This window comes from Mytilus edulis, chromosome 7 (genome assembly GCF_963676685.1).
Source record: "Mytilus edulis chromosome 7, xbMytEdul2.2, whole genome shotgun sequence".
NCBI classification, from domain to species: Eukaryota; Metazoa; Mollusca; class Bivalvia; order Mytilida; family Mytilidae; genus Mytilus; species Mytilus edulis.
In genome coordinates this window covers 42291823-42352770 of record NC_092350.1, presented here as the reverse complement: position 1 = coordinate 42352770, position 60948 = coordinate 42291823, and the positions used below count along the sequence as shown (strand labels likewise).

Below are 60948 nucleotides of genomic sequence, written 5' to 3'. Positions count from 1 at the left end.
TTTTTTACGCTAACATATCGTATAATCGTCAATTTGGCAGCTAATTATTTGTCGTATTATGAATCCGTAGTTTACCGATTGTCACCTTATAGTAAACAATCAACAAAGACATGGATAGTGAGCACGTGTTTAACATGTACAAGTCAGATAATAGTTTATTTTAATGACAGATCAATGCGAATTGCGATCACCGTATTTTTACGAGTAGAGTCATGCTAAGGTCACTTTGCATACGGAAAATATGTCGGCGAATTGCTTCCTGGAAGCAAGCAATTAAAGAATGTAAACTTCTAAATGTGGACAAATTAAAGAATTTTCTTCAGAAAAAAGTATATGTACATAAGTTTTATAAGGACAACTATCCATTTAGTTATGAAAACATATGCCTTTTATTTATTTTTTAATTTGAGGCTTCATATGACACTAATAATAAAAAAATATATATAATATATTTTATTAACTTAAAGAGATAAAAAGTATATAAGATATCTTATATATAAAATGAGATATCTTGTATATTATATAAGATATCTTATATAGTAATGCTTTATAAAATTCAATATTTAATTTTACTAAATTACACTGATAAATGAAAGTGCCTGACTAGCACTTTGAATAAGTATGTCGACAAATTATGTTCCAAATATCTATCAGTACAGACAATTTAGTTTCTCCTGTTTTGTCTGTGTATGACATGTAAGATGTCGATATCGACAAATCAACGTATGTCTTTGCATGAATTTTATTTTATTCATATTGTCTTTATTGACAATACCAACGTATGTCTGCACATTGTTGGTTTTATATATACTAGTATATTATTTATATTATTGTCACATGGCTTACAAGGTGTTTGTTTATTGTATCTTCTTATCAATCTTATGATAATTTGTCAATGTCATAGTCGGATCCAAGGGGCGTCGCCCTTTTTTGTGGGAAAAATTTGGTTGCTTATTTAGGAAATCACTGAAGCGTGACTGGAGCGCGCCGCCCCCCCCCCCCACACACACACCTTTATGTCAGTCAGCGGGCCCCCCTTACAAAAAGTTTTGGATCCGCCATTGAATGTTCATTTCTTCTAAAACTGCTTATAAAAGCTATTCATTTAAACTTCGTTATCCCTCGTTCATGCTACTATAATTCTGTCTTGGTGTAAGTTCAGAATTTCGTCTGTCGATCAAGGTCCGTAGCTTTATTTGAGACGACTTGAATGCGAATATTTATAATTTTCCCAAACTACCATTGTGATAACAATTTTGTGATACTTTGCTATGATCTATAGCCCATCCAGAAATACATTTAATTTAATACGTGTATTTGATTGGATTATTTCTACTTCGAAAAAAGAAAGAATCTATGGTTATAACTGTGACGACAGTACACAATTGTATGGGTTAGTTATTAAATGTGTGGGATCAGCATTTAACAATTTATTTCTCAAAAACATGCTTTTAGATCGAATTATAGTTTAGTAGTCTTGTCTCGTTTACAATAACGTGTTTCTACCATAGGCACTTGTCTCAGAAAAAAATATCTTATATACATTTGTTATATTAAGGTATATAAGGAAAAACATTCTGAAACAACTGCCTGTGGTTTCTACCTTTGTTTTTATATTTTTTAATACTATTTGTGTTCTTTTAGACTCTATAGGTAAATACTATCAAAGATTATGGACTGTGAAGTAAACACGAAACGGAGGAGATATGAACATTGACAGTATGAGAAAAATGGTAGGTTTATTTGAAAGAAGCATTTTTATACACCCGTCGTAGCGGAGGGGGAATTAAGTGTAACCCTGTCCGTCCATGCATACGTCCTAAAAATGGTTTCCATTTTCTTAATTAAGTTTGCCTCAACCAAATGTTATGAAACTTATACACAAAGCTTATAACAACAACAAAAAAAAACAGATACCTTTTGAATTTTGGTGGCGTCACTTTAACCGTTCTAGAGTTATGTTCCTGTATAAATGGGGGGGAAAATCTGAACTTTTCGTTCCCGTTCTCTATTAACATAAACGGTACCAAATTTTCTGCACTAGATGCGCATTTCGATAATCAATGTTTCTTCAGATTTAACAATCTATTTTATCAATAGCATGCTTTTAGATTGAATTATAGTTTAGTAGTCTTGTCTTGTTAAGGATAACGCGTTTCTACCTTGTATATATTTTTCTACTAATTGTACTCTTTTAGACTCCAAAATGCTAAATACTATCAAAGATTACGGACTGTGAAGTAAATACGAAATAGAGGAGATATGGACATGGAAAGTATGAGAAAAATGGTAGGTTTATTTAAAAGAAGTATTTTTATGCACCCTTGTACGTCCATACGCTCCAAAGTCGGTTTCCGTTTTCAAACTTTAGTTTGTCTCTACCAAATTTTATGAAAGTGATAAAAATACTTATTACCATAAAACATAGATCAAGTTTAAATTTTGATGGCGTCACTTTAACCGTTCTACAGTTATGCCCATTTAGAACAAATGGAAAAAATATTGAATTTTTCGTTTCCGTTCTCTAACTTTAGTTTGCCTCAACCAAAAGTTATGAAACGTATACACAATGCTTATTACCAAAATAAACAACCAAAAAACAAAATACAGATACATATTGAATTTTGGTGGCGTCACTTTAACCGTGTTAGAGTTGTGTTCCTTTATAAATTGAAAAAAAGTCTAAAATTTTCGATTCCGTTCACTAATTACAGAAACGGTACCAAATTTTTCGATGCGCATTTTGACAATCACTGTCGTTGAGGCAAAAATATTTGAAAATACAAAGCTTATAAAAAGGACGAAGAGCTGTAAACCAAAAAGGACAAACAAGTATAGACAAAGTCGGGCAAGGAATCAGAACCTTGCATGAGGTACATACATGATTTCTTTTAATAAGGGCTTAATCTTAAATTAATTTCAAAAATTTAGTAACAGCAAATTTTAATAACGCAAGATCCGAATTTTTATGCCAGTTCCGAACTTCTGTCTTCTGGGATGGTGATACCCTCGGGGACTATCTGTCCACCAAATGAGGTATTGACCAATCTAACTCAAGTTTGCCTCAACAAAATGTTATGAAACTTAAACACAATAATTTTTGCCATAAAATTCAGTCCAAGTACGGGTAGGGTCAGTTTTACCGTTCTTCAGATATGCCCCTTTATAACTTTATATGATATACAAGCGGTGGGGCCATGGAAACATTCTCCATTTATTTGTTGTTATTAACTTGAAAACTATAGATAAAATGAAATTTTAAACAGCAAAAATACCAAGAACAATAAGATCTAAGAAAAAGTCAAATGGACGAATTCACCAATTGACCCAACCTGACAGGCCAGAGAGCCGACATCCTAGTTCTGGAATTTGCAATTCGACCCTACAGAAGTTATAATTGTATGGAAACTTTTACCTATTTTATGGCGTTTTATGGGAAACCAATAATGGATAGAGAGATATTGTAATAGCCAAATGTTCATCAGAAATAGATCTACAAATAAGCCGATAAATATATGAAGATGTGGTATGACTGTAAATGAGACCACTCTCCATCCAAGTCTCAATTTAACAAAGTAAACCATTATAGGTTAAAGTACGGTCTTCAACAAGGAGCCTTGGCTCACACTGAACAGCAAGCTACATAGAGCCCCCAAAATGACTAGTGTAAAACCATAAAAAAACGAGAAACGCTTACTAACCAAATGAACAGACGACAACCACTTAACATCAGGTTCCTGACTTAGGACAGGTGCAAACAAATGCAGCCGAGGATTAAACGCTTTAATAGGTACCAATCTTCACCTTTACCTGAAACAATAGTGTAACATTACAATATAGAAAGACACACTATAAAATATTTCTAGAACATACACAAAATCGTCAATTGAACCCTTATAGGGGTTACTGCTCATGAAGATAATTTTTACAAATTTTTGTAGATACAATTTAAGATATATATAGAAACTGTATCATGATAATTACAATACGATTTTCAAGTAAGTCAAAATGGAAGAAGTTGTCAATTGATCCCTTTATAAATACATATAGATTATATAGAGCTATTTTGGTCACAAAGCTCTTCACCTGTTTCGGTTCTTCTACACCTTTGGCTTCCACAAATTCGCCTTTGAGCGTATCTGATAAAGGTAAATCTAGAAAAGCGCCTCGGATACACAGAATTTATTAAGTGGTGTTTTACTGATTGTAGAGGGGTTGTTGCCATTGAAAGATGATTTTTACCCTTTTTTTGGGTCGTCAAAAACTATACAATAGATAGAGAGAAACAGTAATAAGGATTATCAATTAAACTGTACGAAAAATATCAAAAGAATTAAAAGGGTTCCGCAGAACCTAGTGTCTCGCCTACTTTATGAAGTTAATAAATGTTTTTGGAACTTTAACTGCAGATTGTATGTAATGTTAAATGGAAGAAAACTACGTACATTATTAAGTAACATACGGGAAAACAGAAAGTTTTAGAGTTATGCCCCTTTATAAATGGAAAAAATGTAAATTTTTTAGTTCCCTTCTCTAACTTAATTTTTTCTTAACCAAATGATATGAATCTTATACACAATGCTTATTACCAAAAAAAATTCAGATCGAGTTTGAATTTTGGTGGCGTTATTTTAACCGTTCTATGTCCCTTTATAAATGGAAACACTACAAAAAATAAAGTTTCTGTTCTCAAAATGAAGTTCGCCTCAACCGCATGTATTAAACTCATACACAATCCCTACTACCACAAAATACAGATCAAGTTTGAATTAAGGTGTGGTCACGTTAACCATTCTTGAGTTATGGCCCTTTAAAAATGGAAAAAAAATATTTTCTTAGTTTCGGTTCTGTAACTTAAGTTTGCCCCAACCAAATATTATGAAACTTGCACACAATACTTATTACCACAAAACTCAGATCAACTAAAAATTTGGGTATCGTCACTTTTATAGTTCTCGAGTTATATCCCTTTATAATGTTGTACGCAACCGAGGCATCATCTATGTCCATGGGGACATTTTCACCATTTATTTTGTAAGATGAAATTTTATTTGAATTTAACATTTGTTAGAGGTACATAATTGTCCCGTCTGTTTCTTTTATATTGCTGATTACGGAGAGTCAAATAATTTTGTTTTTGGTGCAAGAAGACTTGAAGTCTTCTGAAGACCTATGGTGCCGACTTTACAACCGTTACAACCTCCGTATGCCGCATCCGTTTCTGTGCATTACAGTTTCATAACAACTTCCGATTTTTGACACCGATTTTTTACACATGATCAAGCATTTGAATCTTTTTATTTGTAAATTAGGATTGAAAAACAAATCACTATCGTAAATATGTACCCTTTTATTTATGTAAATTATTAGATTTCATCTCATCTATATGAACATTGTTTGTTAACTTGTAACCGGATGCTTTTAATGTAGATATTTGTAGTACGCATGCGTGAATTTGAATTGGGTCGACTCGCCCTGTTTACATGTTCGCCCTCGGTCTGTTCGTCCTGAGTTCTTTCGACCATATAGTACGTTCGCCCTGTGTTCATTCTCTTCGCTCTTATCAAGGACGTTTTATAATACGTCCTTGCATTTATTAAAACATATTAAAAATCGTTAAAAAGCTCTAAAACACGATTCAGTGAAAATCATCTGTTCCTTATTTTGTTCCCAAGGTAAAACAATCGTGTTCAGCCAATCAAATTCTGTGTTTCTCATGATCAAATTAATAAGTCAATCAAAACCGTTTTCTCTGAAGATTATTCTAACATGCTAGATTTTGAACTTTGTTGTTTTCATCTTGTAAAATCGTGAACATGGCACTCCCGCAGGTGAATTTTCATCTGCAAAGAGGGTTCTTACACAGCTTAAGGATAAAAACATGGCTGATTAACAAAATTCAATGATGCAGTACTACCATAAAGATAATACTGAATAGTAGTTTTTTCACTAGTTTATTGACATAATACGTCATTTTTGTATTCAATTAAATAATTTAAAGCACAATGTAGTATTCTTTTTTTCACAAAAACCAACAAACAGGTTGGGACCCCACCCCCCATTATGAGTGGTGTCCTTTAACTGAAGGACTGTCCCTTAAACAAGGGGTCATTTTACTGTTGAAAAAAAAAGAAAATTTTTAAGATTTTTAACTCAAAAGCGGGAAAATTCATTATGTTTGGAACAATTTTTCTAAATGAGGGGTCAAATTAATAAAGAAGATATAAGTTTAGAAATATCACAATATTCTTTTGACATGTTTTGACCATTTAATACTTGATAGATGCATAGTTCTTGGGGAAAGTTTCATCAACCTATATGAATATAAAGGTGCTCATTTTTTACAGTGGGTTGTTATGTTCTTCCAATGAGGGTTACCTCTCATTTGAAGCGTTGTTCCCAACCTGTGAAAGGTTCATCTTTGTGCATAATTCAAAATTGGAAATTTCAACAAGCATCATATATTCTTACACAAGAAAATAAACCCTGGTCTGCTAGCAACATGTTCATCTTTTCTACTGATTTAATAACTAGAATCATGCAAACAGACTTAAGAAAAAGGCATGTAAGCTCATCATACAAATATGACACTTTTTCTAGACAATCCAGATCGTGCAAAATACTTCGCTGAAAATTGTAACCTTTAAAATTGTTGTCGCGGACTAAAAACCCTTATGGGAAATTTCAAAAGTTGGCAGGTATGTAACAAGACTTACTATTTTTATGCCGCATTTATAGGCATTATGTTTTCTGGTTTGTCAGTCCGTCCTGCTTCAAGTTAAAGTTTATGGTCGAGGTAGTTTTTGATGAAGTTGAAAGCCAATCAACTGGAAACTTAGTACACATGTGTTCCTTATGATATGATATTTTTTCTGCCAAATTAAAGATTTTACCTAATTTTCACGGTCCACTGAACATAGAAAATGATTGTACGGATGGGAAATCCATGTACTTATGACAAATTCTTGTTTGAAGAAAAAACTACGTCATTACGATAATGGAACAAAGCAGGCTGGGTTAGTGGGGCTGCTTTTATGGTAATTCAAGTTACCTTTTATTCACCTTCTTCCACCTCAGAGCTACCAGCTCTTTGATTAGGAAAGACCTATAACATTATGCGTCCCAGATGTATATTTTAGTAGACTTGTTTTACTAGTAGTTAAGCTGCTTCTTAATTTGACGTTTACACTTCACATTCTTATACTAAGACAATACATATAGCCACAATAAGAATAACACACTTGACTTTCTTGAACCTTTTTTTTTTGGTTCTAGCGACACTGATGAGTCTTTTGTAGACGATAGGTGCATCTCAAGTCGTGGTATATATATGTGTTTATATATTTATTAACATACACAAAAATAAAATAACAAAAATACCCAACTCCGAAAAAAATATAAACGGAAAGTCCCTTATCAAATTTTAAAATCAAAAGCTCAAAAACAACTATCATATTCCTGACTTGGTACAGGCTTTTTTTAATGTAGAAAATGGTGGATTCAGAGTTTAATTGCAATTGGACAAACTTGCATAATAGTAGAAAAACATATGCCTCTTAAAATATAACCAGTTTAAGTGACATTTTGAACAATTGCCATAAAGTGTCTTTGCTTTGTTATTTCAGATGGACCCTTTGGCCGTCCTTCAATTTGGAGAAATAATCCCGGCAAAACAAACCAAAAAGCTTAGTCTGTTGCATAACATAAAAGCTACAATATCTTTCCATTGTGACTTCTGCAGAGGTGGAGTAGACGACCGTCTACTGCAAAATGTACAGTTGGAGATTAACGACCATCCAAATTTAACATGTGACGTAGATGACAATCATGTACTAATTGAAGGGTGCCTGAGAACAGATGTAGAACAGCAAAGAAATATCACTGGAGATATTGTATGTATGCACTGGAAAGATGCTTGTTCATTTCTGGCTAAGAATAAAAATATGCGATCTTGTTCAACAGTCATGGTCCAAGTCGATACACCGAAGAATCATTTTATCACCATACATTGTAATTTTAGTGAGGATCGCGTTATATTTCTGGATTCCTTTCAATGTACAAATGGATTGGAGATTTATCCAGAATTAGCATTGGAGTTAGAACATCTAATGAAAGATCAAAACATTTCGCTTATACCAGTTGCCATACAGAAAGAAATCAATGACGGATTCTTTCATTCTTTCATGAACTCCTTAACTGTAGAATGGTCCAAACTTTTAACTACCCAGCAAACCTATGAAATATTCTTAAATGAACTTGAGATTTTTCAGGGCTTACTGAAGTCATCCATAACAAGAGAAAAAAGCCTTATAGATCATGATATGAACAGGATAGGTAGTTTGAAAGAAATTGTAAAAGAACGAATTCAACGTGGTGTAGCGAAGGGTGAAACACTAGAAGAGATTAAAGATTCCATGAAGACAGTATGTCAGAGTTTAACACGTGACATTGATGTCTACATTGAACTCAAGTATGCTAAATGTGTTGCCGATACATTTTTAAAACATTTACAAAACATTTTAGAAACTGAAGGTTCTAGTTTTGTCATTCTGCGGTCTGAGGTCCAAAACATTTCAGAAATAAAGGATATAAAAGAGCCATTCAATACTATCCTAAATTACGAACAACTTCAGGAATGTGCTACACTTTTAAATTCCAAAACAAAGTTACGATTTATGAAAAGTTTTCATGATCTTTGTCATTATAATTCAACATCTGAAAAAGAAATCGAAATTGACGAAAGAAACTTTTTAAATGAATTACAAAACCATATGAAAAATATAGTTTTTGATATGCATCAAACATCAGAAAAACTTCCAAAATACTTAAAGAATGCATGGAAAAAATCAAACAATGCATTGGACGCGAATGATCTACTCAAGAAATTATCCAAAACAAATGATCGGTCTTTGTCAAAATTGCAGAGTTTTGCTTTAAAATTGTCGAATTTTCATTCCGAATCATTTGTTATCTCCCTTGGAAGCCTTTGTGTGAGATTTTATGAAAAAATGTCAATTAGTTTCGTCACTGAATATGGCGTGGACATTATCAGATGTAAGGGAACTTTTGTTGATTTGAGGACAGTAAATAAAAAAATTGAAGCAGAACAAGATTTATTTGAAACATTTTCGCAAATTGAAATACATGCAGAATTATATTTTTGTGTAAACTGTGACGTCAAATGGAGAGGTAAAAACGTCATTATTGTCACAGATACACTTATAGTAGATGAAGATATAGAACACTACTCCTTGGATGTTTCTGGCAAAAACGGTCCTTCTCACTACTACAAGAAGGCACGGAATGGAACTAAATCGGACAGAAATGGATCCCCAGGCGAACCAGGAATGCATGGTGAAAGTGGTGGAAACGTTCAAATTATTGCTAATGTTTTCAAAGATGTAGATAATATGACTATCATTTCAAACGGTGGGGATGGTTCGGACGGCCAACATGGCGGTACAGGTGCAGATGGAATACATGGAGTTGATGGCAAAGAGATTTCCGAAGAGGTGTTCAACAAAAGATTTCCTGACGTTGCACACGCTAACACGGCTACATTTGCTAATAATTTTCAAACATTTAAAAAGAATAATTCGTTTTCCACTATATTTGAAGAAATAGCAACAGGTCTTTTTAATACCAATGAATATGGAATCGGTGGAAAGTACTACCTGAAAGGAGTTACTGATGACAATCATGTAATAGAATATGGAGTTTGGTCGAATGGCGCTTTACTGTCTTTGCCATCGTTGGTTGGAGCTCCATTTAGGCAATCGTATTGTTTTTGTTCCGGTCAGCCGGGGACTCCTGGTACTCCGGGAGGCAACGGCGGGAAGGGAGGTGCCGCAGGAAAAGGAGGGTTTCAAGGAAATATTGACATAAGAAATTGGAAAGGAAACCACATGTGTACAATTAAAACCTCATGTCACCCGGGTCAGTGTGGTTCTGACGGAAAAGACGGGAAAGGAGGAATTGGTGGTAAGAATGGCAAAAAGGGAAACGACAGAGCACACATTTGCCCAAGTCAAGCAAGATCAACGAGAGTGTATGCAGGACATCTTAGTATTGTTGTATCTGAAACATCAACAACAGATATGTCATATTGTTCAAAGCGAGAAAAATATATAGCTATTAGAAGAAATGCATCTGAATATCCTGCACTTCAGAGATGTAAAGATGGGGAAAAGGGACAAAGTAATAAGAGGCGTAACAACCGAATGACGGAAACCTCAAGGACAAAAAAGGCTCCAATTGTATTCAAGAAGATACAAGAAAGATTCCAGCATATGTTCTATTCGAAGGATGATAGTATTAGCTTTAAAGACAATTTTGAGGCAAATACAACAAGAATGGAAGACTTTACTTCATATGCCACCACACAACACATAAGAAAGGTGATTAAAGATACCAGAGAACATGACTATAAGAATGAAATTCAAAGCAAACAACTTGCACCTCTATGCATTGCTAAAAAGAATTCTCATTTCAATGACACGCAGAAGGCAAAATTCGAAAGAAATCATCATTTAGAGAAATTGTTAATGCAGAAAGTTGAAACAGCAGTATCAGCAGTATTAACTTCAGTAAATATAGAAACCAAAGAGGCATTTCCAGATAAAGAACTTTGTACAATTTTTGCAATTTTAGATCAAATGTCAATTCCTAATAGTTTTGATGAAAAACATTATGAATATTTTCTAGACTTAATATTTCTGATCAAAAACAAATGTATGAAACCTTTCTGTGAAGAAAATTGGACAAACCTAAATGTTAACTATTGGGAGGACAGAATAATGACAAACTTTAAGTTCTATTTATTAGAGAAAGTTGGTGAAATTGTCAGACTTTACACAAAAGAAAAAGAAAGAGAAATGGACCCGAATGATCCTTATTCTAGAACAATAATGGATGATCTACAGATTGGATTGAAAACATTATTTAAACACTTAATTTTGAGTGTTTTCAAATCAGAAAATGTGTCACATCTGAAAACCATGGAGAAAAGTGTACAAAAACAATTAGATGCTCTTATGCAGGAGATAACAGATTATCGGAGAACCGTTTCTTTGTTTGGAGGAAATGCCACAATGTGTGTTGCTAAAGGTAAATATACAACTGAAACTTTGATATTTTTGTAGTTTAACCAAAGGTTCAAACTGAGGTCATCCTTTCGAAAGTTCTACGGACGCTAGCACGATTTGGTTGACGGTAAGGGAATATCTGCATCACATATTGCCACAGATATGTTACATTGTCATTACCACAATCCCTGTCATCTTTTCCTTGATTGTGACAACCAAAAAAAGTTTGAAAGAGAGGAGAAAGATACCAGTAAAACTCATAAATCGAAAATAAACTGAAAACGCCATGGCTAAAAAATAAAAAGACTAATAGACCAATTATAGTACAAAAGAAATAACTTAGAAAACTAAAGACTAAGCAACACGAACCCAACCAAAAACTGGGAGTGATATCAGGTTCTCCGGAAGGGTAAGCAGATCCTGCTCCACGTATGTCACCGTCGTGTTGCTCATGGTATTACAAAACATGTAAATAGTCTAATTCGGTAGGTCACATTCGTGGTGAAAAGGGAAGTGGATTGTAGTTACGACATCAGTAACATATCCGATATCATCTATTAAACATACATTGTATGTTAAACGCTTAAACGCTTTTTCCATAACGGTCAACCAACTCGTGATGGCGTCCGTAAAATTTACGAAAGGATTTCGATTACACCATTTAGAACTCTTGGTTTTATAGCTTCCTTGTGAAGTAACCCTCTATCGAGGAAATCGTGATAGGAAATACAAGCCAGGGAATATCGTTTCAATTGGGATATATATATTCCGTATGCAGGCGCTGCTGAAATTTTGCTACATAGAAATGGAAAGTTCACAATTAAGAAGCTGAAATCATCTCTTTTGTCGTAAAGTTTTGTTTTTAACCGATCCTCATTGTCAATTTCTAGATGTTAGTCAAGATATGAGGCAAGCTTAACTGTATTTGTTGTATCCTTTATGTCTAGTTTGATAAGATAGATGCGTTCAGCAAATCATCAAGTCAGATTTTGAAACTATTTTTTATTTAGTTTGAGAACGTCATCAATATAGCGGAAGTAAAGTTGAAGAATATTGCTAACTTCTTATCTTTCTTCCTGTATGAAGTCAGCCTAATAATAATTAAGAAACAAGTCGACAAGAATCGAGACACAATTGGTTCCCATTGGAATGCCGACAGTCTTGAAAAAAAACGTCCCCCAAACGTAATAAATATCTTGTCAATCAAGAAATTAAGCATCTTGAAAATGTCAGTTTTACAGAATTTTATGTTTGAATCAGAGTGATTCTTTACAAAGTAGGATTTATCTCTACCCAAGACAAAAAACTACGTTCGACTTTTTTTTTTTAAAAACAAAGCAATACTATTATTTCTATTAGTCTTTTCGCTTGGAACGGGGAAGACTTGTGTAAAGTGTGGAAGAGTCAAAAGTTGTAATACTATTATACTCATATCTTGACTTACATCTAGAAATTGACAATGAGGGTCGGTTGAAGACAAAACTTTACGACAAAAGAGATGATTTCAGCTTTCCAATTGTGAACTTTTCATTTCTAAGTAGCAACATTCCAGCAGCACCTGCATACGGGGTATATATCTCCCAATTGATACGATATTCCCGTGCTTGCATTTCCTATCAAGATTTTCTTGATAGAGGGTTGCTGCTAACAAGGAAGCTATTAAACCAAGAGTTCCAAATGGTGAAGTTGAAATCATCCCTTCGTAAATTTTACGGACGCCATCACGAGTTGGTTGACCGTTATGGAATAACCGTTTCACATATGATATCGGATATGTTCCTTACGTCGTTACTACAATCCCCTCCCCCTTTTTTGAATGTGACCTACCGAATTAGACTATTTACCGGATTTGTTATCACATAAGCAACACGACGGGTGCCGCATGTGGAGCAGGATCTGCTTACCCTTCCGGAGCACCTGAGATCACCCCTAGTTTTTTGGTGGGGTTCGTGTTGTTTATTCTTTAGTTTTCTATGTTGTGTCATGTGTGCTGTTGTTTGTTTGTCTTTTTCATTTTTAGCCATGGCGTTGTCAGTTTGTTTTAGATTTATGAGTTTGACTGTCCCTTTGGTATCTTTCGTCCCTCTTTTACAAGATGAGAGAGTCTTAGATTGTATGTACTCTAAAAGATCTTTTAACTTTCTGAGTTAACCCTAGTTTCGAAATGCGAATCTGGTGCAGGAAAATTGGTACCGTTTATGTTATTCCAGTGTTTGTAACCACAATACTGTCGTCTTTTCATAGATAGTAACATTACCGGGTACGACTTGTCACCGAATTGTAAATTCAACGCAGTTCGGAGCGTCTGATTCAATTCGTCTTCGTGTCTTCTTCTACTTTCTCCGGAAAGTAGAATATTTCATTTCTGATATAATGTAAAGGAAAAAATAAAAGAATGTTTGCATTTTCAAAGTAAAACTCAACAGATGCATACAAGTCATAAAAACAAAATTGTAAGATTTAATCGCTTTGTTAGCCTTAACAAAAAGAGTTTATTTACTGTTTCCTGCGTTGTATGTGAAAAACCAGACGTGTTGTCTTTTGGACTACCCTCGTGGAGAAAACCTGCACCAGCAGTGTCATTTACCCAGTACTATAAGCAACACTCCCTGATGCTTGATCTTAACACACACATAACACCCTTCAGTTGATTTTATTTAGTTATATTTTACATGTTTTTTTAATAATAATCTGACTGAGTAAAGTTGAATACGAAATGTCTACAAACGCCATAAAGATAGTTATGTATTTTATGGCAGATGACGACGGATTAGTTTCACTTGTATAATTTTAAACTACCTTTCTGCGTAGTATTTTTTAAATTTTGTCTTTGTTTTTCTGTTCGACAATGACATTTTTCTTTGACCTACGTGATTTTGCCCATTGGATTCCTATACCTAAATTAGGTTTATTTTGAATCTATCATGTCTATAAGTTTGACTGTTCCTCTGGTATCTTTCGTCCCCCTTTTAAGTGTGAAATTGTCAGAATTGTTTTTCAACGAAGAAGAAAATCACAGAAATCAACAGTTTGCTGGCTTTTTAGCTCACCTGTCCCGAAGGGACAAGTGAGCTTTTGCCATAACTTGGCGTCCGTCGTCGTCCGTCGTCTGTCGTCCGTCGTCTGTCGTCGTCTGTCGTCTGTCGTCGTCTGTCGTCGTAAACTATTTCAAGAATCTTCTCCTCTGAAACTACTGGGCCAAATACTTTCAAACTTTAACTGAATGTTTCTTAGGGTATCTAATTTATAAATTGTATCCGAAGTTCTGATCTATCAACACACATGGTCGCCATTGCTAAAAATAGAACATAGGGGTCAAATGCAGTTTTTGGCTTATAACTCAAAAACCAAAGCATTTAGAGCAAATCTGACAGGGGTAATATTGTTTATCAGGTCAAGATCTATCTGCCCTGAAATTTTCAGATGAATCAGACAACCCGTTGTTGGGTTGCTGCCCCTGAATTGGTAATTTTAAGGAAATTTTGCTGTTTTTGGTTATTATCTTGAATATTATTATAGATAGAGATAAACTGTAAACAGGAATAATGTTCAGCAAAGTAAGATTTACAAATAAGTCAACATGACGGAAATGTTCAGTTGACCCCTTTAGGAGTTATTGCCCTTTATAGTCAATTTTTAACCATTTTTCGTAAATCTTAGTAATCTTTTACAAAAATCTTCTCCTCTGAAACTACTGGGCCAAATACTTCCAAACTTTAATTCAATGTTCCTTAGGGTATCTAGTTTGTAAATTGTATCCGAAGTTATGATCTATCAACAAACATGGTCGCCATTGCTAAAAATAGAACATAGGGGTCAAATGCAGTTTTTGGCTTATAACTCAAAAACCAAAGCATTTAGAGCAAATCTGACATGGGATAATATTGTTTATCAGGTCAAGATTTATCTGCCCTGAAATTTTCAGATGAATCAGACAACCTGTTGTTGGGTTACTGCCCCTGAATTGGTAATTTTAAAGAAATTTCGCTGTTTTTGGTTATTATCTTGAATATTATTATAGATAGAGATAAACTGTAAACAGCAATAATGTTCAGCAAAGTAAGATTTACAAATAAGTCAACATGACGGAAATGTTCAGTTGACCCCTTTAGGAGTTATAGCCCTTTATAGTCAATTTTTAACCATTTTTCGTAAATCTTAGTAATCTTTTACAAAAATCTTCTCCTCTGAAACTACTGGGCCAAATACTTCCAAACTTTAACTGAATGTTCCTTAGGGTATCTAGTTTGTAAATTGTATCCGAAATTATGATCTATCAACAAACATGGTCGCCATTGCTAAAAATAGAACATAGGGGTCAAATGCAGTTTTTGGCTTATAACTCAAAAACCAAAGCATTTAGAGCAAATCTGACGTTGGGTAATATTGTTTATCAGGTCAAAATCTATCTGCCCTGAAATTTTCAGATGAATCAGACAACCTGTTGTTGGGTTGCTGCCCCTGAATTGATAATTTTAAGGAAATTTTGCTGTTTTTGTTTATTATCTTGAATATAATTATAGATAGAAATAAACTGTAAACAGCAATAATGTTCAGCAAAGTAAGATCTTCAATTAAGTCAACACGACCAAAATTGTCAATTGACCCCTTAAGGAGTTATTGCCCTTTAAAGACTTTTTTCACAATTTGTTCATCATGTTGACTTACTTTTAAAAATCTTCTCCTTTGAAACTGCTGTATCAATTTCAGCCAAACTTAGGCTAAATGAGTTTCAGAGTATATAGTATAAATTTTATATTTTATTTCCTTGTATGTCAAGAAACATAGCTCCTATGGCTAAAATAGAACATAGGAGAAAATGATTATTTTTTTTGGCTTTTGAAGAAAATAGGACGATCCAAAAAACATTTAAATAAATTGAAAAGCCAAAATAATCATTGATGAGAGATTTAACCAAAAGAATTAAGGTGAGCGATTCAGGCTCTTGAGAGCCTCTTGTTTCTCATGAGACTCTAAAGTGCAATAAGGGCGCTTAAACGCGATGATCACGCTAAAGTGCGATGGTTTACATTAGAATTGTAAAAAGAAATTTTATCAAAACATCTGGTGTGCCAAAAAAAATCTTCTTTTATACTCCCTCACTAAATAGTTAAAAAAAAAATGCAATATGGTTCTTTCTGTTTGATAATGAAAAAAAGTAAAATCACAAAAATACTGAACTTCGAGGAAAATTCAAAATGGAAAGTTCCTAAACAAATGGCAAAATCAAATGATAAAACACATCAAACGATTGGACAACAACTGTCACATTCTTGACTTGGTACAGCCATTTTCATATGTAGAAAATGTTGGATAAAACCCGGTTTTATAGTGCTAGACCCTCACTTCTATGACAGTCCCATCAAACCCCGTTATTTTTACAACGATGCGTGAACAAACCAGACATACTCGGTAAAATAGTCAAAATATGGTTACAGCAGTCATCACTGTGTTACAATCTCATAACAAACATTAACAAAAAAGCACAAAAAGCATCTATCAAATTAAAAAAAAACGCATTCACAATTTCGCGTGTTTGTCGTCAGAAAATGTAAACGTCACATAGGAATATACGTCAACTAGATAGCATATGTAGTATCATCCTTTGATTGCCAATAAGACAACTCTCTATTCAAGACCGAATGCCATTAATATATGCAACTGTATGTTAAAGTAGAACCTTTAACGCGGATCATTGTCTTACACCGCATCGTATTCCAAACTATATACGGTTATACAATTACCAATGTAAAAGAATCCAAAAGAGAAAAACTTCGACTTGATATATAAATAAAACAAGAAACGAAAAGTTAATAGGAACTCAGTAACAAACGAAAACCATTTTCTGAACCACATTGCCCTTACACAATCGGACTTAAGCGTGTCATACCATCACACTTTAGCGTGTTATCTGATCGCCTTAAAAAGAAACAACCATCACACTTTAGCGTCTGACACCATTGCACAATAGCAAAGACCATCGCACTGTAGCGTTACCTTAGTTCTTTAGAGTACCATCAAACTTTAGAGTCTTACATATCTCTGATAAGACCAATATATGTTTGACGTGAAAATCAGAAATGTTTGACGAACATACAAAACACAGTGGATTCATAAATTTCCGTGGGTACCAATTTCCGTGGATTGAAGAAACATTGTATTTTCATTGAAGAATGATTTCATGGATTATAAGAATAAGTTTTACATCGTTGAACATAAAAAATCGTAGATCAAGTTTACCCTCGAAGTCCATGAAAATTGGTATCCTACACATAATAAAGAATCCACATTATTTTCCGTAAATAGGTAAGAACAAAAATAAAACATATTTAATGTAGGTAAGGGACGACTTGCTGTTGTACTTTATTTGGCCTTTTTCACTTTTTTGGATTCGAGCGTCACTGATGAGTCTTTTTGTAGACGAAATGCGCGTTTGGCGTAAATACAAAATTAAGTCCTGGTATCTATGATGAGTTTATTTAATAGATAGTTCTATTTTCAATTTTATCATTTCAGACGTGGAGGCTTTCAGCGAACCAGTCAACGCGGAATCAGATTCCGGCAGTGAAATGGATATTGAAGGTCAACTTGACTCCGATATTGAAATTGTAGAAGAGTCCAAAACTGACGCGACATTTTCAAAAGAGTCTGATCTGGAAACTAGTTTTATAGCATCAGGAAATTGTAAAGCGTTGAATGATGTAAACATAGAGAAGGACAATGAGAGTGAAAGTGAAAGTGACAGTGACATAACTGCTTTGTTAGAATGGGCAAAATCAAACAGTACAAACAAAGTCGACGTTTGCTGCATAATAGAGAAGTTACATTATATACAATCAGAAAATATTTCCCTAACTCTTAAATGTTTAAGATATCGTCTTATTAATCAGTGTTGTCAAATTTCAGAAGAATTTCTATTATGGCTTTTGATGAGCCTATTCGAGAACGGGGAGTGCATCGAAAACGGACAATGCCTACGAATGATAGCCACAACTAAACCAGAGAACTGGATTTTCGAATGGTTAATTCAAGAAATGATGATTCGGTCTGATCTCGAGGATGAATCGATATGTAGAGATGTACTTAGCAAGGTACATGGGGACAATGTATATTTTTTTCTCTGTAGATATCTGTCGAAACTTGGCGAAGGAAAACTAATGACAAACCATACGATTGACGTCATAGTGGAATCTCTAGAAACATTGAACCCAGAAGTTGATGAAAGTTTGCTAGCAGTATTGGAAAAGACAAACATATTTGAATGGTCATATCAAATTAAATGGAATGAAAATATAAATTCGCTTCAGTCTCTTCCATTTTCCTGGCAGGATGAATCAAAGCTGTTAGATGCTGCGTATTACAGTAGTCAAATCATCAACAGAAATGGACAGAAATTTGTTAATAAGGTTTACCATTGTGTCAAGACTTATCCTGTTGAACAAAATATATTTCTGTCTGCTTTGAAAAGGCTTTATACTGGCAGTTTGAGTATAAATATAGAGGACTTGTACTTGGTCGAATCTTCAGAAGAAGCAAGTAGAATTTTTGGAGATAACTTTATTCACCATGGTATTAGAACGAGAGATTGTATTTTGTCAATCATGAAAGCTGATTCCAATACAACATTAACGGAGGATCAAGTACAAACAATAGAATCAATCTTAGCTCAAATAAATAAGAGAAGTTCCAAACCATCAACTGTGCTTACCAATACTACGGAAGAGGATGAAGACAAAAATGAATATACAACTCGAAATATATTATCTTTTACTCAGAATGATATAAAAGTTTGGTCGCAAGTATGTAAGCAGAAGTTAAAGTCACGTAGATTGCGATTCTCCGAAATTTTCACAGAAATAGCGGCTGTAATAGAAAGAGCAATAACATTGAAAAGAGGTTATGGCCTCCGCAACACACAAAAAATATCTATTATTTCTTTTCTCTTTGATTTAGATGCTTCTCACAAAGGAATTCTACAACAAATGTCAACGGGAGAAGGCAAAACAATTGTAATAGTTGTTCTGTCCATACTAAAGGTATTACAAGGTGAAAAGGTCGATATTATTACAAGCTCTTCTGTACTTGCAAAGCGGGACTCCGAGATAAATAAAGACATTTTTGACTTATTTGAGATTTCTGTGTCGAACAATTGCAGTGAGGATAAACATGACCGACAAGACGCATATTTGTCATTCGTAGTATATGGCGAGATAGGGACATTTCAACGTGATATTCTGTTGACAGAATTTTACGACGAGAACATAATAGGAGGACGATATCGAGAGAACGTAATTGTAGATGAGGTAGACAGTATGTTACTTGATAGAGGCGAGACAGTTTTGTATTTGTCACACGAGATTGCTGGAATTGATGCCATTGAGTTCGTGTACACGTACATTTGGTCACTTGTTAATTCGAAAGAGATGATTGGAACAGATGACGACCGTAAAAGTGTACGTCAATGTATGCTTGATGCAATGTATGGTATGATATCTATGACAGATATAAGTAAATGTTTTCCGCCAGAAAATACAATAAATGTCCATGAAATATGGAACAAGTTGAAAAAAGAAAATATAATGGACAGTGAAGGGCGGTTGCTAACACGAAGCTACGCACGTTTTAATCAACTTGGAAATAATGGTACAACTAATGACGGTGTCACAGCAGGGCATGTCATCAGCATGCTGAAGGATACGGTCAGGAAGGGAATTTTGGTTGAGATTCCGAAATTTTTAGAATCTTTCATTAATAGACATCTGGACACTTGGATAAGAAATGCATTTAATGCTAAGTATATGGAAGAAGGCAAACACTTCATTATTGATATAGACCGAACAGAAAATGACAGAGGAAAAGATGTGAACATTGTTATAATGGATATTGACACTGGGACTGAACAGTACCACATGCAATGGAATTCTGGTCTGCACCAATTTTTACAACTAAAATATAAATGTGCTATTTCTTCAGAAAGTTTAAAGGCTGTGTTTATGTCAAACATTTCCTTCTTTCGCCTGTATAATAACTTGTTTGGTTTAACAGGAACACTTGGATCACAGAAAGAAAGGGACTTGCTAAAAGACATGTACAATGTCAGCTACATTACAATTCCAACATTTCAAGAACCAAAGTTTGTTGAACATGACACCTATTTATGCGACTCGACAGATAAATGGGTGAAATTGATAACAGAGACAGCTGTTTCTCTGTCGAAATATAGACCAGTATTAGTCATTTGTGAGACCATACACTCCTGTGATGAAATAGAAAAAGAATTTAAGAAAAATAGAGTTAATGCTCATGTATATAAGAACAGTTATTGCGAATTGTCTATTCTGAAAAATGAAACAGAACTCGAAAGTGGCTGTATCATACTAGCTACAAACCTAGCCGGACGTGGAACTGATATAAGAATTAGTGAAGATATCAGTGTTCTTGGAGGACTCCATGTCATTTTGACATATTTGCCATCAAATCTCCGCATAGAAGAACAAGCATTCGGAAGAGCGGCAAGAAAGGGCCAACACGGATCAGGTCAGTTGATAATTTGTGAATGTATGGAAGGACAACACAAAACCAACGAAATCCTTACCATTTCACGGATGAAAATACAACGTGACACATCAGAAAATGAAAGAATATCCAAAATACAACAGAGGTATGAAACTTTTATTTGTGCTGAAGAAAGACTATTCAGGAAATTTCAAACGTTCTACGACAAGCTCAAACAGACGCTTATCACGAAACAGACAGAGTCCGAATTCCAAAAAGTTATATTGCAAGCACTACTTGATCGCTGGGCGTTTTGGTTAGACTCTGTCGAAACTTCCTTGGAAATTTCAGGAAATTTTTCATCAATAAATAACAGTCTCGGTGAGTTTCTACAGGAAATAGATGTGTCATGGGTCAATCATGATTCAAGTAAAATGACAATGATGCTGCATAGTCCTTCGCAATTGGTTAAGGCAGGGAAAGCAAAAACGTCATCGCAAGAATATAACAACGCACAGACTTTCTTTGATAAAGTTATAGACTGTGACCCATCGTTTTCAGAATCTGCACTTTACTACAAAGTTCACTGCCTATTAAAAAGAGGTGATTTTACATGTGATGATTTCAAAATCGTCCGAAATATATTTGGAATTTGTAAATATTTGATTGAACAACGTATAGAAAAACTAAGAAACGCAGTGCAAATAGTAAACGTCATCAGCTCACAGTACACCAACAAAAGAGAGATATTTACGGTATCGGATGGATATGTCCAACAGAAAGAAAATGCTATACAGATATATTACAAAATAATAGACTCAATCGATTCTATGAATGGATATGCCATAGAACCTACTATGTTTGTAGATGCCACGTGTGGTCATCTGAACGCAAATATGATTTTCAGAGATTTAGACACAATGGGAATTCTGTCTCCCCATAAAGTTCGGGTATTTCCCCCCGAAAAAAACACATGGCAATTTGTTACAGAGAGCTACGAGTTGTACTCCAAAGAAATATATTCAAAGCTTAATCAGCTTAAAGACAAAACCCGTGTAACAGCTGACGACTTTCAAGATATTCTTCCAAGTAGGGAGGAACTGTGGATATTCCTGATAGATCAGGGTGTACTGAAAGACACAAAAGATTATATTTTATTGCATGATAGAGACTTCCAAAGATCTCGTCACATAATACCTATGCAAATCATAGATATATTGAAATCGCTTGAATGCAAAAGTGTCGTTTCTGAAATTGATATTAAGAAACACATTTTCTTGTACTCAGATCAAAAAGACAAAATCCTCGCTGGTGCAGCAAGTCTCATTCGTATTGACACATTTAAAGATGATTTAGGATTTGGTCAAATCTTTGAGGTGTTGAAAAGAGAAAAGGTAGTATCTACTTGTTCATTTGCACTTTTAGCACCAGAATCAGAGGGGAAAATGTTGCATAGTAGATTACCAAAGTTTGATCATGTTGGATGTAACACATTTGTAGTAATGGGTGTATCCAGTAATACTTCGAAGGTTATATTCGATCAATTGGTAGCAAATGAGATTCTTTCTATTGACGGACGATTACTAACACTGGAATTGGGAAGCATTTGGCTGTCTTCATTTAGCAATTACACAACTGAAGTTCGAAACATAGTTGCAAAATACTCAAAATACCGTATATGTACATTTCATCTTTTGAAGGAATTAGAATTACCAATAGATCTTTTTTCTCGACCACATGATATACTATTTGGAGATTTACTGGAAGCTGGCGTAGTAACACCTTTTAAGGTAAAGGGAAACATTTCAGAGAAGGAAATGACAAAACAATTAAAGTTTTTATATGGTCACGAGTGTGACAAGAAAAAGTCTGAACTAATCGAAATAGTAAGTTCCAGAATTGAAAGTGGGAAATGTCGTAACTTTACACGATCAGAAACGAAGGTTTTATATGACGAAGGAATATATTTAGATGAAGGGTTAATACTCGGAGAGTATTTCAAACGCTTTTTTAGTGAGCTACCAAAAATATTAAGTTCCGAGATTTATGACCTGTGCCAAGGAGAATTTTTTACTGCATCTGAAATAGAAAGAGACTTGATTGATAAAATGATCTGCGTTAGAAGTGACTCCAAAGATTTGAAATACCTAACAGTTGTTATTAAAAACGACTCGCTAAAGAAAACATCACTGAAGCAAGAATTAAGAGGCATTGAGAATGAAATTAAATGCTTCATATCGAGTCGACTTCAAAATTATCAAAATACATCCGGTTTTGTAGCGAAGCTTGAAAGTTGGAGAGAGGGTCTGGCTAAATTTGATAATGTTGACACTGAACTCCAGTCGTTAGCAGATAGTTGCACAGAGGAGCAACTCATAGGTCTTTATGATGAGATTTTATCAATGACAAACAACGGTTTTGGTGATCTTCTTGTCATAAAGGAACGAAAGTGGACATTCAAATCAGTTTTCAAGATGTTCTGTATCCTAGCAATAGGACTGATTCAAATAGGCTTAGCACTTGCTATTGAAATCTATTCAGTTGGAACCGGTACATTCGTTGCAAATGCTTTGCTAAGTGAAGGTGTTGGAGATATTATGTTTGCAGTTGAATGCATGATTTCGGGACACTGTACAATGCAGTCATATTTACATCACAAGGCATTGAGTGTAGCCATAACAGTTGCCAGTGCTGGTATCGGAGCGTTTGCTGCAAGAGGGTCAAAATTTTCAAGATTTGGAAACAAAATAGGCGGTCAGTTTTTGCAAAATCAATCTGGAAGTGCACTTTTGAAACAAGGCGTGGCCAAAAGATTATTGGCGAAAGCTGCAGCTAAACGAATTGGAAAGAAACTTGTTGAAGTAGCTTCTATGAAGTTAGTGGATAAAGGTGTCGACTTTGTGATAGAAAAAACTCTGCGAGCATCTTTGGTTCAATTCTGTGGCGAAATAACAAAGAGTACACCAAAGGTAGCATTAAAAACTATTGAAATACTGACAGAATCGCTTTCTACTCTTGTTAGAAAGGTTGGCAAGCAAAATGCAGAACAAATTGTTGAAAAGTTTATTAACAAATGTTTACCTTTGCAGCAATCTGATGTTTCGATGATTCTGAGCAAATTTGGTCAAATTGCTAATGCATTTGGTAACGGCCTTGGTGAAGCAATGGAAAAATTGGGGCATAGTGGAGACTCCAGAATGGAAACATTAAGCAAAATAGCCAAGATTGTCAATGTAATTGGAAAAGGTATTAAAATTGTAAATGCTGTCCAAGAAGTCGGTACATTGAGATCTTCAATCTTGGAAAAATTTAACAATGAGATTGTTGCGAAATTACAATTCGAAGACGGAGATGTAGAGGTTAAAGATTGCGAGTCGTGGGCATCAGCTCAGGTAGATAATGTTATAAAAAAGGTTAATACTGAAGTTACCAAATATCTAGAAATGCAGTTAGAAGACATAGTGGTAAAGCCATTGTTACAAAAAGTAGGATACAAGATAACTAGACAAATAACTAAAAGCATCAGTAAATTGTACCGTTATGGGAAAACATGCCTTCATCAAAGTGATTTCAATCGACTGAAAGCAGGACACGAGTCTGAACTGCAGCAAGCACCAACTGAAACGAAAGACGAAATAAAGTTACAGTACACTAAGAAGCTTCTAAAATTATTAAAGAATACGAGGGACCCAAACTTGTTTGCTGACATTGTGAAAGAAGGAATTCCACTAGGTATACACTCAGTTCAAGCTGTTTCCGAGATTACAGGTGCTATTATTAACATTGAAACCATTGGAGGAGACGCAATAACTATGCCTCAGAAGTTTACGCCTTGTGGAAAATATTGTGGGGAACAGGGATGCATAACATTACAATTCCATGTCAATCCTGAAACTGGCATTGGCCATTTTATATCTCCAAAAAGTATGGATGGCGAATCTAGGCATTATGACTGTTTATTAGAAGCTGTTACGCAAGAAACGGGGATGCCTCTTCAAAGGGATCACATTGCAGAAACAATAAGAACGCACCCTGAAATTCGGAGAAATATAAAACAAGGTATCCACGAACATTTTATTATCAAAGGAGGAAGTGGTGGGGTAGTTCATGATAGGAAAAAAAATCCAACCTCAATGGAAATAATTGAACAAGGAAGATTGCTACTTATCTCTAAACAGACCAAAGAAGATAAAATATTAATGGAATTACAGAAAAGAGGACTTCCTACTACACGACAAAATAAAAACCAGATCTGGGAAGAAATGAAAAATGAAAATGAAAACGGAGAAATTGAAATCAGTAGGCAAATAAAAAAATCTGAGTACTTTTTTAAATCGCAAAGAGACAAATCAAAGCTTTCAAATAACTCTGAAAAGGCGACAGGAAACGATGAATTGTTTGAAACACATGTGTTAGTATCTGAAATAGCCGAAAGTTGTATAAAGAATAGTCCTAAATATGTGGAACCAACAGAGATACAGTTTGGAGATAAGTCAGAAGATGTTGATTATCTGAAAGCTTACTATCACTGTAGATTTGACACTCGTTATGTTGTGTTCATACGGGAAGGAAAGTTGCAGGGTCATGCTGGTGCTCTATTCTCAAGGTCAAAGGATGCAAATGAGGAAGGTGTAAAAATAAAAACGTCAAACGTAGGTGGTTTGACATCAGGGTCGAAAGACTTTCACAAGCAGAGAACAGATAAAGTCTGGGAATGCAAAGAAAACCATTTGTTCAGTATGCTGAACGGTATACAAAAACACGTTGAAATGTTACCAACAAAGAAACAGCTAGAAAATATGGATTTGAGCAATTGTTATTCACCAATGGGATATCACTTAGATGTAGACGATCACAGGGATAAATTCATTGTAGGCCTGGAACGCGAAAAATACAAATTGTGTATTGCTGCTGAACATCTCATACATAGCAATAAGAATGCATATAAAACTCAATCATTTCAACAGGTCGAAAGATCTTTTCGTGATTTGAAGAAAACGATACATGTCGACAAACCTTACAAACAAACTATTCATGATAAAGTTAAGAGAGTAGATAGCTTCAAATCTTTTGGAAATATATTAAAAGACCCGGCTCCACACCCTCCGCCGTCTACAAACAATTAATTAATCAAACGTGTGTGGATTTCACGAACAAAACAAATAGTAGTATAATAGTCATATATTCTACTCAAAGAAAGTTTGATTTAAAATGAACAGTTTATAAAAAATATTGATTGATTAAAGAGCAAACTGAATATGACAAATTTGAGGGAACCCTACTTACTATCGATTGTAAAATAATTATGTTTTATTCAAAAACAAATTTTATACTTCGTGCGATCATTGACAAACATATGACCAAGGTAAAAGTTGTAAACATGTAGTTAGTTTATAAGTAGGATATGATCTAGGTGTCTGCATCACAGGCACTTGTCTCAGAAAAAAAATTCCTATATACCTTAATATGTTATATAAAGGTATATAGGGGGGAAAATTCTGAGACGAGTGCCTGTGGTCTGCATGCATATATTAATCCATAAAATATTTAAAACTTTTTATAAACATCTTTTGGCTTTAATATATGTTATGGATGAAAACTAATAAAAAATTGATATTTTAACAAGCTGCAGTTAAAAGGAGGTCTTTAATTTTCATATCGCTTTGCATATCTTTCATCAATATTTGGTGTATCTCAAGTAGCGTTCTTTTAAGGACGTTATGATATTATCATATAATGTATTGAGTTGAAGTTGCATAATGTTTGTTTTTTAATTTCTTTTACGCAAGAACAGATGTAAACTTTCTGACAAGGACAGTGCAGTGTAATAACTTTGTGTCTCCCCTTTATAGTAGTAACTCGTCGTTTCAGAATCTAATGCATCCTGTGTAATATTTTCAAAAGAGTACACCAAAACGTCCTGATTGGTTAACAATGTCATAAACAATGGAAATTTAACCAATGATGTGACGTTATTTTCATTTTGAGTACGAGCAATGAAATTACACATGATTCTTTAAATTCTGAAATGGCCAATTGCTGTCTCACCTCTATAACTTTTAATCAAATTTAAAACATCAACAAGTCCACTTTATCGATAACTATGTGTTTTGTTTTCTTAAAATCTAGATACTCGTTCTTAGTATTTATTTTAACGCCATCTAACATGCTCTTCTTCGAAAACTATGATATAAAGACTCTTTGTTTTATGCCGTCTCTCGTTACATTTGCTTTAAATATTTCAATGAAATGAACTATGTATACAAGTACTGTTAGTTTAGTAAAACATATATAATTACTGTTCTATTTTTTGTTCATTGTAATAATTAGATGTACATGATGTAGAAAGTATTAGATTTACACTATATACTCTCATATGTATCTATTTTAAATGAATTTACAATGGCAAAAGTTAATTATATGTCATGACAATTCTAGTATTTTTTTCAAGGTGTCCATTTGTTATTTTTCTTTTTTAACATCGTGTAACTGGGAACCAATAAGTTGAGATTCGAGCGTCACTGATGTTCGGAAGCGCATATGGTACACCCCTTGTAAAGTTATTTTGTTGCTAATAAGTCGGAATTATTAGTCAAGTTGTGTGTTATAAGCTGGAATCTTATCATCAAGTTGAAGTCAAGTTGTCGGAATGATGTAGAAAAATTGTTTTACAATGTCGACTTGCTGATATAAATATAATGGCATAGTAATAAGAAGTCGACACGTTGAATTCAACTTATTAATTGATTAAGTCGACAACTTGTTTATTTGATATTAAATCATCATGTTGAAGTCAACTTGTCGGAATGATGTAGATAAAGTTTTTATTACAATGTCGACTTGCTAATATAAATGTAAATGACATAAAATAAGAAGTCGACTTGTTTATTAATTAAGTCAACTTGCTTATTTGATGTTAACTTTATTCGTTCTCACGGTCAGATTCCCACGGTCCGTATTTTACTTCCTGTGCTGACACATTAAAGATGGAGATCGACAGCAACAACATCAGCGGGAGCAGTGGAAACGAGTCATAAGTAAGTTTATATTTGTTTTCTTTGGAGACTTAGCGTTATATTTTAATATGAAGCAATACTGAACACAAAATGAAAAAGATCATAGGGAGAAAAAACGTTATTGTTTGAATGAAAGGGCATTGAAAAGTTACAGTTTAACGTGACCTGTGATAAGATCTAGAGTAAGACGTCTGCTATTATTAAAGATATATTCTACTTAAAGGGTTTCACCCCTCTCCCCACCATCCCATCACAAGTACACTACCCGTTCTGTACGACTGTCAATGAAAAATGGAAAAAAAACTGAATGGTCCCTCCCTTTCGCCTTTCAGAGTCCTTTGTAGATCAATCTCCATGACTCATTTAATTCATAACAGCTAAGCAAAAAAAAAATTAGTAATCTAAACAAATAATTTGATTCACAACTAGCAGGGTGGATCTTGTCATTTATAAGGGTTGGGTATGGGGATCCTAGCCCACGATAAAGGGGAGTTCCAACTATATGTCCCCATTCAATTGCATTGATCTTCCAAATAAATGTAAAAAAGGGTTCCAACCCCGGACCCCCTGGATTCGCCACTAATGCCAGGTAGAAAAGCATGATGCGAAACGAAATATGTGTTCACTTTATTTTGATATTGACCGATTAGAAGATTTTGCTATTCATTAAACATTTCAATTGAAGAAATATCGTCTATTTCAGCTGCTTGGTCACCTGCCCGTCTAATAAATGGTCAAAGACTATGGAATCAAGCAATATTTTAAAGGTAATATTGAAAGTAAAACAAAGAAATATGTTGCTGACATCGAACATCAAATCAACACACTTTGGCTTAAAAACAAACAAAATTTGTCAAAACTTTCTTGTATAGTTTTTATAATGTTTTTCTTCATTTAGACTAATCAGCTCCATCTTCGTGGAAAGTATGAAAAAGGTTTAATACTGTATTGTGATTTATTTTTTGTAAAAACTGCACCTTAAACGGCCAAAAATTACAAAAAATAAAGGATTACCAAAATAGGAAAAATGAGCACACATTTACACGGCTCTAGCGAAAAATATAGTGAACCATGATATAAAGTTTTCTTCATATTTTGTCTAGCATGCGCAGTAAAAGCGAGACATGTAGGTACGGTTTTACAGGCGACGGTGAATATATGGCGTTAACATTGCAACCAAGTTTGCTGTTCATGTCTTTATCTCGTGAAGCATAACGAGTAAGGTTCTTATATTTAGGATGCAGATTTCCTACATATTGTTCTTGCCAGTCAGTCATGTGCCATTTATCTTTGACCTATTTTAAATGCTTGAATGACCCTGAAGAACTCTAATAGTCAATTTTGCAACCGAGTTTACTGCTTAAGTCCATATCTCAAGAAATAGAAGTCTAAGGTTGATAATATTTGGCATTAACGTCTCCAACTACAAGGGGATGATAGTCTGAAGTGTAATTTTAGCTTTGACTTAGGTTGATGATATTAGACAAGGAGGTGCCCCACTACCAGGGGATGTCATTTTGATACCTGTAATTTGATCTTGGCCTTGTTTTTATGGTTGATTGACTTTGACAATATGCGACCAAATTTTATAAATTAGTCAATGATTGATAAAGAACTAGATATCATGTTTAAGGAGGCATGATGTTACAACAAATTTAGCAAAAATTGAAACATATTTTTTTCATAACAAATTTTATTCATTAGGTACACTATTCGTTGTTTCTTTAAGATATGGTACAAAAATCAACCAAACAAAATAAATTCGTTTAGGCATCAGATGACTTTTAAAATGTTTATTCGATTGCAATATGCTGGAAGAAGATATGTCCTCTTGTTTGAAAATGAAAACATGTTCAAATGTAAAAATATCATATGCTTATACCTGATACCTATAACGGGTAAATTTAAAAATGAAATATGTTATAAATATCGCCATGAAGATTTATTTTGGATTGTCAAAACTTACTGTGTATTTTTCCATTTCGTATTCCATTAAATGTGAAGGCGCAGCGCATTTCCTAGTAGTTTTATAGTAAGCTGATGACGTCACAGTGAACACCCTATTTAGATATCAAGCCAATCGGATTTTTCATTTTATCATTACATCATACGTGTAATTTCTATCTTTATGTTTCAGTTACTCTGTTGTCTCCTTTGTGTTGCTGATCATGACGTTACAGGAATACCTTACCCAGGCGATGATGCTTCTGTGCCTGAACTAGTCCAATACTATCATCAATTATGCTACACGTCCCTTCAAATATGTGGATTTCTCTTGTTTGTTCACGGAACATTCATGAGTTGTTCCATGTTAAAAAGACTTAAGAGAAGATTAAATATCAGACGGCGTAACAACCAGTCGCCATTACCTACAGTTGTAAGGACAATCCTGGCTTTACACCGTAATGGCCTGTCTAATGTTGGATACAGGTATATGTGGAGGACTCTGAACATAGGCTTTGGACTTTGCGTCACACAATCAAGAGCAAGGCTTTGCTTAAGAACAATAGACCAACAGGGTGTACTTAACAGATCGCATCGAGTTCTTCGAAGGAGAGTGTACTACAATAGAGGACCAAACTATCTGATTCATGTCGATGGTTACGATAAATTAAAACCCTACGGCATAGCTATACATGGGGCAATCGATGGATACTCTCGTAAACTTTTATGGTTGATAGCAAGTCCCTCCAACAATAACCCCAGATATGTCGGTTACTGGTATCTTAATTGGATCAAACAAAGAAAGATGCTTCCAAGGGTTGTTCGATCGGATGCAGGAACAGAAAACGTCATAATGAGGGATTTACAAAGATCGTTGCGACATAATCAAAACGATGAAATGTCGGGACAAAATTCTTTTCTCGTCGGCAGATCTGTTGCAAATCAAAGAATAGAAAGGCTTTGGGGTACACTAAAAACGAGTTTCACCCAGTTTTGGAGAAACCGTTTCCAGGATTTCCAAGACACTGGACTTCTTAATGTATCGTGTCCAGTACATAAAGAATGTGTTCGATTTTGTTTCCTCTCCGTTATCCAACATCAATTGGACATGTTTGCTGAGAACTGGAACTCACATAGAATAAGAAGACAACGTGCTGAAGTTGTAACACCAAGTGGTATTCCAAATATGTTATACTATCAGCCAGAGATCTTTGGTGGAAGAGACTGTTCATTTCCTTTACCATGTAACTTACAAACAATTGACAATCTCATAGAGGAATATACAGAGAACTTTCCAGAGCATGGCTGTAGCAATGAATTTATTAACATTGTCGAGTTGCTTACTGGAAACAGACGAGATCAGTTTCCCATCATCACATCATACGATGACGCAGAGCTATTGTTTCGGACATTGATTGCTGCCTTACCGAATTGAACATTTGCTATACATTTTTTATACAATAATGATTTTACATAAACATTTTTTTAGAAATTAATTATATATATAATATAAGTAGGTTTGATATTTGGTTTTACCATACAAGAATTAAATCAAACAAAATTACTAGGAGTTACTATATACTGTTTCTTGGTCTAGATTTTTTGTTGTTGATTATGGTAAATATAAAAGAAAATACTCTCTACGCCTAGTGCAGCATGATACGATCACATTTATCAAGGGAACAAACAGTAGGGCAAGTGTTGACACAAAGCTCATGCCTGATTTGTAACGCCTGGTCTCGGCACAAAAAAGTTTGCCAATGGGATATGATATTCCTATGTTGATCGCATTCGTTTGAATGGTTTTGTTTCTACTTTCTTGTACTCAAGGATCTAGTTTAATGACAAACTTTTTGCGCCAATACTTTAGGATATGAAACAAAAGACTATTAAGAGGCTGTATCGCTCACATCAACCGTGGCTACATAAGCCAGCCCAATTTAGACCCCGATATAATAGGTATGTTCCCCGTTATTGCCCATCAAGGATGGATATAGCACTGCTTGAAAAGTGTTCATACAAAAACAAATGTTATCCAGTTTGGTCTCAGTAGTTTTGTTTAAGATCTTTGATCCCCCTGGCCCTCAGCTCAGGGTCCAATGTTAAACTATGTTGTTAGTAATTCCTGCAATCTTGGGTTATAGTCTTGAACCTACCAGACATAGTTTGCCTGTGCATTTTAAAAGATCATTGTGACCAAGTTTCATTGTAATTTGCACTGTACTTTTAGAAAATATCTTTCAATAAATTTCGCCATATGGTATAATCTCAACTACGTTCGTCACTGGCACTCAAGTTGGATTGTACCCTGTCCTGCCGAACACAATTTTGCTAGAAGGCCATCCAATGATAAGTTTTGCTTCAATTTGCTTAGTAGTTTCTAAGTAGAAGATCTTTCTATGCATTTCCAAATAAGATGCACTTACACTACGTTTTCCGCGGGCGGCCATCTACGATTGGAGACATACCTGACAGATATATTTATTGTAAGGATTTACTAGTAGTTTGTTTGCAATTAGTTCTATAAATTCTGTGTAAAAATGTGCTCCGTAGAGCGTAGCAAGTAACGACCGTATAAAGGGTACATTCGGGTAAGTGTTGACACAAAGTAAATGTAGACATATTAAATTGCTAGACTCCATCCAATTCAATCGCCCCGAAAGGGCCAATCACATCTCTAGACCCGATTTGGGCCTCTTGTTTGTTGGAAACGATAAACTAAAAACTTAAAAAATTAAGTAAAACACAATGTATGAAATCTACAAAATAAAAATATAAATCTATAAAGTATACACATGTCGAACAACATTTTTCGTTTCATCAAGTTGAAGCATTTTCAGTCTAGATCCTTTTTGGTACTCTTCTTTTTCAAAACCGCCAACAAATTACATAATCCATTAAAATACCTTCATATGATTTCTGTTCCAAACATCTTCATCAAAATCGGACAAAAAAAAATTGATTTCCAATTTGTTCTTGGTTCACCCCTTTTGGCCTTGTGTTTCTCAAAAACGGTAAATTCAACATCAAATATTTAAAACTATCTCCTACAGGGTCCAATGTGAAATCGTTGTTCCCCTCGGAGGCCTTGGATCAAACCAAAACCGGCCGAAAACAATTTGCAAAGGGAACTAGGTTTTGTTCCAATTGGTTGTTTTGAGCAACTGTTTAACTATGTTCCCGCTATGCCAGATCGTTTAAAAAGAATCAATACAAGAACCAATGTAAACAAGTTTGGTTCCAATTGACCTATAATTGTTAATGTTTGTGTCATTTTGGTCTTTTGTGGATAGTTGTCTCATTGGCAATCATACCACATCTTCTTTTTTATAAGTAAGTTCAGAGAAGATATTTGAATGCATTTCATACAAGTGTGGCAGTTAGTAGATAGATATAGGAAGATGTGGTGTGAGTGCCAATGAGACAACTCTCCATCCAAATAACAATTTAAAAAGTAAACCATTATAGGTTAAAGTACGGCCTTCAACACGGAGCCTTGGCTCACACCGAACAACAAGCTATAAAGGGCCCCAGCATTACTAGTGTAAAACCATTCAAACGGGAAAACCAACGGTCTAATCTATATAAACCAAATTTATTATGTCATCATTATTTCCCTTGTTTAAAACTATAAATTTCATATTTCTTTATTTGATGATTTAGATGAAGCTTATTCGCTATATATTTGTTAAATAGCATAGCTTTTGCTATTTGAATTCATTGGTAAAGGATATCTATTTATATTGTAAAGTTTAATATTTGCACCGTCGCAAAACCTTTGAGAAACTTATATATTTTATAGAACTCGTTAACCGGATTTTAGGGACAAAAATGTCGGTTATTGATTGGGGATGTACGGCGACCGGGCGGGCGGCAATCAAATGTTGTCCGTGCATTAACTCATGAACCGTTCAACCAAAGCTTTTAAAATACTAATAACTAAATGAAGGTCAAGTTCAATAATGGCGAATTTGACTTTTACCGTTCAGGAGTTATGGTTCTTAAATGATGGAAAAATGGAGTTTCCAGTCGTGTCCGTGCATTAACTCATGAACAGTTCAACCAAAGCTTTTAAAATTTTAATATGTTGTTACTGACAACTAAATGAAGGTCAAGTTCAATAATGGCGATTTTGACTTTTACTGTTCAGGAGTTATGGTTCTTGAAAGATAGAATATTGAAGTTTCCAGTCGTGTCCATGCATTTACACATGAACTGTTCTACCAAATCTTCCCAAATTTTAATATGTTATTATTGATGACAAAATGAAGGTCAAGTTCAATAATGACGATTTTGACTTTTACCGTTTAGGAGTTATGGTTCTTGAAAGAATGTGAAATGGCATTTCCATTCAAGTGGTTGCAGTTACTCATGAACCATTCCATCTAAGCTTTTCAAATTTTAATATGTTGATACTGATGACAAAGTGGAGGTCAAATTTGATACTGACAATTTTCACTTTCACCGTCCATCAGTTATGGTTCTTGTAATATTGGCAGGACAAAAATAAATGATAATAAATCCGGTTTGCTGTCGTTGTGACAGCCAGCCTCTTGTTTTAGATTATTATCTTGAATTCTCTAAGGATTGATATTTAGTCCAACCAAGGAAAGCCAAGCTCTCAAAACAGAATTTAGGTTAGTGCATTTGCTACATGCCTCCATAGTACATTAGTGCATTTGCTACATGCTTTCTAAGTACGAGTTTGAAGATATTGAATGCTCCATTTCTGATTACCTTTGGCATGTGATAATAAAAGTTGTACTTTGTTAATTAAATTATATATTGTTTTCAGTTTTTGGTTTTCATTCACTTAGATATATTTAAGCGCATCACATTTGGCATCAGTCATTTCTATTACATCAGTTTACAAACTAGAACTAGTATCTCAATTGTTTGTAAAACAATTGAAAGGTCTTTCCTGTTAAAGTGATGTTTTCGTAATGTACTTTGTACGACCTTTCGTTTGATATACGACAAGCATACCTTCTAAAACTTTTCGCTTATAACACTTAATGGTCTCATCCGCCTAATTTTTTTTAGATCGGAAGTATGATATATGTAACATAGAGTATATGAGCTTTCATTTTATATGCGACAACTCCATGTTCTAGAAAGTTTGATTTTTGCACTTAATAACCCTATTCAACTTATTTTTGGAGGTCGGGAATTTGATATTTCATATGTTCATATCATGACCTTTCATTTGATATACAACAACCCTATCTTAAAAGAAAATGTATTGTTTGCACTCAATAACCCCATTGGCCAAGTAATTTCAGAGGAAAAGATTCTTCAATGTTAAGGTCCTGTTATGTTTTGATATGTTACATGTATGTTGTCAACAATTTTTGTTTAGAAACGAACTTACTGGACTAACATTTTAAAGCAAGTGATCCAAGGACCATTGTGACTAAGTTTCAGAAAAGATCTTTGAAGTATTTTTCCTTATTAAAGGTCCATTGTTAAACTAAGTTCCATGATGTATGATATGTACTGGAACGGACCTTGACCTGTCGAACACAATTTTCAAAGGGTACCATTTAAGAGTCGTTGAGACCAAGTATGGTTCTAATTGACCATTTAGTTCCAGAGGGAAACAATTGTGAAAGTTTTACCATAGGTTTAAATGTTAAACTCTGTTAACAGCTGTTGGTCATCTTGGAAAATATCTTTGAATGTTTCCTATAGGGTCGAATGTTTTAATGTTTCCCTCTTGCGGTAATCTTGGATGGTACCATAAACTGCTGATATAATTTAATCAAAGCACCGTAAGCGCTGTAGGCAGTTAACCAAAAACCAAGCCAAACATAATTATAAAAACTGTGGCAATGTTGCTTCAATTTTTTTAAAGATTTTTTTAAAATGAACAAACATTAGACAGTCATATATTGTACATTTATGTTCATTTAATGAATTAATCATTAAGGCAAATAATTCATATTTTGTCAAAGTTTTAAAAGCATCGCATATATCAAGTATATTTTTTTCATGGTAATGAGTCTGCAGTGGTACAAGTTTGCAATGATTGTAGTTCTTCTAGTTGATAGTTAACGTTGGTATAAGTTGACTGTTAGTAGTTCGTGTTGCCTTTAGTAAGAGCTCGTAAAAGTATGAATGGACTTGCTTCCCTGGAAAGAAAACTGAGTTTGTGTTCAACAGTACAAAAGTTATGAGACACAAATCAGACAAATGTTTACTACTACAAGGATGAAAAGTGAGGTCTGACTAACCTGTCCATAGTAAATGTTAATGTCCCCCACCTTCACCCCAAGTTTATGATGTCTGAGTTTGGAATAAAATGGCAGGTAATTATAAAATTAGTTGGTCAAACATTCTTGGGCTTGAAAGATATGTTTTCTTTATAATGAGCCATATGAAAATGCAAATTTTTATAGGACCAGTAATAATTCAAATTATAATTAAGGGAAATTCTTTAAACCTACTAATTATTTTCCATCAATAAAATTTTACAATTATCAAAAAAAAATATTGTTACATAATGCTGTTATGAAGTCTTTCAAACAAAACTTCAATAATTATTCATTCCTATGGTCACCGAAAATTGGGCAAGATCTAGTACACGTTGGTTAGGTCTATCAAAGTGACATAGATATAGGACGATATGGTGTGACTGCTAATGAGACAACGCTCCATCCAAATAACAATTTCAAAAAAGTAAATCAGTATAGGTCAATGTACGGCCTTCAACACGGATCCTTGGCTCACACCAAACAACAAGCTATAAAGGGCCCCAAAATTACTAGTGTTAAACCATTCAAACGGGAAAACCAACGGTCTAACCTATAAAAAAAACGAGAAACGAGAAACACGTATAAATTACATAAACAAACGGCAACTACTGTACATCAGATTCCTGACTTAGGACAGGTGCAAACATTTGCAGCGGGATTAAACGTTTTAATGGATCCAAACCTTCTCCCTTTTACAGAAACAATAGCATAACATCACAACATAGAAAGACATGCATATGTGACGCCTATGAGATTGACATTGTATGTCATTCAATCTTTTTGAAATGACAAACAGGAATGAATATGATTTAGTTTAGGAGTTGGTTTTTCAATCTTTTACAAGTTCTCAAAACACACACAAGAGGGGATGGGGTGACCCTAGGGACTGCCCTAATATTTCATTTAATGTTTTTGTATCTTGTCCCATACATGCATATATATGGTTTGGGGTGGGGATCTCAATCGTTATCAAGTTTTCAAACAGGAGGGGTGGGATGATCCTAGTATATTTCATTTGATTTGTTATGTTGTCCAATACATGGATATATATGGTTGAGGAAGCATTATTTGAAACATCAGTGACTAGCAGACTTATAATCCAGATGAAATAAAGTGGAAAATTTTGGATATAAATTTCTGTTTCTAAGTTATCAAACAGGAGTTTGTAGGGTGACCCTAAGGACTCTCCCTATATTTCATTTGATTAGTTCTCAATCATGAATATATATGGTTTAATTTAAAGGTGGGGATCTCGACTGTTTCGACTCGGGGGATTATAAACAACATAAGGAATCCTAATGTGCTCTACTTCCTATGTGCAACTTCAAAACTTTTGGGAAAATCGATCATTTAAAGTTTTTCTGGTCATATCTTTTGTAATCCAGAACGAAAAGTATGAAAAAACTATCCTTTAAGTTATAAATAGCAAAGTTACCAGCTAGATAAGGACAATGGCAAGTATTTCAGCATTTATTGGGTAGAACACAAATCCAGGGTGCTTGCATAAAGCAGCTTAACTGCATAAAAAGGTTACATTCCAAGGACCACCATGATCAATTTTGATCCTTATTGGCCAAATACTTTCAGCTATCTTAGATTGTGTTTCCCTTTTAAGTTCAAATGTTCAATTAAGATCTGTGGCATGTTGTTAACCATCTTGGATCGGACCCGAACCTTCTGGATACCCATTTTGACCATGTTTGGTTACAATTTGGCAAGTAGTTTCAAAGACTTTCCTTATGGTCCAATGTTTAACTATGTTCCATGCTGGCAGTAATCTTATAGATTGAACCTACCAGACACAATTTTTAAAGGACGCCATCCGTGAATACTTGTGATAGAGTTTGGTTCTAATTGGCATAGGAAGGAACAGATCTCACAATTCATGCCATACCAATATGCAACCACAAAAACTGTTTGAGGCCATATAAAATGAAGTCCACGATAAATAGGAAGTGAATGTTTAATTGCTCTCTGATTGCACCCAGGGTATGGCATTAATACATAATGAATTGTCCATCAGGATTCAAAGATGGGTAGTTGCTGAGAAAAATGTGATTAATATTCGGTGAAGTCATCACTTTATTAATTCCACCCAAACTATGAATTTACCAAGTCAAACTGAACTGCTATCGTTAGCTAATAGCTGTTATTTACCAGTTCTTCATATTTTTGGCATTATTTTAGCTGTTCTTAGCATTCCATATAATACCAGTTTGAAAAACTGTCTGATTTGACCATTTCTTAGCAGTCATGGTACCTTTTAAAGTGTTGTCAATTGGACAACAGTTATGACAGCAGTTCCATAGCAGTTAGATAGCTGATTGGATTTTAATCTTTGTTATAAAAATGCTTGGACCTGACTTGTGTTTTCAGCTTGAAAGTAAACCTTCATTTGAATGATCAAATGTGCATTTTTGGCTCCAAACTGTGTGTAAATTCTTGCTAGTGAAAAACTATTTTTGTCAATTATAAATTATAATTTAGGCTAAATGGAATGCATTCACAAACCCACAGTACAGTAATAAGTTGAAGTTACAGTTAATGCATGTGTATATTCTGACATAAATTTGTAGGGGAAAACAGAAATCACACAGACAGCCCAAAAAGGGGGGATACTGGTTTATTCAAATAGAATAGTTGATGTTGGCAGGAATGTAATAAACTAATATCATATACTTGCAGTGCAAGATGTTATTTGAAAATGAAGATACGACTATTTTAATATGATTTTGTTAAAAAATAAAAATACATCATATTCATTATTCAAGACTTGAAAAACGGGGAGGGAGTATTAGGTAAACATAGGCTGCAAATAGCCGATTGGTTATGGTTAATATTGACCAAACAATCCATTTTATGAGTTTGACTGTCCCTCTGGTATCTTTCGTCCCTCTTTTAATGAAGTTGATGTATGTTACTGAAGTTTGTTTCCAAAATTGGAAACATAATTTTGGAAACATAATACAATGTTTTACATATTACATAACATTATTATTACGTGTATTATTTTTTTTTTTTTAAATCCAAAAGAGAAAGAGAATTAATATAGTTTCACCACTGCAACAAGTGTGTTGCAATATTTCTCCACTGGAGACAGTCAATTTTCAATATTTTAAGTGCTAGGCTTTCTTAGTTTTTTTAAATTTTACTGTGGAGAATGGAGAAATATTGTTATACACGAGTTATTAGTGGTGAAATCTGTTTCTCTGATGTACAGCTTAGAAAATCAACTTAGCACTTTGTATGAATATGCATTATTGATAGCTGTTAGTATACCAGTTCTCATGAATATTCAGTGCTGACATCAGTTTTTTTGGGTACATGTATCTCATTTAAAATTTTCGTCACAAAAACCTGCTAATAATTGTGAAGGCTAAATAAACTGCTATGAAATGCCTATTATGCAAACTAGCCATTGCCTTGAATTTGTCAACTGTGAATGCTAATGAACTGCTGTCATTAGTTAGAACTGTGAATGCTAATAAACTGCTGTCCACTTTGACTTGGGTTATCAAAACATTCAAGTATTCATTTTAAAAAGTTGAATATACTTGACTTTATACTTCATCTGGGCACTGATTGAGTCAAAATTAACAATGAAACAGATGTTATTAGTATCTGTTATTCTTGTATCTTTCTTTGTAAACGCATTTTGTATGTTCAGTTATGTATTGGTTTATTAGGACCCAGCTATAAAATGTGGCTGATGCCTTATAGTGATCAGGTCGTCCAGACATAACACAGTGTCCAGGCTGTGCCTCTTTATATAATTGGCATTACAGTACTGCAACTGATCTCAAAAGAGACGCTTAGTTAACAGTTTAATGTTCATTTTTTTTTTTACATAAATAAGGCCGTTAGTTTTCTCGTTTGAATTGTTTTACCGGTCTTATCGTGGCCTTTTATAGCTGACTATGCGGTATGGGCTTTGCTCATTGTTGAAGGCCGTACGATGACCTATAGTTGTTAATGTTTGGGTCATTTTTGTGGATATTTATAGTTGCCTCATTGGCAATCATACCACATCTTCTTTTTTATAATATAACAGTTCCGGAATAAAACACGGCTGCAAATTGTTTTAAATGATAGACTAGTATATAGATTTAAATTTCTTTCTGTTCATAAAAAGTTTTGTGGTCACATTTTTGTATTTTAGCACTTTTAATTGGGTATACACCTCAATTTACGGTGTTAGTAGTCACCTTTAAATCCCAAAACCAAAATCATTTTGTTATTTATTGACTCTTTTTATTAAAATTTTCGATGCACATATAATCAAGGATCATTGGACTGATGAAGACATAAATTTAATACCATCCTCGAGTAAAACTCTCAAACTTAAAGTTGGCAGTTTCTAAGATGGAAATTTAACGCATTTGTTTTTGGAAAACAAGAAAATATATGATTCAAAAGTAATATTTGACGTTTCAGAGGACAAATCATTATTATTGTGATACTGCATGCAAAATTTGTTGGGCAAATTCCAAAGTTTTGTAAAAAAAAAAATAAAAAAAAAAATAAAATTAAAACATCATTTAAAGGGAAACCGGTACTACAATATATTACATTTCCCCAACATTAGGTTGGCCTTTTGTGTACCCAAGGCAGATGAAGGAAGTCAACTTAGAAACGCCGTGATTGGATGCAAGAGTACAATATATTTTTTTTACTGATCTATGAATATTAAACTGCAGTGTGTATATTTACAATAAAAATTTAAAAACCCATTGAAGATTTTCTAGAGAATATTCGAAAAGACTTCCAAAATTTCATAAATTTGGTGTAAAATGACGGCGGGCATGGATAACACTCAGCAATGATGATCTAGTTTTAAAATTGTTTTCATCCTACTTTCCAGATATGCCAGACCTAAATCAGAAACTCGCTGCAAATGTTTGCACCTGTCCTAAGTCAGGAATCTGATGTACAGTAGTTGTCGTTTGTTTATGTAATATATACGTGTTTCTCGTTTTGTTTATATAGATTAGACCGTTGGTTTTCCCGTTTGAATGGTTTTACACTAGTAATTTTGGGGCCCTTTATAGCTTGTTGTTCGGTGTGAGCCAAGGCTCCGTGTTGAAGGCCGTACTTTAACCTATAATGGTTTACTTTTTAAATTGTTATTTGGATGGAGAGTTGTCTCATTGGCACTCACACCACATCTTCCTATATCTATCTACTAACTGCCACACTTGTATGAAATGCATTCAAATATCTTCTCTGAACTTACTTATAAAAAAGAAGATGTGGTATGATTGCCAATGAGACAACTATCCACAAAAGACCAAAATGACACAAACATTAACAATTATAGGTCAATTGGAACCAAACTTGTTTACATTGGTTCTTGTATTGATTCTTTTTAAACGATCTGGCATAGCGGGAACATAGTTAAACAGTTGCTCAAAACAACCAATTGGAACAAAACCTAGTTCCCTTTGCAAATTGTTTTCGGCCGGTTTTGGTTTGATCCAAGGCCTCCGAGGGGAACAACGATTTCACATTGGACCCTGTAGGAGATAGTTTTAAATATTTGATGTTGAATTTACCGTTTTTGAGAAACACAAGGCCAAAAGGGGTGAACCAAGAACAAATTGGAAATCAATTTTTTTTTGTCCGATTTTGATGAAGATGTTTGGAACAGAAATCATATGAAGGTATTTTAATGGATTATGTAATTTGTTGGCGGTTTTGAAAAAGAAGAGTACCAAAAAGGATCTAGACTGAAAATGCTTCAACTTGATGAAACGAAAAATGTTGTTCGACATGTGTATACTTTATAGATTTATATTTTTATTTTGTAGATTTCATACATTGTGTTTTACTTAATTTTTTAAGTTTTTAGTTTATCGTTTCCAACAAACAAGAGGCCCAAATCGGGTCTAGAGATGTGATTGGCCCTTTCGGGGCGATTGAATTGGATGGAGTCTAGCAATTTAATATGTCTACATTTACTTTGTGTCAACACTTACCCGAATGTACCCTTTATACGGTCGTTACTTGCTACGCTCTACGGAGCACATTTTTACACAGAATTTATAGAACTAATTGCAAACAAACTACTAGTAAATCCTTACAATAAATATATCTGTCAGGTATGTCTCCAATCGTAGATGGCCGCCCGCGGAAAACGTAGTGTAAGTGCATCTTATTTGGAAATGCATAGAAAGATCTTCTACTTAGAAACTACTAAGCAAATTGAAGCAAAACTTATCATTGGATGGCCTTCTAGCAAAATTGTGTTCGGCAGGACAGGGTACAATCCAACTTGAGTGCCAGTGACGAACGTAGTTGAGATTATACCATATGGCGAAATTTATTGAAAGATATTTTCTAAAAGTACAGTGCAAATTACAATGAAACTTGGTCACAATGATCTTTTAAAATGCACAGGCAAACTATGTCTGGTAGGTTCAAGACTATAACCCAAGATTGCAGGAATTACTAACAACATAGTTTAACATTGGACCCTGAGCTGAGGGCCAGGGGGATCAAAGATCTTAAACAAAACTACTGAGACCAAACTGGATAACATTTGTTTTTGTATGAACACTTTTCAAGCAGTGCTATATCCATCCTTGATGGGCAATAACGGGGAACATACCTATTATATCGGGGTCTAAATTGGACTGGCTTATGTAGCCACGGTTGATGTGAGCGATACAGCCTCTTAATAGTCTTTTGTTTCATATCCTAAAGTATTGGCGCAAAAAGTCTGTCATTAAACTAGATCCTTGAGTACAAGAAAGTAGAAACAAAACCATTCAAACGAATGCGATCAACATAGGAATATCATATCCCATTGGCAAACTTTTTTGTGCCGAGACCAGGCGTTACAAATCAGGCATGAGCTTTGTGTCAACACTTGCCCTACTGTTTGTTCCCTTGATAAATGTGATCGTATCATGCTGCACTAGGCGTAGAGAGTATTTTCTTTTATATTTACCATAATCAACAACAAAAAATCTAGACCAAGAAACAGTATATAGTAACTCCTAGTAATTTTGTTTGATTTAATTCTTGTATGGTAAAACCAAATATCAAACCTACTTATATTATATATATAATTAATTTCTAAAAAAATGTTTATGTAAAATCATTATTGTATAAAAAATGTATAGCAAATGTTCAATTCGGTAAGGCAGCAATCAATGTCCGAAACAATAGCTCTGCGTCATCGTATGATGTGATGATGGGAAACTGATCTCGTCTGTTTCCAGTAAGCAACTCGACAATGTTAATAAATTCATTGCTACAGCCATGCTCTGGAAAGTTCTCTGTATATTCCTCTATGAGATTGTCAATTGTTTGTAAGTTACATGGTAAAGGAAATGAACAGTCTCTTCCACCAAAGATCTCTGGCTGATAGTATAACATATTTGGAATACCACTTGGTGTTACAACTTCAGCACGTTGTCTTCTTATTCTATGTGAGTTCCAGTTCTCAGCAAACATGTCCAATTGATGTTGGATAACGGAGAGGAAACAAAATCGAACACATTCTTTATGTACTGGACACGATACATTAAGAAGTCCAGTGTCTTGGAAATCCTGGAAACGGTTTCTCCAAAACTGGGTGAAACTCGTTTTTAGTGTACCCCAAAGCCTTTCTATTCTTTGATTTGCAACAGATCTGCCGACGAGAAAAGAATTTTGTCCCGACATTTCATCGTTTTGATTATGTCGCAACGATCTTTGTAAATCCCTCATTATGACGTTTTCTGTTCCTGCATCCGATCGAACAACCCTTGGAAGCATCTTTCTTTGTTTGATCCAATTAAGATACCAGTAACCGACATATCTGGGGTTATTGTTGGAGGGACTTGCTATCAACCATAAAAGTTTACGAGAGTATCCATCGATTGCCCCATGTATAGCTATGCCGTAGGGTTTTAATTTATCGTAACCATCGACATGAATCAGATAGTTTGGTCCTCTATTGTAGTACACTCTCCTTCGAAGAACTCGATGCGATCTGTTAAGTACACCCTGTTGGTCTATTGTTCTTAAGCAAAGCCTTGCTCTTGATTGTGTGACGCAAAGTCCAAAGCCTATGTTCAGAGTCCTCCACATATACCTGTATCCAACATTAGACAGGCCATTACGGTGTAAAGCCAGGATTGTCCTTACAACTGTAGGTAATGGCGACTGGTTGTTACGCCGTCTGATATTTAATCTTCTCTTAAGTCTTTTTAACATGGAACAACTCATGAATGTTCCGTGAACAAACAAGAGAAATCCACATATTTGAAGGGACGTGTAGCATAATTGATGATAGTATTGGACTAGTTCAGGCACAGAAGCATCATCGCCTGGGTAAGGTATTCCTGTAACGTCATGATCAGCAACACAAAGGAGACAACAGAGTAACTGAAACATAAAGATAGAAATTACACGTATGATGTAATGATAAAATGAAAAATCCGATTGGCTTGATATCTAAATAGGGTGTTCACTGTGACGTCATCAGCTTACTATAAAACTACTAGGAAATGCGCTGCGCCTTCACATTTAATGGAATACGAAATGGAAAAATACACAGTAAGTTTTGACAATCCAAAATAAATCTTCATGGCGATATTTATAACATATTTCATTTTTAAATTTACCCGTTATAGGTATCAGGTATAAGCATATGATATTTTTACATTTGAACATGTTTTCATTTTCAAACAAGAGGACATATCTTCTTCCAGCATATTGCAATCGAATAAACATTTTAAAAGTCATCTGATGCCTAAACGAATTTATTTTGTTTGGTTGATTTTTGTACCATATCTTAAAGAAACAACGAATAGTGTACCTAATGAATAAAATTTGTTATGAAAAAAATATGTTTCAATTTTTGCTAAATTTGTTGTAACATCATGCCTCCTTAAACATGATATCTAGTTCTTTATCAATCATTGACTAATTTATAAAATTTGGTCGCATATTGTCAAAGTCAATCAACCATAAAAACAAGGCCAAGATCAAATTACAGGTATCAAAATGACATCCCCTGGTAGTGGGGCACCTCCTTGTCTAATATCATCAACCTAAGTCAAAGCTAAAATTACACTTCAGACTATCATCCCCTTGTAGTTGGAGACGTTAATGCCAAATATTATCAACCTTAGACTTCTATTTCTTGAGATATGGACTTAAGCAGTAAACTCGGTTGCAAAATTGACTATTAGAGTTCTTCAGGGTCATTCAAGCATTTAAAATAGGTCAAAGATAAATGGCACATGACTGACTGGCAAGAACAATATGTAGGAAATCTGCATCCTAAATATAAGAACCTTACTCGTTATGCTTCACGAGATAAAGACATGAACAGCAAACTTGGTTGCAATGTTAACGCCATATATTCACCGTCGCCTGTAAAACCGTACCTACATGTCTCGCTTTTACTGCGCATGCTAGACAAAATATGAAGAAAACTTTATATCATGGTTCACTATATTTTTCGCTAGAGCCGTGTAAATGTGTGCTCATTTTTCCTATTTTGGTAATCCTTTATTTTTTGTAATTTTTGGCCGTTTAAGGTGCAGTTTTTACAAAAAATAAATCACAATACAGTATTAAACCTTTTTCATACTTTCCACGAAGATGGAGCTGATTAGTCTAAATGAAGAAAAACATTATAAAAACTATACAAGAAAGTTTTGACAAATTTTGTTTGTTTTTAAGCCAAAGTGTGTTGATTTGATGTTCGATGTCAGCAACATATTTCTTTGTTTTACTTTCAATATTACCTTTAAAATATTGCTTGATTCCATAGTCTTTGACCATTTATTAGACGGGCAGGTGACCAAGCAGCTGAAATAGACGATATTTCTTCAATTGAAATGTTTAATGAATAGCAAAATCTTCTAATCGGTCAATATCAAAATAAAGTGAACACATATTTCGTTTCGCATCATGCTTTTCTACCTGGCATTAGTGGCGAATCCAGGGGGTCCGGGGTTGGAACCCTTTTTTACATTTATTTGGAAGATCAATGCAATTGAATGGGGACATATAGTTGGAACTCCCCTTTATCGTGGGCTAGGATCCCCATACCCAACCCTTATAAATGACAAGATCCACCCTGCTAGTTGTGAATCAAATTATTTGTTTAGATTACTAATTTTTTTTTTGCTTAGCTGTTATGAATTAAATGAGTCATGGAGATTGATCTACAAAGGACTCTGAAAGGCGAAAGGGAGGGACCATTCAGTTTTTTTTCCATTTTTCATTGACAGTCGTACAGAACGGGTAGTGTACTTGTGATGGGATGGTGGGGAGAGGGGTGAAACCCTTTAAGTAGAATATATCTTTAATAATAGCAGACGTCTTACTCTAGATCTTATCACAGGTCACGTTAAACTGTAACTTTTCAATGCCCTTTCATTCAAACAATAACGTTTTTTCTCCCTATGATCTTTTTCATTTTGTGTTCAGTATTGCTTCATATTAAAATATAACGCTAAGTCTCCAAAGAAAACAAATATAAACTTACTTATGACTCGTTTCCACTGCTCCCGCTGATGTTGTTGCTGTCGATCTCCATCTTTAATGTGTCAGCACAGGAAGTAAAATACGGACCGTGGGAATCTGACCGTGAGAACGAATAAAGTTAACATCAAATAAGCAAGTTGACTTAATTAATAAACAAGTCGACTTCTTATTTTATGTCATTTACATTTATATTAGCAAGTCGACATTGTAATAAAAACTTTATCTACATCATTCCGACAAGTTGACTTCAACATGATGATTTAATATCAAATAAACAAGTTGTCGACTTAATCAATTAATAAGTTGAATTCAACGTGTCGACTTCTTATTACTATGCCATTATATTTATATCAGCAAGTCGACATTGTAAAACAATTTTTCTACATCATTCCGACAACTTGACTTCAACTTGATGATAAGATTCCAGCTTATAACACACAACTTGACTAATAATTCCGACTTATTAGCAACAAAATAACTTTACAAGGGGTGTACCATATGCGCTTCCATACTGATGAGTCTTTTGTAGACGAAACGCGCGTCTGGCGTATATATACAAAACTTAGTCCTGGTATCTAGGATGAGTTTATATATTAACCTTTGAACCATCATTCATAGCGCTGAATTTATTTTCAACTCTGATATTGCTTTCATGTGCAGATAATGCACACTTTGCATTTTGAAAAGATCATATTTATTTCAATAAAGAAATCTTACTTCCATATATATCAGACATTTTATAAATTCAATTAAGATGATAGTAACAACTTTAAATCTGTTAAGATAGCAAAGAAACTGCTACAAATATAACGAAAAAGAATAATGACATCGTTGTTATTAAAACAAATCATAGCAAAGATTAATGAGCCACCAAGTGTAATCAATCAATGTTTTATAATTATTGATATTGATAATATACATGTAACATGTTATAGTATTTTCAAAAATTAATTAGTGGATGTATGTGTGTGTATACACTTATATTTGTTTCACCATATACTTGTTTAAGTAGGATTCAAACTTGCATGTACCTGTGTACGTTCATATAAATATTATTGTATAAACTGATATTCATGTTTTCTGTGGACCCTTATATCTGGAAAAAGAACAAACAAAGCATGATGTAGCTTAACAGGAAAGAATTACTACTGAGGTTTTAGTTTTTTTAAACCCTTATTTATCAACTTTAAAAAGTGAACCTCATGTCGATGGTTCAGAAATAAAGCAAATTATTCGATTTTATACGACCGCAAAAAAATTTGCGTTCGTATATTGGTATCACGTCGTCGTTCGTCGTCGTCGTCATCGTCGCCTGGAGACACTTAGTTTCCGGACAATAAGTTTAGTTTAAGTAAATGGATCTCTATGAAATTTTAATACAAGGTTTGAAACCACAAAAGGGGGTTTGGGATTGGTTTTGGGGATAATGGTCCCAAGAGTTTTGGAACAAGGGGCCCAAAAGGGTTAAAATAATAACTTGTGTGTAAGTGTATGGATCCGTCTAAAATTTTACCACAAGGTTCCATGCCAAAAAAGAAAGGTTTGAATTGATTTTGAGGGTAATGGTCCAAACTGTTTATGAAATAGGGGCAAAAAAGGGGCCAAAAACAATACTTTGTATAAATTGCTTATTTTTTTACCGATTTCAATGGGGTTTTATTTTTGAATTCTACGGGTTCTTAAATATGCTGAATCTAACCGTGTATTAAGTTTTTGTTTTTCGGTCCCTGTTTTTTTAATTGGTCCACATAGGCTCAAAAATTTATTTTGTTTGATTTCATCAAAAATTTAATTATAAAGGTTCTTTGATATGCCGAATCTAACTGTGTTTTAAGATTTTAAGTTTTGGGTCCCGTTTTCAAATTGATCTTCATCAAGGTCCAAAGGGTCCAAAATTAAACTTAGATTGATTTTAACAAAAATTGAATTATTGGGGTTCATTGATATGCTGAATCTAACCAAGTGTTTAGATTTTTGATTATGGGCCCAGTTTTCAAGTTGGTCCAAATTGGGGTCCAAAATCAAACTTTGTTTGATTTAATTGAATATATGGAGGTTCTTCGATATGCTATATCTCACCATGTATTTAGATTTTTGATTTTTGGGCTCCGTTATCAAGTTGGTCCACATTGAGGTCAAAAGGGTCCAAAATAATACTTTGTTTGATTTCATCAAAAATCGATTTATTGGGGTTCTTTGATATGCCGAATCTAACTGTGTTTTTCGATTTTAATTTTTTGGTTTCGTTTTCAAATTGGTCTACATTAAGGTCGAAAGGGTCCAAAATTTGATTTCGTTTGATTTTAACAAAAAATTAATCCTTGGGGTTCTTTGATATGCTGAATCTAAACATGTATTTAGACTTTTGATTATAGGTCCAGTTTTCATGTTTGTCCAAATTGGGGTCCAAATTTAACTTTGTTTGATTTCGATAAGATTAATTGTATGGGGTTCTTTGATATGCTAAATCTAACCATGTATGTAGATTTTTGATTTTTGGGCCCTTATCAAATTGGTCTACATTGAAGTCAAAAGGGTCCAAAATTAAACTTTGTTTGATTTCATCAAAAATTGAATTCTTGGGATTCTTTGATATGCTGAATCAATCCATGTATTTAGATTTTGGATATTGGACCCTAATAGATAAATTTATTTTTTTAAGTTCATTAGACCACATTCATTCTGTGTCAGAAACCTATGCTGTGAAATATTTAATCACAATCCAAATTCAGAGATGTATCAAGTTTCAATGTTGTGTCCATACTGGCCCCAATTCAACACAGGCTGGGACAAACCTTATACATAAACATTTGTATATTCTGCTAAGCATGTGGCATTCAGAAGTAGGAGCAACGACTGGTTACACTGCTACAACTAGGCAATAAACCCCTGATGTGTTGTGTGCGTGTAAAATAAGGCGTTATCGTCTCTTAAAAAGTGCATATCACATATTACAAACATAAAAAAGGACCTTGAAACAGAAGTTTTTGGCTTATACCATAACCGAGAAAAACACAAATAGATATGTACATCTGAAAATGAATGTGTTATACTATGAGTTTAAATATCACGAACTCAAATTTAACAACCCCGAGAGTGAAAAATTCAAAACAAAAAACACTCGACAGGGTTATCCCGTCAGGTTTATATGTCATGTATTAAAAACGATGAATTATGTCTTCTTGGTGAAAGTATGGATGGACAGTATTACTTTTGAATACAATGTCCTTTTATATGTGACTGTGCGGTAGTGGCTTTCATCATTGTTGAAGACGTATGGTGTCTATGTCTTTTTGTCTATTGGTGAGACTTGCGTCATTGGCCATCATACCACATGTTCTTTTTATATTGATTTTTAAATTTATCCCAATATATAAAAAGGCTGCATTTCGGTTTTTAAAGGGATCTTTTTCAAAAAGAAATATTGCCGGGTTAAGCAAATCTTTTCATAAAAGTACTTTCTGATCCACGTGAGCACATTTTGAGGATGTAAAAACGTTGTACATTTTTAAACCTAAATAAATCCCTATGCCGTAACCTACGGTTGTATCCAAAAGGTGTCAAGGTTATATGGAATCTTTTGACAAAAACATAGATATGAAAAGATGTCTTCATTAAGGAAGGCGATAATGCCAAGAACGGTTACAAATTATGGAATTTAGAGCAAAAACTGTCGTTATAACATAACTCAAGAGTTCATAACTTCAATTATATTGTGAGGTGGATATAAAAACAGTTACAAGACCATTATGTCTACCACTGCATCGAGTGTAATACGATATTTATCTACTCGAGACGGTTAAATTTTCAGATTTTTAGACGAGATGCAGGCCCTTCTTTTCGAACAACCTGTAAAAGATGTCTTCTTTCTATGCGTCGATATCAGGCATGGTCGCCTTTTTTCACAAATTAAAAATTTATAAAAATAATTTCATGTATCCAATCGAAACAAATTTACTGAAATTTTAATACCGATCTCATTTTTTGGCAGCCATTTCCTGGTTCGTCTTCTGCATCGTCTTTAGACATTTGGTTTCCAGACAATACGTTAAATATATGGGTGCATGGATATCTATGAGATTATACCAAAAGGTCCCTTACCAAAACAGGAAGATCAAGTTGGGATTGATTTTAGGGTTTTTGGCCCTAACCGTTGAGTAAAAAGGGACCAACATTACACTGTTCTAATACTGTGTATGAATTGCTTATTTCTTGACAAATTCCAATGGGATTTAATTTATAAGTCGTAAATTATTGGCGTTCGCAAAAACGCTGAATAAAACCATGTATTTAGTTTTGGATTTTGGGCCTAGTTTACCAATTGGTCCACAATGAGGTCCAAAGGATCTAAAATTAAACTTTGTCTGATTTCATCAAACATTGAATTATTGGGCTCTTTGATATTCCGAATCTAATCATGTATTTCGATTTTTTTATTTTTGGACCCGTTTTTTAAATTGATCCACTTTGAAATTCAACAAAAATTGAATATACGGGGTTCTTTGATATGATGACTCTTACCGTGTATTTAGTTTATGTCCTTTGGGCACACATTTTAAATTTGGTTGCATGATTTCATCAAAAGTTCTGTTATGCTGAATTTAACCATGAATATAGATATATGAATATTGGACCTTTATAGATATAACTGTTCAATTTCACATTTTCAAGTTCTGAGACCACTTCATTCTGTGTCGGAAACCTATGCTGTGTCAAATACTTAATAACAATCAAAATTTAGAGCTATATCAATCTTGAATGATGTATCCATACTTGTCCCAAACTGTTCAGAGTATCAACCCCATCTGTTATATTGAATCCATTAAAGGGGCACTAGCTACGAGATGTATCACATTGTGTATAAGTTTTATGACGTTAAAATGGAGGTAAACTAAAGTTACAGAACGGAAACGAAAAATTCAGCAATAAGTATCACCAAAAGTGGCAATAATCACCATTAAAGGGCCATAACTTTAAAAAGGAGTTGTCCTTTTTTTTATAATTTTTAAAATAATAGGCATACTTTTATTTTAAAGAAAATTCATGGGCAATAGCTCCTATAAGAAGTAGGTTGACAGTTTTGATACAAACAGACAATAGGAAGACCTCGCATATCTTAACATTTCTGCCTTGTTAGATTTTCTCTTATAAGTTTTAGAAATAAAACGCAAAATTTGCAGTTTACTCCTATTTTCTATTTCAACTAATGTTTGCCATCTTGGTTGGCAGGCGGAAGTCATCAAACACATTTTAAAAATGAGTAACCTCAACGATGATTTTGGTCAAGTAGTTTCAGTGCAGAAGAGTTGGTAGAAGATGGAGACAAGATGACGACGACAGACAGACAATCATTTCAACTGATGGCAAAAGCTCACTTTCCCCTGTGGGCCAGGTGAGCTAACTAGAAATTCTCAAGATCCTGTGTCGCTCACCTGAGTCTACTTTGGTTTTGGAAATCATGTAAAAATAGATAACCAGATGCTCTGCAGGGCGCAGCTTTATACGACTGCAGAGGTCGAACCCTGAAAAGTTGAGGTTGAGGCAAGTATGGACACAACATTTAAGCTTGATACAGCTCTGAATTTGGATTGTGATTAAATAGTTGTCACAACATAGGTTTCTGACACAGAGTGAATGTGGTCTAAGAACTTAAACTTAAAAACTTAAAAGTTTTAAATTGGACATTTACCTATTATGATCCAAAATCCAAAATCTAAATACATGGTTAGATTCAGTATATCATAGAACCCCAAGAATTCAATTTTTGATGAAATCAAATAATGATCAATTTTAGACCCTTTAGACCTCACTGAGGAGCAAATTGATAACCGTGCCCAAATATTAAAAATCAAAATACATGGTTAGATTCATCATATTTAAGAACCCCATACATGTACATCCAATTTTTGTTGAAATCAAACAATCTTTAATTTTGGAGCCCAATTTGGACCAACTTGAAAACTGGGCCCATAATCAAAAATCTAAGTACATGTTTAGATTCAGCATATCAAAGAACCCCAATGATTAATTTTTTGATGAAATCAAACAAAGTTTAGTTCTGGACCCTTTTGGCCCCTAATTCCTAAACTGTTGGGACCAAAACTCCCAAAATCAATCCCAACCTTCCTTTTGTGGTCATAAACCTTGTATTAAAATTTCATAGATTTCTATTTACTTATACTAAAGTTATTGTACAAAAACCAAAAAAAATGCTTATTTGGGACCTTTTTTGGCCCCTAATTCCTAAAATGTTGGGACCAAAACTCCCAAAATCAATCCAAACCTTCCTTTTATGGTTATAAACCTTGTGTTTAAATTACATAGATTTCTATTTACTTATACTAAAGTTACAGTGCGAAAACCAAATGACGATGACGAAGCCAACGTCATACCAATATACGACCAAAACAATTTTAATTTTTGTGGTCGTATAAAAATGACAACAGATAACCGAATAATGATTGAGGCCAAATTTGGTTTAATATCAGCCCCTTAATAATTTAATAAAAACTAAATGTGTCAAAGCGACACGAGTGGCCCTGTCCCAAAAAGTTGAAAAATCTGCAATTTGAATAACACATGTGGACACAAACAAGATGGTAGTCTCACATATCAAAAAGCAGCTCAAAATCTGGTGGCCTATAGAAAAAAAAGTATGTATACCTGTGATTTTCAACAATTTATTAAAGGTCCAAAGCCCGTAATTTCAACAAAAATTAGCAGAGTGGAACGAAACTTAAACTTGATCTGTAACACATCATGGTTAACTCACATACCAAAAACCAGCCCAATATCTGAAGGCGTTTAGAAAAAAACTCTGTATAATGGTTTGTTGCGGAATGACAGAATTTCAGAATTACGGAATTACAGAATTTCGGAGTTACAGAATTGCGGAGTTACGGAATTTCGGACAAGGGTAAAACTGACAACTTTGTTGCGGGGCCATAAAATCATCTGGTTGTCATCTTGAATGGTAAATAAGCAACAAAGTATCACGCTTCATCAGCACCTCATTATGATTATTTATGCCATGTTTGGATTCATTACATTCAGTGGTTCTCTAAAAGAAGATATTTGGATGTATTTCCATAGGGTCCTTTGTTAAATAAGTCCCCTGCTGATGGTCATCTTGGATAGTTTAAACATATTTATTTATAGTGGATTAGGAAACAAGTTTTTGCAACTTATATTAATCCCTTTCCACTTTGCGGGTGCGAGTGCTGCCTTGTAGCGGCATTAGCCTGCTCTTTTTCGAAATCTACAAGGGTGTCTTTAACGTGCAAGAGATATGGCTCTCTCTTAACACGGGTCAGCCATTTATCGTCCCCTTCCGACGGACTATCATCGTTTCCTCGAGACCATACTCGCAAATGGTGTCAAGGGAGAGGATAATGGATCTACTTCAAAGTAACAGCACTTGGTGCACTGCATAAGAAACATTCATGCCATGTTTGGTTTCATTCCATTCAGTGGTTCTCTAAAAGAAGACATCTTCTGTATTTAACATAGGGTCCTATGTTAATCTAAGTCCCCCCTTGTGGCCATCTTGAATGATGGATCAAATTCAAAGTAACAACACTTGGTCAGCACCTCATAAGGAACATTTATGTCATGTTTGGTTCCATTCATTTCACTGGTTCTCTAGAAGAAGTTAAAAATGTAAAAAGAGTTTATGACAAGTGATGAGAATAGCTCTCCTCGCCCAATGAGAATCGCTTGAAGGTCCTTTAATTATCAATCCTCAATGTTTCAAAACATTCAGCTTTGAAGCTTCAGCGTGGTTTTTTTCTAATTGCTCAATACGGATTAAAGATTGATTTGTAAAGGATTAGATCAGACAGTTGTTTTTCCTGTTTTTATGGTTTACACCAGTCATTTTTGGGGCCCTTTATAGCTGTGAGCCATGGCATTTGGTTAATTTTGGCCGCAGGAATTCAGCCAGAAAAAAGTTTGAATGAGGAGAAATATGTGCCACTAATGCTGCTCTATTTGAGAATCAATTATAGAGCCTTCCTTTATCAACCAACTAACATGTTACAAAACATAGAACAATGCAGTTTTAGCATAGTTTTGTAGCTACAAACTCAGAATCAAAGATTTTCTCTGACCATGTTTTATCATCAGATGGTAAGGAAATGAGGAATTCTTATAAGGACCTTAAATATCCTGGTTTTATTCCTGCCAAGCATTTATTTTTTAATTGGCAAGGTTATATCAATGGGGATAATAAAAATATAATTATCAATAAACAGACAGACAAAAAGTTGGTAATGGACACATAGTGAAGAAAATAGATCATAATGCCCTATGAGACCAGTGAAGATAATAGATTATCCGGTCCTTTTGGAACAAAAAGTGAGAAAAAAAAAGACTACAACAATTGATTAGCATGAGATCATTTCATTTATTTCTATCAAAAATATTTCTTTCATCACCATCATATAACAAACCGTATATTTACACTTTACTTTCTATTAAACAAACATGGAGACTATTCAAATTAATAAAATTACGAGAAAGACCAATTTGATGCTATCTTAACATTTACCAAGACTGCATGTTCTTTAAGATTTTAATCATGTAGTTTCTATTTAAGGAATGACTGTAATATTTTTTCTGTCTATGAAGAAATAACATAAAAAATTTGGTGCACACTAAATAACGCGTCATTTACTATAATTTAATTATAAATTCCATTTCAAACCGTAGAAAACCATGAAAAAACGTTGATGACGTCACGGTCACATGACTAAATTATGTCTATGGGCTGATAACAAAATAACGTCAGCCAATCAGAAGACGTGTTACATCCAAAATTAAATTATTTGATAATGTTGTATGGGAATCCAATTATTGTTCTTTCTATCCTGATTGGGAAAGGATGTATATAGCCTCAACCTTTATCTGATTTCTTTGTTTAAATATGATTGGTTAAGTATTAGAAATTAAAGTAACAAATGTAAGATTTGACGAGAAAGTGCTACAAATTTGACTAAAATAATAAGATTTTTTTAATGAAATATAATTCACAATATATGTGAATAAAATGCTAATTTATATGCATGAAGTTTTTTAAAATTGTCTCCCATTAACAATTTAAATGGTGAATCTATGGATCTTGTAATATCAGGTAATTATATGACAGTTTCACTCTTTCAAATGATAAGAAATGATATTGAACACAACCCTTTGCCAAAAAAATATTCTGACAGCAGGTGCATTTCTACCTGTTAGAAATAGTGTGGTCATTTTATGTTCCTAAAGTTATAATGTTAATCTACCAAAAATAGGTCTTAAATAAGCACCGTTTTTACCCCAAAATCTGTCAAATTTCCCTAAAGATGTCAGTCAAATTGAAAAATGAAGCAAAAGTTAAAACCTATTTATCAAGGCATAATTCAGACCTTTGTAAAAGTGATAGATTATAGTAAAATACTATAGTGAAATGAACGTGCAGGTAGTGTCTTTTTCTGTTATACCAAGTTTTTAAATATTTAATTTATAATGCATTTCATTTTGTATTTAAATTTAACTCTTGCTGTAAACAAAAACATTCAGAAAAAAGTTGAATCATAATAATAAATCAAAAGTTAGAAAAATTATTCTCCCTGCATTATATTTATAAACTAAAAAAAAGACTTGTCATTCAATCTCTCACGTCCATCCTCACATACAGTAACAATGTATTCTTACAATAACAAAATGTTACATAATTACAATGTTCAGCAAACAAGTGTTATAAGGTTAGACTACAATATCTGACCCATACAGTTATACTGTGTGGCTTTATTATAAGTTGAATGAAAAACAATAAAAGTCGTAGTCAAGTTACAGTAAATGGGCTATGTCAGAGTTTTGTAAAATTTTGCATACAGCTTTGACTCCTTGATTTGTAACTAAAAACTGAATAATGAATGTGTGGTAAAGGACAACAGACAAATGCCAGACGGCATTTCAAACATAAGGCATTTGTATATTAGAAATGAAGTATACTGGTTTCTTACTTTTGAAATTTAATGCATTAAACAAAAATTTTAGGCTGTCAGCACCTCTGGATTACCTTCCTAATCTCTTACGTTTGGCAATGCAAAAAACTATACCTGCATGCCCAACTGTTCAAGATGTAAAATTCATTTATCAGATAACTAAAGATAATTGAGCTGTTACAAATATTTACATAAAATATGATTTCATTATATTAAAGTTAACAGATAAATTATGAGTACTGTAACAACTAGTCATGATTATAATTAATTAATTAATTAATTTGCAGCAGCATAATTTTTTTTTTTTACATTTCTAAATTTATAATTCAGCATAGCAAGGCTCAAGATCAATGTGCAAAGGAATGTATTACATGAATACCACAATAAAACTTAATGCTCAATTAACCTGGTGATGATTTTAGCTATTTCTCATCAGGTAACATCTTTATTAATAAACCAGAATGAATGGTTAAGTAACCTTATAAATTCCTATCTTATGAAACAATGAAGTTGGAACAATTTCTCTTGTATTTATAACATAAACATTTCAATTTCATTGATAGATAGCTGTAAAAATGTTGGAAAATCTCTTTAGTTAGTCATTAAGACACTTCCATATTTTAATTTCTCTAGGTTTTATTAACCTTCTGGTATTGACTCTTTGAGGAAATAAAACAGCTGGAGAAAAAGGACAAAACCTAATTTTCTATCAATTAAGACTCCTCATCTAATAATAGGTTAATATATATCAAGGAGCCTTGCAGTAATTATGACTGCAAGATTGTTATGTAATGAAGAAAAGATATTCTCTGAAATATATTCTAACAAAGTAATAATAATAAACATGATCATTGGAGGATACAATTCATTCTAAACATACAAGCATTGAATTACATCAGTTCTAAATGAATTCATTGAATAATAAATAACAAAATATTTCTTATAATTTAACTAAAAGAAATAATATCTTCAATACAATAAGGATAAAAATATATATGTAAGTATGAGGGGCGTAAAGGGGGGATATCTGCACTGAAGAATGCAAAATAAAATTGCCATTTCACGATGAATGAACAATTAAAAATTTCTTGCACGTTGATCTTTTTACCGATTTTCATGGCGGCATGTAAAATAAAAGTGACAAAACATGTTGCATGAAATTAACCTTTACCACCCTCATGTATGTATGATATTTTTAAATAAACTTGTAGGTTTTCAATTTTACACTTTTTGGTTTTATCATTTTTTTTTACTCATGGAATATTTAGGATGGCCATTTATCTTTGTTCTATGTGTATTTTCTTTTTGAATGATGAGAGGATTTTGATGTTGTATTCTCATTTTCCTCCCTACTTTTTATGTATTTTAAGTCATGGCAGTTTTTCATTCACCAGTTTTCAAGATAGGATGCATAGGAACCCTGATATTTTTTCATAAAATTTGCTTTTTTTTAGAACAAAAATCAGCCTTATGGCTATTAACTGACCTTTAAGAGGTTATATTGACGAATGACCTTGATTATTTTTACTTTACAAGTTTCTTTACGAGTTTAAAAAAGTAAGAGCATTTAAATCTCATTTACTTTTCTGTACATTTTTAATATCCTTTTATCAATAGAACAATAACTTGTGAGGTCAAAAGGACCCTCTTATCTTCTGGTTAAGATATGAAAATACATATAAATACAGTATGATATGACACATTGATACAAAGATGCCACAAAATATCTGATCTTTCTGGTTAAGTCATACTATTGTATATTAACACTTTTTGCTATGACATATCTGAATCTTTGTTGTCTTCTCTATGGGTTTCACTTTCTACAAAATTCTGAAAAAAAAGAAAAATCAAAACATAATGAGCATGTCAGTTATCTATGTTACCGGTAGGTTATTTCTTTATATTTATATGAATTATCAAAGCTGATTTTGGGAGCTCTCTTTTTAAGTATTGAAAGGGATGTAAATACTACTCACATTAAGATATATCTTACTTTAGTTTTATTCCATCATATTTCATCCTACTACGACACAACCAGATGCTCCGCAGGGCACAGCTTTATACGACCGCAGAGGTCGAACCCTGAACAGTTGGGACAAGTATGGACACAACATTTAAGCTTGATACAGCTCTGAATTTGGATTGTGATTAAATAGTTGACACAACATAGGTTTCTGACACAGAATGAATGTGGTCTAAGAACTTAAACTTGAAAACTTAAAAATTTTAAATTGGACATTTACCTATTATGGTCCAATATCCAAAATCTAAATACATGGTTATATTCAGCATATCATAGAACCCCAAGAATTCAATTTTTGATGAAATCAAATAATGTTCAATTTTAGACCCTTTAGACCTCAATGTGGACCAATTTGATAACCGGGCCAAAATATTAAAAATCTAAATACATGGTTAGATTCAGCATATTGAAGAACCCCATATATTCAATTTTTGTTGAAATCAAACAAAGTTTTAATTTTTGATCCTTTGGACCTTAATGTAGACCAATTTGAAAACGGGATAATACTGTGCAATTGAATATTTCTTGCTATTGCGCAATATTGCGCAATTAGATATTCCTTGCTATTGCGCAATAATGTGCAATTGAAGATTTTTTGCTATTGCACAATACTGTGCAATTGAAGATTTCTTGCTATTGCGCAATACTGTAGTGTGCAATTGAAAATTTCTTGCTATTGCACAATACTGTGCAATTGAAGATTTCTTGCTATTGCGGAATACTGTGCAATTGAAAATTTCTTGCTATTGCATAATACTTGATATAATAATTTTGGACCCCGATTTGGACCAACTTGAAAACTGGGTCCATAATCTAATATCTAAGTACATGTTTAGATTCAGCATATCAAAGAACCCCAAGAATTCAATTTTTGTTAACATCACGCTAAGTTTAATTTTGGACCCTTTGGACCTTAATTTACACCAATTTGAAAACAGGACCAAAAATTAAAATCTGAATACACGGTAAGATTTGGCATATCAAAGAACCCCAATAATTAATTTTTTGATGAAATCAAACAAAGTTTAATTTTGGGCCCTTTTGGCCCCTAATTCGTTGGGATCAACACTCCCAAAATCAATCCAAACCTTCCTTTTGTGGTCATAAACCTTGTGTTAAAATTTCATAGATTTCTATTAACTTATACTAAAGTTATTGTGCAAAAACCAAGAAAAATGCTTATTTGGGACCTGTTTTTGGCCCCTTATTCCTAAACTGTTGGGACTAAAACTCCCAAAATCAATCCCAACCTTCCTTTTGTGGTCATAGACCTTTTTTTAAAATTTCATAGATTTCTGTTTACTTATTCTTAAGTTATTGTGTGGAAACCAAGAAAAATGCTTATTTGGGCCCTTTTTGGCCCCTTATTCCTAAACTGTTGAGACCAAAACACCCAAAATCAATTCCAACCTTCCTTTTGGGGTCATAAACCTTGTGTTTAAATTTCATAGATTTCTATTTACTTTTTTTTTAGAGTGTGAAAACCAAATGTCTTGGGACGACGACGACAACGCCAACGCCAACGTGATACCAATATACGACCAAAAATTTTTCAATTTTTGCGGTCGTATAAAAAATTACATGCATCCTGGACTGATCAAAATCTATTTGGACTCACCATTTCAAAAAGTGATGAGTCCCAGGACTCAGTCTCGCCTTGAAAAATTCCAACTTAGAACCCTGCTTGGAATACTATGCAAAATCCAGCACAAATCAGAATCCAAATAATTACTAGTAGAAATTGGTTTATTGCTATTTTACTAAATTTTCCTTTGATCTTGCCGACAGATAATTTTCTTTCTCAGCGGAGTCAAGTGATATGAAAATTATCGCAAGGAACTGAGGGGGCACATGCCCTTGTCAATGAAATTGACATGAAATTGACACGTCTTCATAGGTAAAATAGCGATAAACAGATTACCATTGGTCATCTCAACTCGATTGCTTTTTTCACTTTCCCCGTACCGGCTCAAGCCAGAAAATCAATCTTTTTGAGATGATCAAAGATAATCTATAAATATCATCCTAAAAACAATACTTGTTACCATTCTGCATAATACTGGATTTATTTTTTATTTGTTATTTGTACTGATTCAACTCAAGGTAAATCTCATAAATTACATCAACTTTCTTGCATGAACCCCACATAAATTCTACTAATCCCATATTGATCCATAGGACACCTATAAACCAATCATAATGTCATAATTTATAGGAGGTGCATTATACATTTGTATATGTATATACTGCCACTTTGTTAAGTTAGGGTATAATAATACTCAACTTGCTAATTATTTCTTGGAACTCAGTAGGGGAGCATGTTAATTCTGATACTTACATTAAATAATGCTCTAACTGGAACAGGTGATGAAGTTGGCACTGTAGGACTAGGCTGTGACGTCAATGGACTACCATGCTGTGCTATTATAGATGAGTTCGGTGATATTAATGGTGATGATGTAGTAAGGTCTAATTTTATAGGAGAAGCAAAAGGATTTGGTAAATTTTGTGGAATGTTACTATGTACAAAGTCTGATTTTCCAAAACTAGATAATTGTTGTGTTACACCTAAAAGTCCTCCTTCGTCAACAGTTATTATCACCCATATCACTTCTGAAATGTACAAGTAATGGTAGAAGTTAGCAATGTTAAATAGAA

At 33.9% G+C, this 60948-nt stretch overlaps 4 protein-coding genes across 4 annotated transcripts in view; 2 read left to right on the top strand and 2 right to left on the bottom strand.

Moving 5' to 3' along the window:
- The first annotated feature begins 1643 nt into the window (after nucleotides 1-1643).
- On the top strand, nucleotides 1644-27100 carry LOC139481505 (uncharacterized). Its single transcript, XM_071264880.1, has 4 exons — nucleotides 1644-1733; nucleotides 2199-2289; nucleotides 7626-11106; nucleotides 17601-27100. The coding sequence occupies exons 2-4, from the start codon at nucleotides 2263-2265 to the stop codon at nucleotides 25703-25705; spliced, it is 11613 nt and encodes a 3870-aa protein (XP_071120981.1). The 5' UTR covers nucleotides 1644-1733; nucleotides 2199-2262; the 3' UTR covers nucleotides 25706-27100.
- Nucleotides 27101-27120: 20 nt separating this feature from the next.
- Nucleotides 27121-31104, top strand: LOC139481507 (uncharacterized). Its single transcript, XM_071264882.1, has 3 exons — nucleotides 27121-27616; nucleotides 28299-28362; nucleotides 29733-31104. Exons 2-3 carry the CDS (start codon nucleotides 28339-28341, stop codon nucleotides 30972-30974), a joined length of 1266 nt encoding a protein of 421 aa, XP_071120983.1. The 5' UTR covers nucleotides 27121-27616; nucleotides 28299-28338; the 3' UTR covers nucleotides 30975-31104.
- Nucleotides 31105-42792: 11688 nt separating this feature from the next.
- On the bottom strand, nucleotides 42793-46794 carry LOC139481506 (uncharacterized). Its single transcript, XM_071264881.1, has 3 exons — nucleotides 46283-46794; nucleotides 45537-45600; nucleotides 42793-44166 (listed from the first exon to the last, which is right to left on the bottom strand). The coding sequence occupies exons 2-3, from the start codon at nucleotides 45558-45560 to the stop codon at nucleotides 42925-42927; spliced, it is 1266 nt and encodes a 421-aa protein (XP_071120982.1). The 5' UTR covers nucleotides 45561-45600; nucleotides 46283-46794; the 3' UTR covers nucleotides 42793-42924.
- Nucleotides 46795-54665: 7871 nt separating this feature from the next.
- Nucleotides 54666-60948, bottom strand: part of LOC139481486 (protein ILRUN-like) — an 11055-nt gene continuing 4772 nt past the window's right edge. Inside the window, exons 4-5 of the mRNA XM_071264856.1 lie at nucleotides 60629-60903; nucleotides 54666-58097 (exon numbers count right to left, since the gene is read on the bottom strand). Of these exons, the coding sequence (XP_071120957.1) occupies nucleotides 58041-58097; nucleotides 60629-60903 (332 nt within the window). The 3' untranslated portion in view covers nucleotides 54666-58040. The remainder of the gene's footprint in view (nucleotides 58098-60628; nucleotides 60904-60948) is intronic.

Bases quoted from the DNA above. Each gene is read 5' to 3' on its own strand.
- LOC139481506 (XM_071264881.1), bottom strand. From the start codon at position 45,560: ATGGAATCAAGCAATATTTTAAAG. The intron at 44,167-45,536 runs GTAATATTGAAA...TTTATGTTTCAG, and splicing joins AATCAAGCAATATTTTAAAG to TTACTCTGTTGTCTCCTTTG.
- LOC139481505 (XM_071264880.1), top strand. From the start codon at position 2,263: ATGGACATGGAAAGTATGAGAAAAATG. The intron at 2,290-7,625 runs GTAGGTTTATTT...TTGTTATTTCAG, and splicing joins TGGAAAGTATGAGAAAAATG to ATGGACCCTTTGGCCGTCCT. The intron at 11,107-17,600 runs GTAAATATACAA...TTATCATTTCAG, and splicing joins CACAATGTGTGTTGCTAAAG to ACGTGGAGGCTTTCAGCGAA.
- LOC139481507 (XM_071264882.1), top strand. From the start codon at position 28,339: ATGGAATCAAGCAATATTTTAAAG. The intron at 28,363-29,732 runs GTAATATTGAAA...TTTATGTTTCAG, and splicing joins AATCAAGCAATATTTTAAAG to TTACTCTGTTGTCTCCTTTG.